Here is a 69,349-nt window from a genome sequence, read left to right as displayed (position 1 = left end):
AATATATCGTTACGATCCGATTTTGATTCGGTTTTCTGCCAAATGCTTGGTTTGATGCGGGGAACACAATTGTTTAATAACACGATAAGTGTTTCATATAAAAGTTCCATGAAAAGTTCGAAAAATGTGTTAAAGCTCTTTCATAGTTCGCTTGCAGACGTCAAAGTAACAACACGCGTATTATTGTTTTGCAAGCCTCGCAATGTGCGACGGAAAATTTTCTCGATACGATAGGAACACCTTCCGTATCGACTACTCAAGCATTCCGGTAAGGCCGTCCCAGAATGAAACGTTAGATTTCTTGGTGGATACCTTGAAAATTGGAGTAGAAAAGGTGTCCTTGGTTCAGCTGAACGGAGTGAAGGGCATTGTTTATGTCACGATGAACACGCTGGAGGAAGCTCAAGCTCTAGTTAGTGAACACGCGGGGAAGCACTCACTCACGCACGATGGGAAGAAGTTTCCTGTCACAATCGCCATGGAGGACAACACCACGATTGTGAAACTCCGTGACTTGCCCCCTGGAGTTCCGGATGCTGTTGTGAAAACAGCATTGTCTGTGTATGGTGAGGTATTTGCTATCACCAGAGAAGTGTGGGAACCGTCAACACGATTTGCAGGGGTTTCCTCTGGAGTTCGACACGTGCGAATGAGGGTAATGAATCCCATAAAATCTTATATTACACTGGGCGACGAAGTGACCGCTGTGTCCTATCCAGGACAACGACAAACTTGCCGTAGCTGTCAAGAACCGGTACATCACGGACTAAACTGTGTTCAAAGTCGGCAATGCCGCTTTAGAGAAACCCTGTCCCAAGAGAAACCGTCGCAAAAGGCATCATACGCTAATGCCTTACGCACAGCACCAACACCACACCACGCCGCTGATGAGCCACTGTTTACTGTCGTCAGCAATAGGAAGATGAAGAAAAAACCTAAATATTCTTCTTTTGCAACGTCCGATCTGAAAACATCTGTGGATGTAAAGCGCGTTGCAGCATCCACATCAAAAATTGCCCAAAGGCTAATCATTCCGATAAGCCGAGTGACATCCGAAGCACTACCACAGAAGGGCATACAAGAGAAAGGTGCAACAAAGGATGAAGCTGCTGCAGTGCTAACGGCTGAACTCGATCCTGCCGTTGGCCCATCTATACTTGTTCCTGCCGCTGCTGTAGTTACAAACGCTCCTGCCGCTGCTCGCAACGGCAATACTGGATGGTCGTTCCAATCCATCCCACCAACACAAGAGAAGGAAGCAGTATTTAAAACTCCGCTCGATATCCCTTCTCGTCCCATTTCCTCCCTCTCCACTGATGAAATGCTTGGCATTAAACGCAAGCAAAATGCGGAGATGGACAACGAGAGTGAATCCTCGTGTTCTTCCACACACAGCCAAGGGAGTGTGACCAAGCGTAAGTCTGGCCGCTCTACAAAAAGGCTCACTTTCACACCACAACCCATGTAAATTTCGTCGTGATGGACTCCAAAGCGGTAGGTGATAATGTTAATAGTACCTACAACTTGGCTACTATTAACATTAATGCAATTTCTAACACGACGAAAATTGATGCTCTCAGAACATTTATCAGGACGACAGAACTGGATATCGTATTTCTTCAGGAGGTATGTGTTCCAGATTTGACGATTCCCGGATTTAGTGTCATTACCAATGTCGACGGTGCGGGGAGGGGTACAGCGATTGCTTTACGTGATCATCTAAAATTTTCTCACGTCGAACGCAGTTTGGACTCGCGTCTGATTTGTCTTCGACTTGAGAATACTGCCACCCTATGCAATGTTTACGCTCCCTCTGGGAGTCAACGTAGAGGGGAGAGGGAAGAATTTTTCGAGCGAACGGTAGCGTTCTACCTGCGAAATGCATGTCAACATGTGATTCTTGCAGGCGACTTCAACAGTGTGTTGGAGTCAAAGGACGTGACGGGAGCGAGAAATTTCAGCCATTCTCTCCGAAACGTAGTAAATAACATGGGTATGTGTGATAGTTGGGAGGCTTTACGAGGTAACTCGGTTGAGTTCTCCTATATCACAAGTGGTTCTGGATCACGTATCGATCGCTGTTACGTTTCGTCGTCGCTTAAGATACAGTTGAGGACGACTCATATGCATGTCCTATCTTTTTCGGATCACAAGGCTCTCACGGTCCGTCTCTGTCTTCCAACTCCACCCAGTCGCATGCGCAGTTACGGTGGCTATTGGCAACTTAGACCGCACATCCTAAACGATGTAAACTTACAGGAGTTTGCAGTGAAGTGGAACTTCTGGACTAGACAACGGAAAAATTACGGCTCGTGGATGGACTGGTGGGTGCAATTCGCGAAGCCCAAAATCAAATCCTTTTTCCGTTGGAAAACAAATGAACGTTACCGAAGTTTCCGTATGCATCACGAACTTCTATACAGAGGGTTGACGTCTTCGTATGAGCGATATCTCACTGACTCTTCTGAGTTAGTGAATATAAATCGCATAAAAGGTAAGATGCTCCTTCTTCAAAGGCGTTTTTCCGAGGAGTTCATGCGCATAAACAACACTCACATATATGGTGAAAGCATCTCAACCTTTCATCTGGGGGAGGAGAGGAGGAGGAGAAGAGTGATCGATAAGGTGAAGGATGCTGATGGATCGGTCTTGACTGATCCGGAAGCGATAAATGCTCATATTGAGGGTTTCTTTACATCATTGTACACAACAGACGACACACACACACCAATTACAGACAAGGCGTTCAAATGCACACGCGTCATCCCCCAAGACTGCGAAACCAACAACAATTGCATGAAGGAGATAACTTCCAGTGAGATCCTCAATGCAATCAAAAGTTCGGCTCCTCGGAAGTCCCCTGGTCCGGATGGAATACCCACAGAATTTTATCTTCGTGCGTTTGATGTAATCAGCCGCGAATTTGGGTTTATTATGAATGAGGCTCTAAACGGAGAAATTCCTCCGTGCTTTGTCAACGGTGTTATAGTGCTAGTGAGAAAGCGAGGAGGTGGACTTGCCATGTCTGCTTTTCGACCGATATCCCTACTTAATGCAGACTACAAGCTTTTGTCTAGGGTTATCAAACATCGTCTTGACTTCATTGTCGGAAAGTGGGAGATAATCTCGACAGCCCAAAAATGTTGCAATAAACCACGCAACATTTTTCAAGCTGTGCTCTCTGTTAAGGAGAGGGTGGTTGATTTGCAGAGAAATCGTAAGTGCGGTAAACTTATTTCCTTCGATCTTTCGCATGCATTTGATCGCGTTGATAGAAATTTTCTTTTTAACAACATGCTTCTGATGGGGTTCAATCCGAAATTGGTGGAACTTTTTCGGAGGATTGGCGAGAAGTCCACGTCTCGCATCCTCATCAACGGAACCCTTTCCTCTTCCTTCCCTATTCGACGTTCTGTGCGTCAGGGTGATCCTCTTTCCATGCACCTATTCATCCTCTACCTGCAACCCCTCATCACGAGACTAGAAGGTATATGTTGCGGCCAAGACGACTTGGTCAATGCATATGCTGACGACATCTCTGTGGTGACTACCTCTCTAGAAAAAATCGAGCGGATCAGAGAGGCCATAGATGCTTTTGGTTTGTGTTCCGGTGCCTCACTCAACGTCAAAAAAACCGAAGCACTTGATATTGGACATGTCACGCAACACAACATCATCAATGTTCCCTGGTTGAGGACTGTAGAAAGGTTGCGACTTCTCGGCATCCTCTTCACTAACAATGTTCGTGAAGCGATGGGGCACAACTGGGACATTGTTATCAATCAATTCCCGCACTTGGTTTGGCTACACCGAATGAGAGACCTTAACCTCATACAGAAGATAACCCTCCTAAATGGGTTTCTTTTGCCTAAGTTATGGTATGTAGCCTCTGTATGTGGCGCCAGAGCCATAGATGTAGCAAAGGTCTCGCTGACGGTTGGATCATTCCTATGGCAAGGATCTGGAGGCATACGTGTGCCTCTCTGCCAACTAGCCTTGCCCCGCAACCGTGGTGGGTTAAATCTGCACATCCCGTCCATCGCAACACAGGCACTGCTAACCAGCAGATATGTCGCAGAAAAGGATTGTCTGCGAGTCGGGGAGCAGCACATCTCGTATGCTGGAAACCCCCCGAACATTAGCGTCAAGTCCATCTCAACAAAATATCCATGTCTGCGAAACGTTATTCTGCAGCTTGCTTACATCCCGGATAAAACGGTTAACATCACAGCCCGAACGATGCGACGAATGCTTGTTGAGAGGCTCCCTGAAGCGAAAGTAGTGCAGGAATCGCAAGCAGTAAACTGGCGATCGGTTTGGGCCAACATCAGCTCAAAAAAGCTTACATCCTCACAAAGATCAGTTCTCTATTTACTGACAAACAGAAAAATAGCGCATGGAGAGTTATTTTTTAAAATGAATAGAGGATCATCAGCGTGCACAGAATGCTCTGGGGTGGATACATTGGAACACAAATTTGCTTTGTGTTCCAGAGTGTCGTCGGCCTGGAGTATTCTGCTGCAAGCCATCCACAACATCGACCCCTCCCTGAACCCTTCTTTCCAATCCCTCCGCTTACCTGTACTAATGAATATTAGTAAAAGTAAGCGGATCCTAATCCTTCGTTTGTTTGCTAACTATATCATCCACATTGTTGGAAACAACAATGCTGTGATTGATATAGAAGTCCTTAAATGTTCATTGTAACCTAGTTTCTTGTTTTCTCCATTTTTTTTTTGTTTGTTCTCCTTGTTTAAATTTTAAGTTAGTATTTAAATATTCGTTTCTTTTTTCTTATTAAATAAATTTAAAAAAAAAAAAAAAAAATACTGTTTTGGTTCGTAAGCACCATGTTTTACGGGCCAGGCGCATGTTTTTCTAAAATAAAAAAATCACTTCACTTAAGTAAGTTAAAATACTTAATATAACTTTAGCGTTATATAAAGTTATACTTTATACATATATGTATTATATAAAGCATATATTATATACTTTAGTTATACTTTATATAATTAGCGCACACACGGACAGTGGTGCTATACCCGCCCGTCTCTCTATGGATGGATCGTGTTCAAAGCGGCAAATAGGTGTAGCTGTATGCGGCTGTGTGTCCGATCCCGAAACGATCGCTCTCACATTCTTATTCTCTCTCCGGCGAAGCTGTGTGCTTACGTTCGCTTCCCTCATCGCTACCCCTGTGCTAAACTATGCGCGCAATCAGATGATTTCCAATCAATGCAATGTTTTGTCAAACAATAGTGCAACTTACTTTATTATTTGCATTATTTGAATGGTTTATTACACAATCTCTCCCAGAGCAAATCCTTCCGATAGGTCGCATGTGTTTGTGCGTATTTGAGTCTTCTTTTTTTTCGCCAGGACACAAAGCAAACACTCGCGGGTATGTATGTGTAAATTACTGCATGATTATTTGCGCTATTTTAATGGATATTACAAAACAGACATCCACACACAGAAACGCCAGTATCAAACGATCCCTACGACCCCGCAACACTTTCCTGGGGTGCGTGTGCCAGTGCACGCATGTGTGTGCATTTTTTATTCGCCCAAAGGAGGAAAAAGTTACCAGAGCGAAGCGCATATACATGTGAGAAAGCTCACTATAATAGTTGCGCTATTTTACTGGATAACTAAAATGAAACCCGCACACAGGAAAGCCCCTCAATTCCTACGACATTTGCGTTTGTATGTCTTCTTTTATGCGCCAGGAGGAAGAACAATCTACCACAGGAATCGAATATCCATTTAAGAAAAACTACACTCAACGTACACAATGTGTTCAATGTGTGATCTCGATGCAATGAAATGTATCGCTCAATGTTGGAGAGGGCCAATCCACTCACTTATATCGTTTAGGAGATCAGTTTTTAACTTCGTGGCGAGTATTTACTCGTTTTATTGCTAATTTATAATTACTTTTCGGTGGGCACACGCGGTGCGTAGTGATTTCGATCGTAACGACGTGCTGGACGTTGGCAAAGGCAGAGAGCGAGATTAAGCTCGCCAACGCTTTTATATTCTGGTGCGAACGTGCACCACTAGCTGTCCTATTCTTCCTCCCTTGCCCTGTCTCCTAATACCCAAGGATCTTTTCTCCTGTTATGTCTTGTTTGCGCCAGGTGGCGTCCTGGTCGCTACAAGTTCTATGTAAAGCGCAAGTATGCCTCCAATAGCACGCTCATCAAATCTATTTCAGCAATTGCAACAGAACCATTTTGAAACTACGTATCGCCTTACGCCTTTCTTAGTTTTATTCTGCAGAACAGCCTTATTTATGTTCCCTTCTTGCAACGTGCGTGGGTATTGTCTTATTCGACAGGAAATAAAATTAATCAACCACACAGAAACGGACATGATATGAGTTGTTTGGTCATGTAAAATAGGCTTTCACAGACTGTTTGGATTGTACCTGTGTGTGTATTTGGATTTTTTAAATCGGTTTTGATATGGACCAATAATATTACATAAAAAATAATAATTTTGACTAATGCCGTTTGACTACGTCAACAGCCTGCCGTGCACATCCCAGAACAGTGCAAGAAGAGCCTGAATTAACACCGCACTCTTCCGAAATCGTGTTGCGTGTTGTTGCTTACCATCAGCATCTGTTGTCACTACATAATCCGGACAAACGGAGACCACGGTTCGAGGGGATTTGGACGCTCATTGCTAAGCTTGGTAGCGGCACAGTATGCTTTTTCGACCGGAAACTACCACACGGACCAAACACACACGGAATGACAACGGTTAAGCTCACAGCGCAAACTGCAACTGTGCGATCAAGTGGTTAGCGTGGCGTGGCAAAAGTAGACATGTTCTGCTGGACCACCATTCAATCCCGTTCCCTCTGATGACACCATTGCCAAGACGGTGTGGTTTTTGTTTATCAAATCCAGAGAGATCGATGTTGATGAAGGTAGCAGGTCTCTTGCTGGAAAGACAAAATGCACCGGTGTGCTTACTGACGGCGTAGAAATATGTCAACGAGCAATTGACGCGAATCAATTGAACAAAGTCAAATCTAACAGGTGGGCTGATAATTGTTTGGCCTATGACAGTAAAACACTTTTTTTTTGCCAAATTATTTTTTTGTATTCAACATACGTCCCTTCAAGGATGATTCACCAATTATAGCGGTCTTTAAATTTTTCGATACCCTTTTTGTAGTAGTATTTGTCCCTTGCCTCAAAAAACGTCTTTGTTTCGGCGATCACCTCTTTATGCGACGAAATTTCTTCTCAGAGGACATCTTTTTGGGATCTAAGAATAGGAATTAGTCACTGAGAGCCAGATCTATGAAATACGGTGGGTGGCGAAGCAATTCGTAGCCTAATTCATAAATTTTTGCCATTGTTTTCACTGGTTTGTGGCACGGTGCGTTTTCTTGACGAAACAAAACTTTTTTTTCTTCAAATGCGGTCGTTTTTTGGCGATTTCGTCCTTCAATCGCTCCAAAAATTTGATGTAATAGTCGCTGTTAATGGTTTTTCCTTTCTCAAGATAGTCGATGAAGATTATTCCTTGCGAATCCCAAAAAATTGACGCCATAACCTTGCCAACTGATTGTTGCGATTTCCCCGCTTTGGAGCAAGTTCATCGCGTCCAGTCCACTCGAATGACTGTCTATTGGACTTTGGAGTGAAGTGGAGAAGCCAAGACTCATCCATGGTAACATATTGACGCAAAAACTCGGATTTATTTCGCTTAAACAGCTCCAAACTCTGCTCCGAATCAAAAAATCCTTGTTGTTTTTGTTCAAATGTGAGCTCGCGCGGCAGCCATTTTGCACAGAGCTATCGCATATCCAAATACTCGTGAAACATATGTCCAACACGTTCCTTAGACATCTTTAGGGTGTCAGCTTTCTCGATCAGCTTCACATTATGGGTGTTCTTAATAATTTTGTGATTTATTTTAATGTTTTCTTCTGTAACCACCTCTTTTGGGCTTCCACTGTGTTCACCGTCCTTAGGGCTCATTTTACCACTTTTAAATTTAGCATACCAATATCTGATGGTTGATTTTGGTAAAGCAGTGTCCGAAGACTCTTCATCAAGCCAACTTTTGGCTTTAACTATATGTTTCCCCTTCAAAAACCAATATTTTATCATTACGCGAAATTCCTTCTTTTCCATGATTACTCAAAGCACAAAAGTTGCGTCACACAAAATGCTCTAGTTCATTAGGTTGTGGCCCGAGTGCTGTCAAATTTGGACAGAATTCCTTTGAAGGTTGGTACAAACGAAATATGATATGGATAAAAATCTTCTAGCGCGATAAATGTGTTAGGCCAAACAATTATCAGCCCACCTGTTACGAAACCTTGCGATTGGGTCTAGGAGGATGAGCTGACGCGAGAAGGTGCATTGTAACTTACAGCCTACGGGTTGGGTAGCGTCTTGCCGAGCAATTTAGGTTCAGATTTAGATTCATTCAGGGCAAATTGTTCGCCATCAGGACTAAGCCAAGAGTTTCTTATAGCTAAAACTAATCTAAATCTAAATTATAAACAATCACGACACGGCTACGTAACAGAAAAGAGAGATTAAATAATACGATAAGTGTTTCATATAAAAGTTCCATGAAAAGTTCGAAAAAATGTGTTAAAGCACTTTCATAATGTTTTGGTTCGTAAGCACCATATTTTACGGGCCAGGCGCATGTTTTACTAAAATTAAAAAAATCACTTCATTTAAGTAAGTTAAAATACTTTATATAACTTTATATAATAGTGCGGGGGCTTCGATAACGGTTGCTGCCGATGATTTATCGTGCTTTTCATTCGTTTTATTACATTTAAAATCATTAATTTGCATATGCGATGCTTAAGGTGGGTGGGTGGATGGTAAAATGCGCCCATCTCGGCTCTATCTTTTTCATTTATTTTCTGATTTTAATACGATGTTGTGCCAGATTCTGCGTTTGATGAGAGGAGCATCATTGTTCGATAACATGATAAGTGTTTCATACGAACGAGCTGTGGAAAGTTCGTAAAATGTGTTAATGCATTTTAATATCCCCTTCGTTCGCAAGCACTATGTGGTACGAACGCAAAGCGCATGTTGTTATACAATAAAAAAAACAACTTAAGTTGAGTATAAAATGTCACATTATTTTATATCACACTACATAATGGTGTACGGAGTTCAATAACGATTGTGGGCAATGTTTTATTGTTCTTTGCATTAGCTTTTGTTTACATTTTAATACATTAATTTGGATTTGCGGTGCGTAAGGTGGGTACGGACCGGGTAATCGGCAAGGCAACGGGACAAATCGCCAGGCTACTATAGGGACCGGACAACAGAACGGACCGGGTAACTGGCCAGGAAACAGAACGGACCGTGCAACTGGCCAAGCACGGCCCGACGGCACTCAATATTTGAAAAGAATCGTTTTGCCCATGTCTAATGCAAATATGCATCCAGTTATGATTTTACATGTCTGACATTCTAGCCAGTGGCGTATTTAGGAGTTCGGAGGCCCTGAGCAACAATAATTTTTGGGCCCCTAATAATAAAGCTTTTATTATTAAATATATCTTACGTTTTATTTGGAAAAGATGGAAAATACATTTTTTTCCTTTATTAAATTCAAATATTACATTTTGTTTAAACTTACTAATTTTAATTTTTTTATGTTTGAATTTTCGTTTAAGTAAAAAAAATTGAAATTATTCTTATATTATTCTAGAAATAGATTCTAGTATTTTTGGAGTGCACTCACTGCACTAGCACAGTTTTTAGCTGCAAAATTGCCTACAAGGTTAAGGGAATGGTTTTTCTGATTTTTTCTCATCTGATGTGCACACATTTGCTGTGCCTTCTGCCGAAGAATGGTCTAGCCCAAGATCGGGGAATTGTTTTATGAAATTATCATGGATTTTACTTGCATACCCGAAACTTGCTTACTTCTTGTTTAGCCCGCTTCCTGAATAAGGTAAATCCTCAACTCTCGGCCTGTCTCAGCTCGGGGCCCCCCACAATTGCTTAGTTTGCTTACCGTTAAACCCGCCACTGATTCTAGCTGCTCTTTACACAGGCCCTGGACTGGAGTATTATTCTGCTGTGTTAGTATTGGGACTTCTTAATGATATTCCGGCGCCAGGAGATGTGCTAGGTGATCAAGAGAAAATCATCAATTAAAAACGATCCTGTCATCAGAGTTATACCATCAACATATCTAAATGATAGAGATAAAAAATCGATTACCTGTGATAAAATGTCTGGATCAAATGTCAAAAATGGAAAATTCCTATTATGACTATTTGAGTTGGTTGTTGGAAAAATGGGCTTTAAAGAATGGAAAAATGACCATTTGTAAAACTGTTTTCCATCCGATAATTGTAACGGAAAATCGCCAAACTCGCATGTTGTTTGTGGTGTAAGGACGTACTAGATCGTGACTGCCATTTTTGGCTTATTAGACATATTTTATTAGATAACCGGATACTCAGTATTTGATACGGGGGATTGACCGTGTGAAGGCCGACGCCGCTACCATCATGCCATCGGGCCGCCTCAGAATACCATTGCATTCACCTCCAGCGAGCTAATTGAAGGATCATTTAATTCCTGTGACCATGAACTTTGCACCCCACCTCAGCTTATGCAGCCAAAATATGGTAATGCTTTCGCGGACTGCCACCATCGCCACCTTGAAGAGGTGCTAGTTGGCGCTTACTTATGATTCGATCGGACTGGAAAGCAATAAACCCGATGCCTTCGAACGGTTGTAAAACTGAAGATGCAATCGATGGCAGTGTTGAGCTGCACGTTTGGGATAATCTGAAAAGGGGAACAGGCGAAAAAGTCAACCAGTTAAAGAAGACTGATCAGTTTCCGTCTTTCGTCCTTTTTCAAAAGCTGCTCTCAGTCTGTCCAATTAGTTCGTATACGGGTTTTTAATGGCACAGTTGAACAACGCGCAATATAGTAATTTAATTCATTAACTTTAGTCATCTTGAAACGTTGAAGAATTGTGCAAGAAGAAGTTCGTTTTACTCTTTGAACAACCTCCAAAGAGTAAAGTTGCACTTCCTCTTGCGCTTTCAAAACGTCCGTACGGGAACATCTTTGCGCCAGGCGTCTCAGTGCCAAGACACCTTCAGTGAGTTTTTGATAAGGTCAGGCGGTCAGATTTCAAGAGCTCTGCATGGCTCTGGAAACCCAACTGACTGACGAGCTAATCCACACTCGGCTCGTTCTTATATAGGCCTGGCCCGGGGGACCATAAAAATGTTGCGAAATTTTCTGCAGGAAACAGGTAATGGTAAAGCGACCCCACCGTTGTGTAAGTGGACAAAAAATCAAAGAGAAAAGGATTCCTAAAAACTTTATAATGCTCTGGGTGCGAACGAGTGCTGAACGAGAACAGCAGGCGAGACCAGTTTTCATGTTTTGATTTTGCGCAAATCCTACATTAGCTGATCATGGCGCAGGCGTTATTCGGGATATACAAATACCAAGATAATTGTATATATAATAAACTTCCTTTTCCCTTAATTTTTCTCGTAGGCATAGGATCAATTAAAAAACAGTTTTTTTTGCCTGAAGTGTTCCAACTCTTCCAATCTCATGTGCTTTTTGTCGTTCGTCTCATCTCATCTTGGTTTGGCATTGGCCCTCAAGAAGAAGCTAGTTACACGGATTTTACTTCCGCGTTCGGCTGTGTTATCCTTTCGCTTCTTGTAGAGAAATTATTGTACTACCGACATGTAACACGAAGGCGTTGTTTTGGGCACGCTGGCTAGGCACTAGGCTGGAGTATTATTCTGCGGTGTTAGTATTGGGACTTCTCATAGATTTTTCGGCGCCAGGAGATGCGCTTGGCGCTCAAGAGAAACTAAAACAATTAAAAGCGATCGTGTCATCAAAGTTATACTAACAACATTTCTGGAGATAATAACAGTTCCAAGGCAGCTTATTCAAAGGGTTCTTGTTGGACAGTTTGAGCATTGTGCAAACTTCTAAATAGCACTTCAATAAACCGCAAACTATCGACGGAGCTGAGCAATGCTCGGCCTTTTATAACCATCTTAAGCGTGCTAGCAAAAAAAAAATGTTGCGCCTTTAATCGATTTGAACCGAGCCCTGGAAGTGAGTCAACTATGAGTACATGATTGCAGCATAAATCCGTAGTATTGTTTACGGTTGTATTGAGGGATGGCAATATTGCTATATAGACAATTACATTATTGTTAACATTACTAATTGCGAAAACAATATAACAATATACAAAGAACTCAACCTGGTACAGGATGTGCTTGCAAAACATGGTACCGGTCATGTGACTGGAGAGCATATTTTTGTTTTATTTCAGGTAATTGTAAGCCCAGCAACTAGCACAATCACAATCGTTTGCATCGTTTGTGGTGATGATAAATAACGAACACTGCACGTGGTAATTAAAGGACCATATAAGTTAACACCGTTAACAATAGGCACAAGGGCATCGAATTGATTACCCTTTGCTGGCGTGCATTTTCTTGTTCTTCACAAAAGTTTTGCATGGATCTGGTCGTCCTGGGGCTATTGTTAGCTCGGACTCTAAAACAATAAATCCGACATTTGCACGGTATTGAATCGTGTTCCTTACAAGATAAAAAAAATGAACATGGCCATGGATAATGAGATGGATGTTCGAGATAATTTATGAGAAACTGGCGAGACATTGAAAAGGGTTATGCGATTTTCTTTTTTTTTTTTTTCTTATGCTGAACTTGCTGATAAAGTCATGGTCTATTTTAAAACAGAACGGATCAAGCTGATCAGGCACCTGATCAAACTGATCAAGTATCTGTTCAAGCTCATCAAGCACTTAACCAAGCTGATCAAGCACCTGATCAAGCTGATCAAGCCGATGTAAGAGATCTGTGTGAACAGTTAAAGGTACTTATGAACCTTAACAGCACGCATAAGTCTCAATAACTGTCGGCAGTACTGAGCTGTGGTGGCCTTTATATAGTGCATCCCGGTCCGCTTGTAGTGAACCTAACATTCAAATCACTAGTAATGAACATTTTTATTGCTTTAGCTTCCTCACATCACGTCTAGCGCCGGCAATTAACCAGCGCAACTATTCGCAGCAATGGCCATAGCGACATACAGATGAACGCGAGAACACATGTGCACGAGACCACAGGCAAAACACGGCGTGACTAACCGAAATGTGTGAGATTGTTTCCAGCTGTTTTACTTATGACGTATGCTTCAACGATTAGTCGCCGCTAGAGAATCTGAACCAGGGCTGATCGTAAATAATGAATGGTCCTTTCCCTTTCCGTTGCGTCGTTGACTTCAAAACTTCATTTGCTTTAATTTTTCTGTAGACTTATTTGCAAACGTAGCCAGATATTCAGTCATTTCTATGGAGGGTTAAGAGTTGGTACCGGTTCTGTCGTGTGAAAAACCAACATAGACATTGTAATCATAATGTAACATAAAGCCGATCTTAGTATTGAATATAATTATAACGGCTAGATATTCTTACGAAAATAATAAAAAAAACATATCTTAATCTAAGTGTAATCATATTAACGGATTTAGCTGGACTTCTCGCTTTCGTCATTTCAAGTGTAAAATCCACTCCAGGAGGTTTCAAAATCTTCTCGTTTTGTTCCGATACAGCTTTTACAGCCAATGTAATGTTAATTCGCACACAAAACAGTGCGAGTTACAGCGAGTAATTATGCTTAGTTGTGGATGCTCAATCATGTCCGGTCGGTAAACGAGCATTTAATATCGGACAAAGTTGTCAAGGTCAAATCAATTGCAAAACATCTTTTAAACATATTGGCATAATTTTTAATACTCTAAACAGTGTCCAAAAATACTATCATTTTACACAGTTATAAAATACAACAAATTCTTTCTAATCGAAATGTATCATGTCCATCCGAAAATAAGCACTTGAAATTAGAACATTTGATTAGGGACTCTACTAGAATTGCCATTAAAGCTACGGAATATGTTGCATTGCAAAAAAATGCCGATATATCGCTGTGTACCGCTTCACATTTGACTGACTGTAAAAACAATTTCACCACACCACGGCGGAACGGTAACCGGACCGACCGTTCCCTGACCATGATTGTAGTGATGGCCCAACTCATACTCGAACCGACGGTCAACCATCATTCGCACACCCATACATACTACCGCGCGCGCGTGCGAAAGAAAAACACACAGAATTGGGCTCTCGATACACGCTAGTGTGTGTGTCGTGTGCGCTCGAGACGGTGTGTTCGGATGCTCTGGGGTGTGCGAGAGTGTGTTTGAAAGATGCAAAGATAGCCCGTGGTCCCCGCAGCGCCCGTACCGAAGAAAAGCATCATTCTGTGCAGAACGCGAACAGTGCCGTGTCGCAAACAGGGGAGCAGCAGCAGCAGCAGCAGCAGCCAGTTGAAGTCAGTTTGGTAGCACTCCCCCCTACATCGCGGTGTTCAAAATTGTCCGTTTGTGTAACATAAAGGCAAGGAAAATTTACCGTACGGACGAGAAGTCGTCTTTCTTGCACGTCTCGTGCACGATGGTAAGTTGTAATCCCAACACCTCAACGCAAAGTCCTCCCTTCGTGTTTCGATGAAGGTTTGGCATTACCGTATGTTGCACAGGGTATAAAAGCGAGGAGTAGGTTGGTGGGCACACCACAACCACACACACATACACGGGCACCCAAATTCCAATATGCAGTCGCCTCGTTTGTGCATGTGGATTTCTGTACGTGTGTATGCCACCTTCCTTCTCCCCAATTCTTTCCTACATCAATCAGTTCCACCTCAACACATTGGCAACACAACCCTCCTTTGTTCGGCCATCCATTTCATGTTAAACCGCTTCCAACATACCTCCTTCCCCCTGTCCCCTCGATACCGTCCCGAAGACGACGAATTTCATCAGCAACGCAATAGTAAGTGCTTGTGCTCGTTTTCGTTCGGATCGGATACCTAGCACGGTGCTTCAAATTCTTCCAAGTTTTGTTGTTGTTTGTGTTAATTACCGTCAGGACGTTTTTCGCCCTAACGCGCTTGTCAAATTCCACCGTAAAAGGGCTTGGAGTAAGTCCAGCATCCTCTTCTATAGTCCAGTGCAGAGTTGTCAGAACAACAAAAGCTCAATTTCGCAGTAGGCTATGCTGTATAGATGGGTACCAAAGTGAATTCCCTTCGTTTCGTCGTACATAGGTGTGCAGAGAAGGGCCCACTGTGTAGAGGAGTTACTGGTGTTGGTGTGCCCTAAGTAAGGGACAAAATTTCCTACAATTCAGCAGAAAACACAGACAGCATACAGTAGAAAGAATTGCGAGTAAATTCGCCTACACATCAAGAGGAGATACATCTCTAGGAAAGGTGCTCCACAATCAGGTTTGACAGTCACCCATACTAGCTATTGTTCAATTTCGTACAACAAACTCATTACGAGATATATCTGCATCTGTATGTTTGTCTAGTTGCTCTGAAAGTGTGTTCTAGTTTACTTTATACGCGTTTAGCAATAGTTCTCAATAATTCTGTGTGACAAAGCAGTTGACGTACATCCTTTTCAACGCATTACATTATTTCCGTGTTCCAAAACCGTGGTAGGCTGTGTGCGAAGGTGCGTACATTGTACGCATCGACACAGTGTTTTATTGCGCTTGTGTGGGTGCAACTGTCTGCCTGATCCGGAACGTTCCTTCTAGTAGGCAGAGAGCTACTTCGTTCGGTTTTCCGGTATATTCGTCTAGTGTTATTATTATCTTTAGCTTGAAAACGATCAAAGAATCCGTCTCACACATTTACACTTACAATAATTTCAAAGGAAATGCTTTTCAAGTGCTGTTTATTATTGCGATTCTTTTGCATCTCATCTTGACGTTTCAGTGATTCAAAGTGTTCCAATCGTAGCCATCATCTGCCTTGTGTTTTTACTCTCTCTCTGTAGCGATTGCAGATGTGTATAGATCAAACTATATTTAATTGTTCCGTGTACCCAGAAGTCAATCGGTCAGCGCAATAGGAAGAACCACAATCTCTCTCTCTCTGTCACTCGTCAAAGTCGTCTTTAAAGATTGTCGCTGTAACGTGGTTGCCCTTATTTCGTTATCAAAAAGGCAAACAACAACAGCATCCTCTGATCCCCTAGCTTCCCAAGCACCCCTATCACTGTTTCTTTCTAAACTCCGCACAGAAACATTAAATATATCAGACGCGAGATCATTAATCGGGCGGGAAGTGTAGTGTGAATACGCACTTTGGTTTTTGTGTGTTCATCGCGATCTTGAAAAAAATCACTCTGAGCATGTGTGTGAAAGAATTAGCATCTTTTACTGAAACTGATGCTATTCCCAAAGAATCCATGTCAGAGCTGGCTGAATCGTGTATTTCTTTTTGCTTATCTCGCTTCTAATTTAGTTATGTAGTGGAATTCAGGTTTTGTAGTTTATTGTTCTTTCACGGATTAGTTTTCATGTGCACTATTCCGCTGGTGGTGTCTCTGTTTTTCTTGTACGGTTTCGAAGTGCTCCAAACCGGTCCACGCCGTTACCCTAAGGCGTACTTTGTTTTTGCAAGAACTCGCGGCCACACGGGCCGTTTAACCTGTCAAACTGTTCTCCCCGCTTCAAGCAAGACCAAGAAATCTTTCTTTATTTCCGCGATTCCAGAACCCGGAACTGATCCGTCAATATGCCCACACAATCAACATAATAAATATATAATGCACATATCCGTTACGCAGCGTTACAATAACGCTTAATAAAAATGCGTTTTTTCTCGTGATTGGTTTGTGCTGGCCTTATGACTTTATTCACAAAACCGTGTGTTGTGTTTTTGTGGGTGCGAACTTGACAATTTTCACCTAAAATTCTCGGTGTGCGAGCGAGAACAATCAAGATGGAACAAGGTGACGGAGCGAATATTTTTGCTTATCTGGCACACATTAGAAGAATTATGTGTTTTTGGACGAGTTTGTCCAAACTGTCGAATGTACGGCGTGCATGGTACGGATGCACGCAATAAGCAACAATTTTATTTATTAATTGTGTTTTTACATTTCTTTCTTTCTTCCTCTTTCATTCACACAGGGTACCTATTTGCAGTTGGGAACAGCTTGGTGAATTCACGACAAGAAAAATAGATACACAAAACGCGTTCTTGTTTAGTTTTATTTTCCGTTGTTGTTTTCAATTTGACGTCGTTTCTCGATGTGTGCCTATGTGGGTGAATTGTGAATAGTGAAGACTTGGGTGTGCATGAGTGTTCTTGTCGTTTTTGCAAACTCAGCAAATCTCGCTGGGTGAGATGCGAAATTTGTACTTGATCTGACCCGATCTTCAACCAGGGTTTTTTTTGCGGTGCGGTGGAATGGTGGCCGGTGGATACAAGCGTTTGGAGGTGAGTTTGTGCTACTCCTTCCCGCTCCGTCAGCAACTTCTGTGGTAGATGATTAGGGGTGGTTTGTGAGCCAGCCGGGCCAGTATGACGATATGGCATCATTGCTATAATAGTGCGTGAAGATCAAGAGCGAAAGCGAGAAAATCCCCCAGTGAGCAGTGGCCGCCAAGACCTGGCTCACCGTTATTGTGCGAGTGTTTTTGTAGTTCGGTAGCCGCCGTTTGGTCTTAAAAACCTCTGGTGGAAAACAGGGCAAGAAGTATTCCGAAGCCGTGCCCGTGTGTGTGTGTTCGTGGCCGGGGGGGAAAACCCAAGAAAGCAGATTTCGCAAGGTGAGCTCCAGTGAGAAAACGTGACGAGTGAGCCCTCAGTGAGCCAGTGAGCAGCGCACACTTCAAGCAACAAACGTCAAATACACCACACAACATTTCTGCAGTTGCAGTGTAAAAAGCAGCCCCATCGTATGCGCCCGCGTGTGTTTGTGTGTGTATTATAAATACGGGTGAGCAAGCAAAACCCCCTTGTGAAATAATCATTATTGGGCTTTCCCTATACTCCACCCCCGCCTCCCACCCCCCCCACCAACCCCCCATAGGTGGGCCAAAGAAGAACACGGCGCAAAAGAATCTATGCCGTGCTCCTACTCCCATCCTAGTCTGTTCTTCCCCGGCTGCAGCTTCTTCACCCCCCAAATGGGGAACTAATTGTCGATCAACACACACCCACATTCACAACCGCAGAGGCTACATAACCCAGCGTGTTCAACCTAGCAAGCAGCAAAAAAGCGGAAGCCAATTACAACACGGTTGTGCACAGTGAGCTGCCCCGTTGTCCCTGTTCTTGTTGATCTAATAAACGGGTCCCAGGGAAGCGTGGGGGTGAATGGTAACCTAAGTGCTCCGCATATCTCCACTCGGGAGTGTCGGTGTGTGTTTGAGTTTTACGAGGCACAGAGGCCACTGCACGCTTTGTCTAGCTGTCACAGCTGCGTCGCCAGGAGAACGACACAGACTGAAGGTTGTGCAGGAGATGAAGGTGAAGGCGGCTGTGTGCGGTCTAACAGCGTCAATTGGTTGGTGCATCTCTTCAGAATAATCTCTGGCGCCCGAGTGTTTGCCGAAACCGAATGCACCACCCAGGAAGCATCCGACATCGTGCCCGTCGTACGATTCTTTGTTGTCTAGCGATTTGGCAATGAGAGGTTTACTACCCTCATGGAAGGAAACTCCTGCACCGTTACTGGCACCAATCAACACCCTCAGTCGACTATCAACACACAAACATACCCTTACAATGTCCCATTCGTCCCAAATAGTGACAAACTTGTCGGGTGCAAATGGAAGGAACGACCTCACAAGAAGCAGCAGCAGCAGCCATCTTCTTGAAATGTTTTCCCCCTCTTTTCCTACTATCCTCAAACATTCTCCTCACTGGCAAATGCGTGTTAGGTGTCTCTGGGATTAGTAGCACTGAAACGATGTTTCCTTTCTAATTTGTTGTTCCATTGTAGAAGATCGATTCCGCAGTAGGCGTTTTGTGATATAAACCGTCATCAGAGCGAACCACACTGCGGAGAAGGTGAGGCGGAGACCTGTACGTTTTTGGTGACAACAACAATAGCAACAGCAGCTAGTGGTCGGGACGATAATAGAACGCAGCCGGTACGGCCCAAAACTTTTCAGGCGGCAAGTACCGTGTGCGTTTGAATGAACCCGAGGCAATGGGAATAAAAGCGAGCACCGCGAACGGTGGACAGCAGAGTCCCAGAGCACGCACCTTCTCCACCAGCAGCAGCAGCGACGTCGTGTCCGGCACGGCAGGTAATGGTTGCGTCCTTGTTTTATGTGCGGTACTCTGTGTCTCATTCACTGGTAATTTCCAGGGGAGCAGAACAAAAAACCATGCCAGCTCGCGAGCCGTGTATTAGAGATGTACGCAAAGAGTAAGAGTCAGAAGGGGAAGTGAGTTAAAACTTTGACTCTTTGGCTCAGCACGAAGAGTTTGTTCCTCGAATTCTACTACTCCTTTATGTGCTCAACTCACTCACTCCCTTTGCGTCGACTAGTGATGGACTCTTTTGAGATTTGATGCACCGTCCTTTCGGAATTCTGATCACAATTCTAATAATCGTTACGGAAAGAAGAATTCAAACACATTATATTATTATTAACACTTCAATAGAGTGTTTAAAAATAGAAAGAGAATGACAAATCGCTTGTTGATCGCGCTTCACTCCTAATCAGAATTCGTTTTGGAATCACTAAAGAGCGCGTCACAAGTCGGCGATAGGGGACTAAAACAGAGTGAATGAGTTGAGACAGTAAGGGCTAGTAGCTTAAAGATTAATTTAGTATATGCGGCTCCGTTTACCTACACTCCTCTGCTCTGATTCAACTTAATGCAAACTGTGTGATTATATGCATCTCTATAATTGTATTTGTTTTGTCACTGTATCGCTACCATGGCACGTACCATCACACATTACTCGGTCGCTCCATTGTGGACGTTGCTGGAGGGCTATTTGTCACTAGTTGTGCTTTGCGTAGTAGTTTCTCCGTGTGTTATTCGTGCTTTTCCACCATCGGATCCATCCCATTCCTGGAACATACATCCTTTTCTCATTCATAACAGCCCATCAGTTTCCTCCACTCATCTCATATCGCGCGGTTTCAACAACCTTCGTATGTTCTGTTTTCTCTGTAGGCGCACCGTACGATATGTCATCCGCTAATCCCGATCCCGATAGTAGCTCAGCGGAAGAAAATGCCGCGGCTAGTGCTCCACTTGCTTTGGGAAGAGTGTACGCAACATCACTACCTACTCATATCTGGTCAATAAATGGTGAGTGTGTATCCAATTTTTTTCTTCTCTCCTTTCGCGGTAAATGGCAAAGTACAAACCGGAAACATCATGCACATATTCATGCATACGCACAAGCAAAAAGGGCAAAACTGAAACATAAACATGTATACCTACGCTCTGGGTGTTGCTTCATTGTGTGCGCGAGGGAATATTTTTTTTATTGGTGCAGCTTCCATTCAAGGATTCGAGTACTGAGGAATCTTTCTTGTTTTTTGTTCAATTTTCCTTTTGGTCGCACCGTTTCTCATTCTTTTTATCTTATTTTTCTCCGCAGGAATAAAATGTCCAGTATGTAGCAAATTTGTGACGCCTGATGACCTTGAGTGTCATTTAGTAATGTGCCTAACGAAGCCTCGTCTATCATATAATGGTTAGTAGTGAGTGCAAGGACCAACAATTAACCCTGTAACAATATGTTTGTCTTTCCTTCTCTTCTCCCATGCAGAGGACTGTTTAGCTGATGCAAAAGGCGAGTGTGTCATTTGTTTAGAGGATTTATGTCCTGGTGATATCATTGCTAGACTACCATGTTTATGCATCTATCATAAAGGGTAAGTAAAGATTTCAGCACGCAACAACGGTTTCTAACCAATTGATTTCGTCTTACCAATCTATAGATGCATTGACAAATGGTTTGAGGTGAATCGTAGCTGCCCGGAGCATCCTGGTGATTAGTGGAATTCCAATGTGTAACAAATGCAAGAACTAAACTTTAAACAAACAACTCAAACACACACACACACACACACACACATGAAAGCTATCGCCCCGAACCTTCCTTTTTACACCCTTCCAAGGTCTGTTGAGTATATTCAATAGACCTTGTCCTCCTCGGAACAAAAATTGCTTAGTCCGTGCGCGAGAAGGACATTAAACAAAAACAATGGAACGGATAGATAAGGATTAGAATCGAAGGATAAGCAAGGTATTAGAATGATATAATATACGACGGAAACGGAACGTGGGTTGATTGGTGCAGGAGCAAAGGATGGTGTGTGGTGGGTAGGATGCTACGGGAACGCAAAATCGTTCGAAACCCACAAAAACATGTTTTTTTGTCTTTTTTAAAAAATTGTGCTAAATTTTTGTTTAGTCTTGTTATTATTCACGGATGGTTAGTCGCGCACGGGCGAATCAAGAGAGAAATACAAATTTCCTTCCCCTGCGAGATGTTACATAGCGACCTTCTCCCCCACCACTCTTTGACCGCTTCGGGAACAAGGGGGAAAGGTGATAAAACGATAATACAACGATGGAATGATGCTTTCGTATAACCAATAGAAAAGAAAAAAAGCCCGAGGGCAATAAGCTTTAATTCAATTTTAAACATTAAACTTGATATTCCTTTTTTCTTTTATTGATTGGCTTTGATTTACTTTGTGCTTTGGATTGTAGAATATTGTTTTGAAACTTTGACAAAAGTACGTTACTCCTTACTCAGCTCTAAACCTAGCCACTAGGAGCTTTTATGAAAAGCATCAATTTTGATTTAATTTCCCCTTTCAAATAATTTGTCCATTTTTCCTGCTAGTGTAGTTTATATTTACAATTTTGTGCGCGCACGCATTGATTTGCAGTAGAGGATATGAGTTTCGTGCAAACAAAAAAAAAAGCTGCAAGATCTCTTATTTCTGTGCTGGTTTTTTTTTTTGTTTTATTTGGAATTATGCTAAGCCATACCACACCATACCTAGGGGAAAAGGGCGAAAGCACTTACCCGGAACACAGGAAAACATATGAAGCAAAAGAACATACTTTAACAAAAAAAAATGATAACAACACAATACAAAGCGAAAAACAAGCAGCAAAAAAACACAAACACACACGTATGAAAATTCGACTAGCTAGCGACATATGTCAAAAACAAAACCCCCCGGATTAATATAACCCTTTCCCTGTATATAATGCTGATTAGAAGAGCGGTCTGCAACCAGGCAAGGACCCAGACACCCAGAACAGGTCTATTCACACCCATACAACCAACAGTACACACATACCAGATGCCTGATGATGGGATTCCCTCGATGTGTGGTCGTGGGAAACGAAATTTTAGTCACTGGTTTGTCCCAGTAGGGAGAAAGATAGGCAAGCGATAAAGCCGAGCAAAATGTGTGTGCCTCACTAGAGCGAAGATTGGCTGAATTTATCCAGCGCCCATCCCTCCCGAGAAACTCCTCCGGGAAGGAAGGAAAAAGGTGTTTTCACTTGTGAGGATAAAGAACTCGGAGGTTTTTTTTTTTTGTTGTATTTGGATCGAATTCGCGCGACAAGTCGGCTATTTATTGCTAATAAAGGGGTTGAATTAGTAAAATTTGCCAAGCGATCAGGGCGTCCCGGGCCTCGTTAGGTGACGTAGCAGGTGTGTGTATGTTGAGTGAGCTGATACGTTGGTGAGCAGGGGGCATGTAAATAGTTAACGGAAAGATAGTCGGAACAGTCTAAAAGAATATCCAGGGCAAATGAGCAAAAAATAGTGTGTGTGCGTACGCGCGCGTGCATGTGCAAGCCAACGGTGCTAAAACATAAACGAGAATTAAGAAACGCATATAGCAATATATAATAGCAGGGATATATAGTACGGCAACGCTGTGTGTGCGCCAAACGACAGGTGGAGATAAGAGAATCTGTTGATGTTTTTGGTTTTAAATAAGTTTCCCAATGTTCCGTTTTTCGGCGCTAAGTGTGATACGACATATTAGGAGGGGTGATTTTTAAGGGCGCCTTCGCGTGAAATAAGGGTGTAATTATGGTACGCGGAAACAAATCGTTGCAGTATGAACGCAAACCAAACATTATACATACCGATAATATAGCGGGTTATTCTTTTGAAGGAAAACAAAAACAGACACACAGCAGAGCTGCTATCAATGGCAATTGGGGAAAAAAGAGGGGAAGCTTAGGTGTGTTTAGTGATATCAAACTTATACCCCTGTGGCTGATAGCAGCAGGTACAAGCGAAGGGCAACAAGAAGATGATTGGCAAATCGGACGCTATAAACACAGCAAAACAAGCAATTTATCTGCTTCTCTCACGTTTTGCTTCATACACCCTCATACGACTTTAGCAGGGAACATGTAAGTCGCTCGTAATATCTAGCTGTTTAGGTTTATTCCTTCGCTCAGTTCAGGCTGCTAACAATAGCTATTCCAACTGATCGCTTTATAGACACTTTTGGTTGCGTGAAGAGAAGGCCTTTAGAGAACAAAGTCTTATGCCGAAACTATTCATTTATGCCACGTCTAACCAATATATAGCTACCAGCTGATCTCATCCGGTGCCATTAGGGGTTTCATCGTTCGTTAGCGCCTTAATCCTTCCCTTACTAAGCTTCAGCGCCTTGTCCTCAGGCCAATTAGGGTCGTTCCAACCGTTCATGCAATTGGTTGGGTGGTGTTTGTAGCGTTCGAGTAGTCGCTTAAGCAATCCGCATAGTGCTGCCCGGCTGCTGTTGGATAAAGGGGAGTAAAGGCTACCGAAGTTTAGTAACTTTACGCAACAGCACACACGCTCACGTGCGCACACACACACACATACATACCCTTTAACTGAATAAACGTTAGGGCCTTTATTTGATAGAGATCACACACATACACGGAGAGATCATGTGCGATCCAATATTTTCTCCTTTTTATGTTTTTGGTGCATATAGGGCGAAAGACAAAAAATCGGTTTAATTTGTTTTGTAATACAATACAATAAAACATAAAATCTAGAAAAGTATGAGTCGAGGAAGGAAAAGTAAAAAAAAGAACACGAAGCAAAATCTTCTATAAAGCATAATGATTGTGATTGATTGTTCAAAAGCTATATTTTTTACCTTGTTTAAAAGAAAATATTCGCCGTAAGAACAGTTCTCTTATCCTCTTTGGGGATTAATTTTGCTTTTTTTTTAATTTGTATCAAACAAAAACAGAAATATGAATCGTGCGCACCCGCGAGAAATGCAGAGATAACGGTTAAAGATGTATGAACACGGGAAAGCGGGTTTTATGGAAGGAAGCTGAGAATGGAAATAGAACGCAAGTAGCGCGTCGTACGAACGAGATCTGCTGTAAATAAAACTTTACACTTTGAACTGGAAATTGTTTTTTTTTTTATTATTATGCTTAAAGAGGATATGAAAATTGTGTGAGAATTGTGAGACCGCTATAAAAGCCTAGTGTTTAGGAGCTTAGGGGCGCTGTTAACGGTGGTGACATTTCTTTTTGTTTTCTGTTGTATGAGCTGAAGACAACCTAGCCTGGTCAAGCTTTCAAAAGCGCCGAGGGAAGTTAAAAAAAAAGGCCGAACGTGTGTCACGAACTTTAGAGAATCCAAATCATGCCGTGCAGGATTTGCACGCAAGGGAACAAGTGTGTTTGCATACATACTCTGTCCTTTACCTTACACTTCTAACGAGAAGTCATACGGAATGAGGCAACCTAGTAAGGAAGAGGGGCGCCAAAGGATCATCATCTCAAGGAGGAAACGGTTGATGATTATTGGTGCGAATGGCCGAGCGTGATAATGGCGGCTGGGGCACTGGGCTCTTGTTCTAGTTCTTTACGCATCCCTAACGCATCCACTATCACGTTATTATAGTAAAAACGAATAGAGCAACGAAACGACAACGGTAAAACTAGCGAATGAGAAACAAAAACCAGGGACCGAGACGTGAAGCTAAAAAACAGTAACGCCCAAGCCCTTCGCTGTTGTTGTTCTGGTTCCACAACGGAGAAAATGGCAGATTCTTCCTTGTTTACAATTTGTGATGGTAGCAACAAAACCTAGCAAAGCGTGTTACGGGGAAAGGAGTAACAATTCTGGGGCAACTTTGTGGAACAAAGAAGATGAAGAAAAAAATACGACAAACAAAACAAGAGAAGCAGAACGCTCTAGTATGCAACAATAGGGTAATAAACATTGATGATAATAGTAGTAGACCTAGTTATTAAAAATATTTAAAAAAATCCAGACGAAATGCAAAATCAAGCGAAGCGGACGGAAGTGTAGTAGCTATTATACCATTAGCGTTTAGGATTTATGAATATGAAAGAAGCGTAAAGAAAAATCATTAATAAATAACCATGTGTTGGCACGACGTTCTAAACGACGCGCTTGAGGTGGAAAAACATGGGAGGGAGATATAGTGGAGCGCAGTTAGGCAGGTGTAGTAGTAATATAGAAAATAAAAAAAATACGGAAAACTCACCCCGCGACAGCGTTAAGCGGAATAATTGGTTGCGGGTAAAGAAGGGTGAGACATCCCTTTCAGCAGGCGCGTGTGCGCAAAGTACGCGTTTAGGTGGTAGGGAAGGGCGCGAAGAAATCTATAACTGTGATTACTATTGAGACAATTTAACAAAACAAAAAATGAAGAAGGCGAAGAACGAAACTGAAGGAAAATGATATCCAATTGGATGGAACAAATGTTACATTTTCTTTCTTTTTTTTAATGCAAATGTTTTTGTCCCCTCCTTTTACGACGAAGCGTATGGTTTGATTGCTTAAACCCCTCCCCTATCCCTTATCATTTTTAACGTGGTTTTTAGTTGCTTTTAAACAGCGGAATTAATTAAAAAACAAAAACCGCTAGATTCATTTCAAAAAGCGCCATGTTTTCATCGTGAAAGTGAACCAGAGTTTTGTTACTATAAAAACATTAAATTAAGTAGCACTAAAAAAAAACAACCCGGGAAGTAGAAACCCCTGCCTTTGTTCATCTGCGAGGGACGGGCAGGTAATAAATAAGCAGAAGAATGAACAAAACAAGCAAAAAACCAGAACAAAACACTAGCGAATTAAAAACTTTGAAATGAACGCAAGAGAATTAGAAGAAAGAAAACCCATACACAACATACACACTAACAGACATCTACACACCGAAACAGCAGTAAGAGCAACACACTATTGTAAGAAAATGTCGTGTAAGAGATAGAAAAGCAAGATATGTGAAAAGAAGCATTAAAAATAGAAGAGGAAAATGGGATAAAACAACCCGCAAAATTTCAAAATTGCCTGCGACCAGCAAGAAGTGATTGATATGATCAACGCTAATGGGAAAACAAGAATTAAAAATAAAAACAAAGCGTAAGCGGAAGAAATTAGTTACAGATAATACAAAAAAAGGACACATACATACACCTACACAGACACAATCAACATCAATTATCCATGTATGTATATGTATGTAAAACATATAAAAATTTTACCCATAACCGAAAATAAATCAGAGTCGAAAACTTGAAAACAAACACAACATAATTTCACGTCGTCTCTAAATCCTTTTCATCTTTTGCAAAAGAATGGATCGTGGAGGAGCTCTAGATTCTTGGATAGGTTTCTAAAGAATCGAAGAATGTTCAAAGATCTCTCATCTTCAGAGATTGGAAAATCTCTTGGGTACGATAAATAAAAATTAAATAATTCGTGATTAACCAGAGATTGATAAATATTCATACACGCATTAACCTCAGAACATAAAATAATTAGATTATATCTTCAAATATTCATACATCTTTCCACAATCACCTCTGGATTCACTTAAGAATCAAATGAAATGCTCTTCTCAAGTATGAGACTTTATTAATTCTTTCATTACAGTGAACTTCATTCAACTAATTCGTTAGTTTAGAATGACTCCTAATAATGTACTCTGTACTCTACATACTAAGGAGACGTGACTGAGATGAAAGATCTCCAGGTGGTGACTTGTTCATCAAGATCACATTATCGAGAAATAATCCTGTATTTTGCTACAATTTATATACAATCATTTATTCGTTAACCTCGTTATTTACAGATGCGCTATCACCTGGCAATTATTTTTTAGGTAGAATAATATTTATCCATGCTTTCGGGCTGTAACGGTTTGTGATCCGAACATTAGATGGGGCTGAGGCTCACCGTTTTGTTACTCTAAGTCAGGGGTCTACACACTGCAGCCCTCGAGTGCCTCCAGCCTCTGTGTAAATGGCCCGCAAGTTAATGTGCAAAAGTCCCCCAACTAAGATTTTTTTCTTCAATCTATGCGACCCGTGGACTGATAAGTTTGGAGAACCCTGTTCTAAATCAATTCGGTATTTGTGAACCGCATGCTCCAGCTGTAGCTCCTTCTCCCTACTACGTAAATTCACCCGGGTAGCATTAAACAATTAAATTTAACGTGTTCGTAACTCTGTTAAAATAAACGTTTCCAAAGCACATAGAAAACACTAACCAAAAACAATTGCAAGCCGAAAAAGGCGAGGACTTTGTCGGTGCAGTCCCGGCGGCTGTATTTCTGCAGTAGTTTGCTCGACTGGTAGATTTTGCCGGCCGTGTTCAGCAGCTCGTCGCGCGTACTTTCCACCGTCGCACTGGTCGTTAAGAGCATATCGAGCGTCGCGGCCGATTTCTGTGTCGTATCGTGCAGTTGCTTCGAGATGGAAATCATCCGTTCGGTAACACTTTCCTGTTGTAACAGCAACGCAGAGCTGCGATACGTCTTCGAACCAGCACTAGCGTTCGTCAGCTTCCGCTGTCGTATTTCGCTCGCTTCCGGACGTAGAGCAAAGAGTTCCTCCTTGTTGGACTTTTCTATCTCAAGCATGGTTGTAATATTCGCTTTCCGGAAGGCTTGCAGCGTTCTGTGGATGGATGGGAAATGGGCAATTGTTGATTCATTTCCTCAAGCATTCATTAAAAAAAACTGATATTTTTAGATAATTTACTTGGCATACTGTTCGCGATTCTTTTCTACCTCCTCAGCGAGCTTGTCGTCCGTCTCATCCCGTGCCAACACATCCATTCGATCGATACACTTTCGCAGTGCGGCCAGCTTATCTCTGCCAGCCTCATTCAATGTTTCCAGCTCACGTAACGTGCCACGAAAGTTTGTGATGTCCTGACGAGGTTAAAAGGGTTAAGAAGTAGCAACGGGAGAGCAAATTTTTTTCGCCTCCTTTATTTATTCCCTTACCATAATGATTGCCTTTGTGCGTAAGTTATTGTCCAGTACCTCTTGTCGCATTGCCGAAACGTCGGTGTAGTTTGGTAGCACCATTTTCGTGTAACTAAATCCACACAACTTTTGGCAGTTCTTCCTGCTATTTTCTCAAATTATACTAGGCTTTACTGCTAATAAGGAATAAGTTGGTCTTTACTGGAATGCTAATAAGTTTGTTGGCTTATTCTTTCGGGTGTAAACAAAGCTTTTCGCCACGACGACTGACAGCCGCAAGGAGACAGGAGACCAGATGATGGAATCCGATTGACGTTTTGCTACGTGACAAGCGCAGAAACCCCCGTTTCAATAAAATCGTTGGCCTACTATATTCACATATTCCGATCCGGGGCTGAGCGATCTCTCGCCTCGCTTGAGCTCTCAGCGTGTGTCTGAGCCATCTTGGGATGTTGCGTGAGTTGGAAACATTGAATGAGGCCTGCAGAGGTAAGCTGGCCGCACTGCGAAAGCCATCATTATAAAAGCGTCCTTGGGCTCCCGTCGGTCCAGCCCGGCAAAGGGCGCCTTTTCGGGTGACATTTGCAGATTGGAATTATCTTGATATAAACAAACTAAAATTACGGAATATTTTATAAATGCTGTGGTACGTGAAAGATTGTTAGATAAAAAAATAATGATTTGTTGCAATTTTTGTGAAAAATCAGAAAAAAAACAATAATTCATATTAATAGTAGTTTAAATTAAATCATATTCGACCATTTAAAAAGCATGACATAATTTTCGAGAGAGCACTTCATATAAATCTACGCACTACGAAGGTGTGAAACATGTTGTTTAGCAACTTTTGGCCAGTAGGTTTCGGTCTGTAAAACAGATGCGATATTTTTCGTTCACAGGAATGTACGGTGGTGTGGTGGAAGTGGTGACATGGCAGCCATTATGACCGTCAAACAAACCCTTCACACGCGTGAAGAGTACCGTCACATTGCCGAAGCCTGATTATCGTAATTATTTTTCGCTCCATTGCTGCATCTATTTTTGTTTGTTTGTTTGTTTGTTTATCGCAAACAAAAGTGTTCGAACGTCTCATGCAAGTAGCAATATCTTCCTTCTTGCTTTGCTTTCCTTTTTCCAGTGCATGCAATTAGTTTAATGGCTTTTCCGTCATCTACTAACCAGGGTAAGCGCTATTAGTTGCGATGTGACTCAGGCGAATGCTTCTTTACCCGTCCGTCTTTTATTTCTGCTTGCCAAATCATCTCTATTGTTTGTTTACAGACGTCACGAAAAAGATACTGGAAGACATCCAGATGAAAAAGCAGCTGCTGCAGAAAGGGGTCAATTCGCATTCGCCCGGCTTTGGCAACCTGTACAACACGTCCCTCGGTTTCGGTAGCCTGTACACACCGTCGCCATTGTTTCAACTACCGAAGGTACAAACTTCTGGTGTGGTGGAGTATGTACGATAACTAACGCTGTTTGTCGCCTATACAGTATACAACCACCGGCGGGCAGCCGAACGACAGCAATCAAAGCATCTCGAAGGGCGTCTGGAGTCAGGCAATCAATCAATCGTTTGGCTTCTTTGTACCGCAGGACTCACTGTTTGGGAATAATATTCTACCGGTACTGCCACGATACGACAATCCATCGATCCATTACGCTAGTACGCCGAAATTTTGAGGGTAAATGAAGGAGTTCCTCTAGATACGATACAGTACGCTTTGATATACACGCATACACAATTTACTTTAGTTTGGAGATATTTCCTTCTCCAAATTGCGAAAGGGCACTTTATCCTAAGTATACTCTTTCCCAAAACTCTTGGCTATCACCAATCTAAATAATGGCTTGCATTAAGCTAAAGCACCTCGAGGAATATCTGCAGACAGTGAACGACTTCAAGGATCCGAAGGTGCGACTCGAACAGTACCAAACACCGCCACACATCGCCAGCCAAGCACTGTACGCAATTCAGACCAAGTATGCTGATCTGGAGAAGCGGATGGTGCTGGATCTGGGCTGCGGTCCGGGCATGCTATCTATCGGCGCCGCCTTACTCGGTGCCGACTATGTTCTTGGGGTGGAAATCGATCCAGATGCTGTCGACGTATGCTCCGAATGGACTGCTCCATTACAGGCAAAACTAATGGCGCTTTGTTCGGCTTTCAGGAGTTCCGGAACAACTGTGACGAGATGGAGCTAGACAATGTTGACTGTTGTCAGGTGAATGTAATGAACCTTCCTGCACTGTGGCACGGTAAACCGTTGTTCGATACGGTGCTGCTTAATCCACCGTTCGGCACGAAGAAGAATAGCGGTGTTGATGTTGCCTTCCTGAACGTTGCCCTAACGCTGGCTCGCAGTGCCGTTTATTCCTTGCACAAATCTGCCACAAGGTATGATTGTCATCTGACATAACGCAATACACTAAATACTATGTGTTAGAATATCTTACAAATTCGACGCTATCGTAGCAACTAAATTAATGTAACCCCTTTTTTGGGACGCGGTACAGAGAGCACATCAAGAAGAAGGCACAGGAGTGGAACGTTCGTGCAATCCAGATAGCGCAACTGCGCTACAATCTGCCACAGACATACAAATTCCACCGACGACCGAATGTGGATGTGGCCGTGGATTTGTGGCGTTTTGAAAGTAAAAACTGCGGCTAGGTTAGCTTTTCATACTAATGTCACGAACGCTAAATTGTGTTATGTTGGTAACGAACGAGTTTAACCTTCGCAAACTAATATTTAGGCCAATATGTCCCAACAGTAGCGAGCGATTAAGAGCGATTGATCTTTATTGTTTGATCATGCATCTTTAGTCAAAAGTGGAAACAACAGGAATATTACTGTTTGCTGCACGATTAACACTAGAGCTATCAGGGGCTTTTTATTATCAACGTTTATTGTATAATCAATTTCTATTGTGCGTTAATATGTTTTGGAGCTCGTGTTGCAGAACAGATATGTAAAAGTCATGCATCAACTCTGCACTCTGCAATCTCGAGAATGAGTGCAATTAAAATTAAGCTTACAATGTAGTAAAATTAGCTCGGCCGGTAATTCTAGTGTTAAGAGACAACATTCTGGTGTAAAGACATTAGTGCGTTTTAGTTCGATCCAGATTTTTAAATTAGCTTTCGATACGTCAGTTTATATTTTTATACTATTTCCAGTTTTTGATACGGTAGTTTTTTTTTTATTTGTTAAGCACACAAGTTAAGCGTAAACAGATACAAGCAGCCTTGCACCCGAAAAATATAGATTTCCAATATTGTGTATAGATTATCCTAACTTGTTCACACTGCAATAACATCGCGCTATATAGGGCCATCCACGCCTCGAAGGTAAAAACTTCGGGTGAAACCACCTTCCAATAAGTCAAACCAAGATCCCGGCATGCGGCTGTCCTACGTTGCGGATATGTGGAAGAACAACGGGGCAACCGCAACAATTACGAGCTGTACGGTGATGAGTTCACTGAGCTAAACTCACCACGCCCCGGATGACCCAACAGGAGATCAGTCAGAAAAGAACAAGGAACTAATAAAGATGAGCTTCGAAGAGATGAAGAGAAACAAGCGTACGACAAGCGAGAAAATCCTAACTGTTTGTTTGTTCAAACTTTAATCCCAATGCTTGTGGACGGCTATCGAAGCGAATGCCATCACACTGACAGTGGAATGGACACCTTTGGGTAGTTAATCTAAGACAAACTCTTCCATAAACTGTTGCTGGGATTTAGTTCTACTTTACGTACGTTTATTTTACAACACCTTCCATTTTACCACAGGGATCTCTTGTTTTCTCCCCTTTCCCCCACACACACACGTTCACTCTGAATTGGTTCTGTGTAAGTTGTCCGCCTTGCTGTTTTCACCTTCGTTCGAAGGGCGAACACGATGATCGTGTGTCCGGGTTCTTTCTTACTCTGCCGCGTTCAGTTTAGGGGTTGTATGTTGTGTGTTTTAATCGGTTCATTTAACAGCTTTATTTGTTTCTTTGTTTGTTTGTTTCGTTTCTTTTCCTCCATTAGTGCGCAACATCAAACATAAGCCCCTAGGAGCAGGGTGTTGCCACAACGTCGAGCAATTGGGAAAACAAATTAAATGGGGAAAAACAAAGGAAAACGATACAATGTTAAAGTAAAATCACACAACAAAGCAACGGTATATATATACATATACACTGATATATATATATATACATATATCGATGATGGGATAATGCGGAAAGAATAGTCCAGACAAATGCGTTAATTCGTGGAGAAATTGTTGTATGGTCTAGATTTCTTTGCTTCAGTCTTATCCTTCCTATTAAATCATTCTGCCTATATTTTCCGCTCTCCGAAAAATCTCTTTCCATCCCTTTTTAGTTCCATTTTCTTTTGCCATTCTGCAGAGCTATTTTCGAAAAATAAAAAAAACCATTTCTCGGTCTTTTCTTTTTCGTATCTTACATTCCGGATGTTTTCCTGTTTTCGCTTGCTAAGACCATTGCTTCCCCGTTATTCCACACAAATTCAAAGAGAATTTTGAATCCTGCCCTAAACTTGTCTCCTCCATAACCATAGCTCTCCGCTAGGGAGTTTTAACCCATTTCCTTCTGCTCCTGCTGCCCTCTAACCTCTGTGTCTTCGAATATATATATTTTTAATATATGAATAAGCTAATAGTTCTTCTCTCTTGCTTCGTCATACGATGATGACCGCATTCTTTAGGTAGAAGCCCCATTTTCGCCGTGTTTCGTTTCCGCGATTAGTAAAATATATACATGTAAATGTACATAAAAACACGCAAACACACATATTACGGGGTGTTACACAACCTTGGGTTCATCACTGAACTCAACCAAATCCTGCCCCGAAAAGTGTGCGTTCATCAAATAACACCGCGACCCCACATGGCTGCTTCTGGTTCGTCCAAAATAGATGAGCCGCTCCAGAGGACACATACACATATACTGTCAAATTCTTCACACTTCGCGTGCATCGATTTGGACCAGAGAACCGAAATAATATTGAAGTAAAAAATAAGTTTATCGCCCCATCTCTCCCCCATTTCTCTCCTGTCGCCGCGCTCGTTGCTTCGTCCTTTTAAAGGTTCTGCCACTGGGTTGCAAATATTGTTTGCTGGGCTTCGTTACGCCGCGTAATTTCCTCGTGCAGATCGTGCTTGAGCCAGATCAGATACACCTTCTGGTAGCGTTCCTTGCACAGTCGGAGCGGATTACCACGGCGCAGCCCCTGATCCGTTTCACCGTACTCATCGACGTACGGTGCCGGAATAAAGCAACCCTTGTTGATGCCGAGCAGCAGTATTTCTGCATCCCGTATGCGCAGAAAGATCCCGATGCCGGCACCACACTCCGCCGTGTGGTACGTGCACGAACCGACCGAGCTGTTTTCCAACTCCTTCTGGCAGCAGAACGACTGCGAACAGAGTATGACACCACAGACCAGACACATGGTCGGGTTGCGCGAATCGTCCCGGATGTTGTTCGGACAGGTAAACAGCGACACACTGTTGATCAGATCGCTATAATCTTCCGGCAGATCGATGAGCCGGCGGACCGGCGGTGCGGACTGGAAGAGCGCTCTCGGTTCACCGAGCAGCTGGGCCTGGCGCGCGTAGCGCATGCGATTGATTTGATCCGAGTTGCAGAATGCCAACCGATCGATCAGGTCGTACGTATGCTGACCGGGGCCGAGATAGACGAGCGGATCTTCCTGCAGATCGAGATACGTCATCATCGGATGGTAATCGTGCTCCGGCACATCGATACACTGGGGCATCTCGATATCGGTGATACCGTGAAACAGCAGGCAGCAGCACCGCAGCAGCGTGTAGCTTTGCGTCTTAATGTCGCTTATCAGCTGCTGACAGAGCCGCTTCTGTTCCGCGACCGTGCCGCGGAGAACGATGTTCGCCGTGTTCGTAACATTCTCATCTGGGTGCGGCTGATGGATATTGTACTGCTGAAACAGCACTAGTAAATTACGCTCGGCACCAGTGAGCTTCATCGTGCTGTCCACGTTCTGCGCATCGCATTTCGGCTGCTGTTCCGCGTCTAATACCATCGGCGGATCAATGCCGCTTACCGACGTGATGATGGAGCGCAGCATGTTCACCATAAAGATGGCCAACACGATCGAATGATCCAGCGCGTCACCCTTGGGGATGCGCTCCCTGCGCAAAAAGCTGTAGAGGACGGAGCGTGTCGTAAACAGGCACGTGTTGAGCAGCCCGAACAGGTCCCAATCGAAGAAGGACTGTGATGGTTTGTGCCCGAACAGTGTCTCGTATATGTCCGCCATGAACACCGCAATTCGATTTTGTACGAGAACCGTCGGTACCAGCGGACCCATCGCACAGGCCGCTCGTACAAGCCCGCTTAGACAGGTGGAGTAGCGGATGGACAGTTCACTGCCCAGCGGACGCTGCAGTACGCGCAACTGCATTTCGATCGATTTAATCGTGTACGAAAGGGTCACCCAGGGTGCGAAACACTCGGCGAATCGTTTCGCCTTGTACGGTACGGTTGTGAAGCTGCGCACGTTCTTAGCAAAGTTTAGCAGCGCGTCTTTGATGGGGCGATCGAACAGCCGACCGACCAACGGCGGATCACGCCGTGTGCCATAGTAGCGCAAACGGATACCGTACTTCGATTCCACGTCTCTCAACACCAGTGTGGTCAGGAGCCCCGACGGTACCGTATTCCAGTCCGTCTCCTCATCACTATAGTTGACTTCCACATCCTCATCCCCATCCGTCGAGGATATGTTGAGGAACTCATCATCGGGCGAATCATCATCCGTCTGCTCTTCGTCTGCGGCTTGTTCGTCGTCTGCGGCTTGTTCGTCGTCTGACTGCTGTTGCTGCTGCTGCTGCTGCTGCTGTTCGGGTTGTTCATCGCCCGATTGCTCGGGAGGTGGTGTGGTTTGCTGTCCCTGCTCCACTTGGTTCGCCACCGGCTCTTCGGGGTGATAAACGGGTGCTACGAGGTCAATGCTCATCGGTTGATGTTCCGGTTCGTTGAAGTGCATGACGAGTGGGCCATCTCGTGGGTCATGAAGGAGCATCTGGGTCAACAGGGCGCTAGCATATTCATTCTGTTCGATGCGGCTCAGCGCGTTGAGCGTGAACTCAAACATGAACGGGTACCAGAGCGAGAAAGTAAACTTGTTCGGATGGGTCACCGGCTCCTCCGGTATCTCGTTGAAACCGGCCGCTTTTACCGCGGCGTCCACCCGCGCCTTAGCGCTGCTGGTGATTGTTTCGTGCGGTGGAATCAGCGGCAACAGGCAATTGCTCAGGAAACGGCATAGCGGGCACAGAAATTCGTTCTTCTCGATGTCAAATAGTATCGGGGCACGGTTTCGGTACGGGCGACGATTTTCCTTAATCACCTCATTGTTGAAATATTTATCGAAACAGGTTGAGTGCATCACATGGCCGCAGGTGGTAAGATGCGGCGATGGATGGGTTCCTGTCTCGATCAGCTTCAGTATGCCACTTTCGTCCGACTGCGTGTAGCGCGACAGCACGCTCGAACGCTGTACGAACGCGGCGTACACCATGCTGACCGATTCGTACGTGCCGAGTACGGTCTTTTCCGAGCAGAGGATGCACGAATACTGCAAAGCGGCAGTATCGGCTGGCCGTGTTGGAGTCCGTTTCGGACCGAGCGCTACCAAGCTTGCGGTTGTCGAATGCCAATCCATTTCGGTTGCCACAACTGGTTCACCCTCCTTCGGCTCGGCCATTTCCTCGCTCTCGTCGGTAAACATATCCGGGTTTGTGGTCATGAACATTTGCTGTGCCTTCTGCATCTGTGCCATCACCTGGGCACGCCTTTTTGCGGCCAGTTTTGCACGCTCCTCCTTTTCCAGGCGATCAGCATCTACCGACGATAAGCCACTACCACTTGATTCCGCACGATCAATCTCGCCTTGAATCAGGCTCAAACGTTTTGCCTCCATAGCTTTGTAGCTCTGAATGGTCCAACGCAACAGATCCCGCAGTGATTCAACCTGAAAATATAAGTGAATGCAATTGTATTGGTCTTTATCCACGAACTCTACTAAGCGGAACTGCTTATTTCATCGTTTGCCTCCATACTATAAACCCAATTTAATCAAAAGGATAACATTCGTACATGTCCAGATGAGAACATATCAAGAATGATATACTGCAAATGAAAAGGTTTCGCCATTTTGGTGGATAGTCGTGGCATGAATTTGGTTTCGTGGCGCATGGTTTCATATATTTTGTTTTTACTTACCCTTGGACTCTTGGCGAGTTCTTCCAACAGCGGCAGAAGCTTGATGGTTTGGCTTCGTTCGTAGAATTGCAGATATGGATAGTGTCCGGACTCTTCCTCTTGAATGGCATACCCTATCAAGTGCAACACCTACAATGGAAATTAAATTAAAACCATATTTAGGAGTATTCAATCAACATTCATGTCGCGGAAGCGCGGCGCTAACTTCCAAAGGCACTCTACCCTAACTTTGGTGTTAATAAAAAAAAAGTAAAAGATATCATAAGTGTGAAGATACTTACGCGTTGCAGTTGTCCTTCGGTAAAGGTCATTGAGGTTAAATCCAGCGCACGGTTTAATATGACATTAATAATTTTCAGCATCACGTCGCAATGTAGCAAATTTGGAATATTACTAAAAACGACAAAACAAAACATTGACTTCAAATCTACGCAACGGAATGTGACTGCTTTGTCTTACTTGAACATTAGGGTCAGCTTTGGTAGGGCGGGTGGCGGACAGCACACGAGTTCGTTCTTTTCCTTCTTCTGTTTTCGTTGCCGTTCCTCAGATTTCGACTTGTCTTCCTTGGTATAGTGGTAGAAGTATAGATTGTACCAGGTGTAGTACTCCGGCTTGAGTACGTACATGCCCCGCTTTTCCGCGGCGTTCGGCTTCTCAAACACAGCAACGTCGTCGATCACGGACTCGAACATGATTTCGCTGCAATTATCCTCGTTCAACGCACGGCTCAGCTCCGAGTGCGAGTGGGACTTGATGCAAAGCTGCTGCACAATTTCCTTCTTAATTCGATCACTTTCCGTAACAGCACCGACGCCGGGCACGTAACGTTCGCCGATCACCACGATAAGCAGCTCGAGAAACTCCTCGATCAGCACACCGGTTTGACGGATGTAATCGTCGTCACCACCAGTAGCCTCCGAACTGCGCGGTCTTTCCTGCAGATCGTTCTCCAGCCATTCGATCAGCTTGTATTTGTTCAGCACATGGATGATGTACTCGTTAGACTCAATCAGTGATGCGCCCAGCTGCAGGATAACGATATCGCGATCGAGCATCTCATACCGGCACTTGACGTTCCGGTAGAAAAACAGCTGATTGATTAATGCGTACCCGTTCCGGCGCCACATGCCGGCGTGTACCTGCGACATCATGGTGCGAGCGCACAGTACCGGCTCGATGATCTGCTCGAGCGTGGGAAAGTCGGACGAACTGGGAGCCAACGTGCTGAATGTAAAATTGTGCCGTTCGAACACTGTGTAGAGGCCGGCAAGGAAACGCGTCAAAGGCAGATGTACAGAAACCGGACGGGATAGCACGTCGTATGTCAAACAGGTGGCACTATGATTGGCCACACAGCGTACGACTGTATCGGATTCCTGGGCGATGAATTTGGTATCGTTAAGGGCCGTCATTACCATGCGAAAAACTTTGAGCAGCACAACGCGATCGGTCGCACACCATTCCAGCACGAGCGTTATCAGGTGCGATAGTTTAATGTGCAGCGTAAAAGCCGTTTCCCATTCCTGCTCGTACTCGATATGTTGGCCTACCTGGCGCGTCGCCGCATCCATGCCCTGCATACACCGGAGCAGGCGGATCAGCTGCTGCAAACCGTGTAGGAACCCGGTACGCAAATCATTCATCCATTTGCTCGGCTTAAAGCTCAGCAGATACTTCAGATCGATCAATATGTAACCGGCACGTTTGAAAGCGTTCATCGTGGACGTGTTTTTGACAAACACCAGCTGTCGGTTCTTCACGTACTGGTCGATTGCCTCCGAGCAGTAGGTGTGCATCAGCTTAAAGAAAGCCGATTCTTTTTCGATCAGATAGTGAGCAATCGTCGGCACAGTGAACAACTGCACGCTCAGCGACACGATCGAAAACGAATGGTAGTGATCATCGCGGATAAAATCTTGCATCAACGAAGCGTACAGTTTGGTGAACGTTATCGCTAGCTGCTTTTTGTTATCGTAGTCCATCAGCATGCCGGAAATGAGCAACCGGTGCCAGGAAGTGCGTGCCGACTTCCACAAGTTATGATCGTTGCTAAGGATGAACTTTAGGTTGTACATCTCCTGCTGTTTGGTGATCGTCTCTGCAAAAATGGTCCGGAACGACGAGTGTTTTGTCAGAAACTCTTGAAACCTGCGTATAACAAACATGTGCTATTAATAAACAACATAAAAAGCATCTTCAACAATGAATAAAAAAGAAAAGTATGTGTACCATGAGAGCATCTGCATTGCCAAGTGCTGACAGGCGACATCGTTGCGATGCATAACTGTCACCTTCAACGGTTGTGATCGGTTATGCAATCCGGAAGTACGCATCGATTTAATTTCGATATTTTCCTTCAACTTTTTGCACACCTCAAACGAAGCGCATTTAACCACTGCACGCCCTTCACGGTCAATACTGGTCACATATTCGATCGCTTGCTTATGGTCGCATTTCACTATCGCTGTTAAGGTCAGAATTACCTGCAAAAACCACACAAATAAAGATTTGTTTTTCAAATCGATTGCGTTTCGTGAGTTGGGCACGTGTTCGGGTTTCCCGCGCTGCTTTCCATACCTGTTCAAATGTATGCGTTTCATCGTTGTACAGAATCGTACAGTGCGTATGTTCGTCGTCCTCACATTCGGTAAGGTTACCGGTGGCGTGCATTTGCAGTGTCTGCATGCAGTAGTCCAGTATGGCACGGAACACGATCGAACAGCGCTTCTTTTTGTCCTCCGATAACGGCACCTGCTGTTGTTCGCCTTGTGCCTTATCATCGGAAATGCTCTGTTGATGGTGGAAAAATCGAAGGTTTATTGTGTTGATTTGCGCATGTTGTTTTTCATTGCTAGAAGCAATTAATTCGGATGTGTGTGTGTGTGTGTGTTGCTAAAACCCGCGATCTTGCCCGGCCTATGTATGTACTATGCAAAGGGGTTTTACTCATTTGAGGGAATGGCAATTCGACCTCGAAATAGATACTCATCACAACCCCAATCTGCAATAGACACATTGATCCGGCTGTTCATCCGGCTCCTTGATACTTACAGCATGTTCCTCACAGTATGGAAACTTTTTCCAAGCTTCCACATCACCACAATCGCAGCAACCTCCGCCACCGGAAGTGGCCATTTTGTATTTATGTGTACGATGCACGGACTTTTTGAAACATGTGGAACACAGTACACATGTTGGATCCATACCTGGAAGAAATTATATAATTATACTTAGTACAACTAAACTAAAACGAATTACACACCAATTCAATTGCAAGAATATACATTAAAAAATCTATGTTGAAATAAGGTACTTGTAAACGTATCTATCTCAGAATCAGAAAATCTTGGACATCGAGACTATTCCAATAATTCCACACTCCAGCAGAACATGTTTAGCTGCTTTTGTTTTTTACGTGCGTGTCAGTTTACACGATATAGACGATTAAAAAAGAGTTTGAATAAAAAAAGAATTTTCTATCTATCTATCGGTTCTATCGTCAAATAATGTACTTTCGGCGTAGAAATGTGCAATGTTATGATTTCAAAGCAAATTGTTCAGCAGAAAACAAAAAGATTAATGCGATTACAAACAAACTAATGCTGTTTTGAGTTTCAATAAACCTATAGTTATTCGTACGCTACAATTGTACGACAAACCAACCGCTTACAGAATCGATAGGGCGTTCAATTTTGATGTAACTAATTACTTACTGCATTCACGACAACTATAAGTTGGTTCGCCGATTTTAAAAACGCGTCCACACACGGACGACACGGTGTCGGTCTGTTTGATTTGTTCCAGGAATTCTTCCGGACGCGGGCCACAGATGAAACGCTCCATAAAGGAAACGGTAGCTGCCTTAACGACGGCTACGTTAAACACAACGTCGCCGATCAAGTAGACATTGCCACCCTGTGCGTTCTCGTCTTCACGCTGCTGTGCTGGTAACTGAGCGCCCGCATCATCCGGTTTTGGCTCTGCTGCCGATGTCACAATATTTTGTATATAACGAACTATCACGTCCGGTGTCATCGAGCCATCCTGTAACCTATCTTCCCACCGTTGAATAACCCGATCGCTGTTCATTTCTGCGGACGAGAGAATAAAATAAATGACAAATGCGACAACGGAACAATAAGAATGAGGAGATTGGACACCACTTCCGTTGCCCACATAGGAATTCGGTGATTCAGCATCAGCTTAACAACAACAGTGACACGTTAGGCGTGAAAGAAAGTGAAAACTATTGCACATCTAATTTTCCTTTTTCGCTCAAACGCCACTGACATGCACTCTTCGCTATTGCACACACAGTGGCGTGGTGGGGAACGAGAGGGAGGAACGACCGAATGGAAAAGATGATTTTCCAACCCTCGGTTATGATGGAAAGGGCAGTTCCACGGGAAGATTTTTCTTTGACAATCAACGCACGAATAAATCACTGCTGGCTGAGAGATGTGCAAATGGAAGTGGGGGATACATTTTTATATTCCTTATTAGTTATGATTGCTTTGCTACGAACGCTCGGAGGAAATATTCCCTAACGAAATGTCGTCTTTTACGTGGGGGGGCCCCCTATTCACAAAGAACCTATCTGTTAACACACAGCGCCACATACTTTATATCAGTTTTTCTCGAAATGGTGCTATTGCCTGATACAGGATAGTCCTTGTTGGTTATGATTGGTTTGCTACGTACGATAGGAGGAAATATTGCCTACTGTGATGTCGTCATTTATGTCGGAGCCCCCTGTTCACAAAGGACCTATTTGTTAACACACACTTTTTCTCTCTGCTTTCCTCCAAATGGTGCTTTTGTCTAATGGGGGATGTTTTTACCCTTCGAAGTTTCTTCCGAAATAGATTTAAGAAAACTACCTGCAAAATGGACGACACACACATACACACAATAGCACAAACGGGAAGAGGGACAAGAGCTACCAGCCAGAGTAAACTCAAGGTAAAATTGGAACACGGAACAAAAAAAACTGTTCCGCAAAATGGCGACTCGTGTGCGTTCCAAACAGTAAAATAGGTGGACGAACATTTTCGTCAGTACTTCTCCATTAGCTGGAGTCGCTTACCTTGTTCAGGAGGGCACAGCCAAAAGAAAATAATAACTTCACTCGCTTCTTTCACAGAACCACCCTACTCCAACAAAGTCTGACGAAACAATGAACAAAAACGTCATGGCGTTTCGATGAATATGCAGGCCCAGTACGAAACTGTCAAACCAAGCAAAAGGTTTATATATATATATTGCGTACGAAAAAATACGTAATTTTCTAGAAAATACATACGAGAAAAAAAAAATTTTTTAAACATGCATGCGGCGAACGTTTCCTCCTCTTTTGATGCAATTGGAAGAAATGTACTGTTTATCACTGATACAATGGCGAGAGCCATCATCACAACCCTTTTTTTTAATACACATTTTCTGCCAAACAAGCATATTCCATGAATTCTGACTAACTGTTCACTGTTAGTAATAATAGTTAGTTAGTAGTAATTCAGTAATACGTAAAACTAATTAACACTACGGAAGAATGCTGAAGAATTACTTGAAGATGTGCTAGGCATGAACTTTCGATCACGATCGTCCGTTAACCGTCCGGTAAAATCGAATGTTCTTCATAAAAACTGATACAAAATAGCTTCGGCTTCTAATTTAAAACCCAACAACTCTTCCAAATACAATTTTTCTTGCTATACAAAGCAATTTTTTGGACTTCAAATGGTGTCGTTTTTGGTGGAGCCGACTTCTGATTCATATTTTGAACATCGTTTTTGTTCAATTACATTATTGTATCACATTGGTTCGTAGCGATTGATGCTATTTTCCAGTATTGTGCATCATGTTGCACAATAACTGCCAGAAACCATGTTAATTTTTATTTTATTTTGAGTAAAATTAATGCTAATTCGCATCACAGCTTTATCACAATACCTTGCTGTCATCTGTCATCTGTCATCTGTCAAATTAGACATCTGTGTTTTTTTTCGTTTGTTCTTTCACCAGCTTATGTAAAAACGAACCCGGGTCTGTGTGCCTCAATTGATCTATAATTCTGTGGTAAAAGTAAGGAAAATAGCAAACAGTGCATAATCGCACTGATTTCCCACATCGCAATATTGATTTGGTACGGATATCAACTTCCTCTCTCTATTTTCGATTTCTCATGTCAAAATTTTAGAGCGGCGCACGGACCAGTGAAACTCAGAATTCTACCCCCAAAATGTTGGCCGTTCGTCCACTGTTGACGAAGGCACTGTTGCTGCCATCAACCAACGGTGCCGCACAAGTTTTACTACGATCAAAGGCCACGTTGCCAGTGGTTGAGAAGGATAAACCGGAAAAGCTTCCATACTCCCCGTTCGGCACGAAGCAGTCGAGCTTGGCCGACTGGACCGTGGCACGGCTGGACGATGTGCTGAACTGGGGCCGTAAAGGTTCGATTTGGCCGCTAACGTTCGGGTTAGCGTGCTGTGCCGTAGAGATGATGCACATCGCCGCCCCACGCTACGACATGGATCGGTTCGGCGTCGTATTCCGTGCTTCACCTCGCCAGGCGGACGTGATCATCGTGGCGGGTACGCTGACGAACAAGATGGCACCGGCCCTGCGCAAGGTTTACGACCAAATGCCAGAACCGCGCTGGGTCATCTCGATGGGTAGCTGCGCGAACGGTGGCGGCTACTACCATTACTCGTACTCGGTGGTGCGTGGTTGCGATCGGATCATTCCGGTCGACATTTACGTCCCCGGATGCCCACCAACAGCGGAGGCCCTGCTGTACGGCGTCCTGCAGTTGCAAAAGAAGGTCAAGCGTATGAAGACGCTACAGATGTGGTATCGCAAATAAGTAACTTCCGTTCATTTCTCTGTTATTTTGGCACGTCAAACGAAATAAAATTGTAGATCGTATATATCGTTGATTGCAATCACGATTTATCTTTTCTCGTTCAACTGGATGGGTCAAGATATTAAGGGGGTTTTCGTCAGATGGGTGTTTGGCAATGCGGAGATTTTGTCAGCCAAAAGCAGTGAAGTTCAAGTGCCTTGAAATGTACTGCGTTGTGGTTGTGGTAAAAATAATCTTGTTATTCATATTTTTTCGACAAACAGTTGTCAGTTATGGGTGCACAGCTCGAAAGATATTTGTAGCCTGCCAATGAGCTGTTGGTATTTTTCATGTCTACCGAGAGACATACACAACCCGTATCTCTCTTTTTTGTTTGAGTTTGATCTGATTGCCCGCTAAACCGCATTAGCATACAAAATTTGCATGTGATTTGAGGAATTATAATTAGAAGAACTTTGGAGATTGCGGCTTTACTATGCAGTGAAGTGAAAATACCTTCCCTGTACAATGAAAATGGGTAGTTCCACAATGGCCAAACCAATTTCAAACGCAAAAACAAAAAGTTAAGAGCATGTACAACATTTGAATTGCTATTTATGTTTTGTTTTCCAAAAAATTAAGAAATACCATGTTCATGCGCCCCAGTGAAAATAATAACCTTACATGTCAGCGTCAAACCACAGTTGAATTAACAACAATTGTGATTATGTCTGGCATCATAGAAGGAAAATAGGAGAAGGAAACGCCGAAGACATTATACTTATTATCGCGATTTATTTTGCATCATTACTTATATGTAGTCGTGTGTTGCGATCATATTGTTGCGTGTTTTTTGCGCTATATTTCAAGTGGTGTTGCGGAATATCCAATCAAATCAAACTGCAATCCACACGATGGCTCAAAACATATCGAACGATTCACTGGATGATATTGAAAACAGATCAGATGTCCTGAACCAAACCCGCTACTCGTTGCAGGATGCGTTCGCACTGCGCAACGATCCGTTCGAACTAAACGATGTAGAACTGCTGGACACGAGTGTGACGGACCTAATGGACGATCCGTATCGAATGAAGCTGCGACGGAATAGCAACTGCGACGGATTCGACCAAAGCCTCGGCGACAGCTGGATCTATCCGGCCAACTATCCGATGAGGCGGTATCAGTTCGCTATCACGGAAGCAGCACTGTTTAAAAATACACTAGTGGTGTTACCGACTGGACTGGGCAAAACATTTATAGCTGCAGTCGTGATGTACAACATATATCGATGGTATCCTACCGGTAAGGTGATTTTCATGGCACCGACCCGTCCGCTCGTCAGTCAGCAAATTGAGGCGTGCTATAGGATTATGGGCATACCCCGATCAGACACGGCGGAGGTGACCGGGAAACAGCCACGTCACAACCGTTCCACGCTTTGGCAAACGAAACGCGTGTTCTACGCCACTCCGCAGGTCGTACAGGCGGATCTGGAATCGTCCGAGCAAATATTACCTGTTGAGCAGGTCCGGTTAGTCGTGATCGACGAAGCACACAAGGCAAAGGGACGTTACGCATACGCGAACGTGATACAGCGCATTGCAGAACACAACCCAAACTTTCGAGTGTTGGCATTGTCCGCAACACCCGGCCGCACGCTGGAGGACGTTGCTGAAGTGATCAAGAATCTTCTTATCTCGCACGTTGAAGTGCGCTGGGAAAATTCGATCGACGTGTTGCCGTACGTGTTCCGGAAAGACGTTCGTACTATCGTAATACCGCTCGGGCAGACGATAGCTAGCGTGCGGAGGGAACTGCAACGGTTAGTCAATCCCTATCTGCAGCGTTTGCTCGAATCGAACGTTTTCACACATTATCCTGGCACCATTACGCCCGGTATGCTCATTATGAGACAGAAACAGTATCGGGGAAATGCGCTCCTTCAGCGGCATCCTAACCATAGTGTCATTATTGCTGATTTCGGTGTTTGCATTAGCATGTACCATGCGATGGATTTGCTCGTTAAGCACGGAATAAGGACGTTTCTTAATTTTTTCGACGATAATGGGGGAACGAACGGGCAGGAGAAATATTTCGTCGCAAAGGACCGACAAATCAAGACCTTTTTAGACCAGCTACGGGAGCAGTTTCAGCATCGCGAACGGCAGCAAAGTGCGAATGATTCGGGTATTATAACCGGTAACGATGACATCGATTTCGGACACCCCAAGTATCGCATACTGGAACAGCAGTTGATGACATTTTTCAAAGAGTTCCCGGACTCGAAGTCGATAGTATTTTGCGAGTTTCGCGATTCGGTTGCTATGATCAAACGAATGCTAAGCAACAATCAACCGTTAATACGACCAAACTGCATTGTTGGTAAGATAGTGTTCCCTATTCGCTTTCAGGCTGTTTGATTTTGTCCCAATATTAATCAGTATGTGTTTTTTTAGGGCAAAGTAGAGCCAGCGGTGTTCGAGTGGCACAACATGAACAGATTGACGTTATGCGCCACTTCCGTTCGGGTACTTACAACACCCTTATCGCAACGTGTGTCGCCGAGGAGGGTATCGATGTTGGTGAGGTAGATCTGATAGTGTGCTTTGACATTGCTAAAAATCCTATGCGATTCGTGCAAAGAATTGGTCGTACGGGACGGCAACGAGTCGGGCGGGTGTTAATGCTTGTGACCGAGGGCGAGGAACACGACACCCTAAAGCATGTACTTGCGTCAAAGGACAAAACGAACCAACAGCTGGCCCGCAGCAAAGACATCCTTCGTATCCTTTACCCACATTCGCCCCGTCTGGTACCGCCCGGGTTACAACCCAAATGCGTAACAATGTACATGAACATCCCGGATGAGCAAGCAACGGTACGACAAGTGCGTTCGGATTCATCCGACGGAGAAGGTCACAGCGCCAACATTAAGAGCGGTCGAAAGAGGAAAAAAACCAAACGACTGAATGATGCGAACGAAGCGATAGAACCGTCATCAAAGCGAAACAAACGCACCACGAGAACGAGGGATGTAAGAGATTTTTTTACGCGACAACGAACTGACCCAACGGATCCGCTAGATGCTAGGGAGAGGGACATATTTGCGGTGGAATCGCCTATCCGGGGAAACAAAGATGGTTTGATGGATCGATCGCATATCGTGAATACATCCATACCGATCGATCATACGATTCGCTTGGGTCGCACAGACACTCAAGTAGCTATCGACACACTTTTACAGCCCCTGGTGCAGCATTACAGGAAATTATGCCGGCATAAATTCCTTTACCGCCAGAAGCTGCTAGACACACCCAAGCTGGCAAGAATAGAACTTCATGAAGCGTCCAGGAACGTGCCTGTGCAGGACGATCTGCTTGATCTTCCAGAGTTGGTTCCGCACGGGATGGTACGTGCCGATGCTAGTCAAGCTGCTGAAGAGTGCTTTATAGTAGACAAGTCCATCTCAAATCTGTTTGATTCGTCGCTTTGTCTGATGGAGACTACGTCTAATGTCACGTGTCCGCAGGAAAGTCCAACTATACCACCGAAAGCATCTGCAATCGTGAGTGGGAAGAAATCACGCGTATCAACGCTGAAAAAACTCAAAAAACAATCCACCTCACCGAAGGATTTATCCAATAGTCCACTTCTGTTGGCATTTAATCGTTCGGTGCAAAAAAGAATAAATTCCGATTCGCTTGAAACACCGGCACGCAGTAACCGCAATGTTGTTCCATCAGAAATACTGCAAGGGCAAAGATGCAGCGTTTCACAACGTATAGTTTTGGAATACTTTCATCTGAAAAGTTTGGATGATATATTTGAAGACGATTCCCTCGATTGGTCGGTACCGGAAACAGATGCTGCAGTTAACGAAGGACAGCAAAGCGGCGAAAGGCTTAAAGGAACATCCATCAGTAGGAAACTTTTCGGTTCGGAACATAAAACCGAACAAACAACAAACAAGGTAGCAGAGATATTTGTGCCGAAGGAAGACACGTATGTTTGCAAGCAGCCGATTCTCGAAATTACGTCGGATATACAGCATAAAACATCTACTGACCGTAGGTTGGAAAGCTGCAGTAATGTAAGCATGAAAAATTTTGACCTGGGTACGGCAGAGCTGATTTTTCAAGATGATAGCACCAGCGATAGGTATGATAGCCCCACGTCGTTCAAGTCTACTTTCATCGATCTACCGCAATCTCAAACTAGCGCCTTAAAAAAGGCGAGTTTGTGCACGCAAAAGCATACAGTCAGTGACACCATTAGCAAAGACGCAATGTACTGTCTTCCAGGCAAATCGCCATATTTTGTTGCTTCTTTGGCGAAAATTACCCCTGCGGGCAAGGCGAAAAATGAGAATAAATCGCTTGATATAAGTGAACCGATGGATATGGGATCGGTGAGTAGTACGAATAATCATTCCTGGGTTGAGGAAGTAGGCATGAATGACAGTATTATCGGACAGAAGACTAGGCCAGCCAGAATCGATTCCAGCTCGGAAAGCTTGTTTGACGATCAACCTAACAATGCTATTCGACGTTTAATTGGCTCTTCGATAAGAGACGAGGAGAAAAACGATGACGTTTTCTGCCATGCTCCTGAGGTAAGTCAATGCTTGTTCTGGGAGACATTTGACTACTACATCTAGTAACCTTTATTTATGTTACAGGTACGCTCGTCAAATCAGTACAAAAAACAGTACATGGATATGGGATCTCGGAGGAGTATCAATAATAATTCCTGGGTTGATGAGGTAGGCATGAATGAAAGTATTATCGGGCAGAAGACTAGGCCAGCCAGAATCGAATCCAGCTCGGAGAGCTTGTTTGACGATCAACCTAACGATGCTATTCACCGTCCAATTGGCTCTTCGATAAGAGACGAGGAGAAAAATGATGACGTTTTCCGCCATGCTCCTGAGGTAAGTCAATGCTTGTTCTGGGAGACATTTGACTACTACATCTAGTAACCTTTATTTATGTTACAGGTACGCTCGTCAAATCAGTACAAAAAACAGTACATGGATATGGGATCTGGGAGGAGTATCAATAATAATTCCTGGGTTGATGAGGTAGGCATGAATGAAAGTATTATCGGGCAGAAGACTAGGCCAGCCAGAATCGAATCCAGCTCGGAGAGCTTGTTTGACGATCAACCTAACGATGCTATTCACCGTCCAATTGGCTCTTCGATAAGAGACGAGGAGAAAAATGATGACGTTTTCCGCCATGCTCCTGAGGTAAGTCAATGCTTGTTCTGGGAGACATTTGACTTCTACATCTAGTAACCTTTATTTATGTTACAGGTATGCTCGTCAAATCAGTACAAAAAACAATTGAACCGCGGCCAAAATAATATAAAAAAAGGCAAACGGCTGGGTCGTGGCTTCCTACTAACCCAAGCCGCAGTATCAGACGACGACGGCGACGATGAATCCGGTGACGAAAGCGATGGCATAAATTCATTAGCAAGCTTTGTAACCTCATCAGACGATGAGCGGTGTACGGGGGACATGAGAGCGGTTTATCTACAGTCGGTGCGCAGTCCATTGGCTAGCCGTGGTCGCTTCAAAATACCGCCCAATGCGTTAAACACTCGGGACCGGTTACCGGTGCTGAACGACACGGATGCATACCACAGCGTAGAGGACAGCTGCGCGATGGATGAAAAAGATACGGAATTATGCTCCTTTGTCGACGACAACATTATTAAAAACTCAGACACGGAACTTTCCGAGCTTGAGATAGCCGAACGTATACTCAAGGAGCGCCGCCGACGGAAACGGCAGGCTCGTTGTTCGGGTGAGAACATTTTGACAGGAACGAAGAAACGACGGCGTGTTATTCAGATGATATCCTCCGATTCCGACTGATAGTCTGTAAGAAAGATGCAAAATACTAAAGAAGAAGAAAGATGCGAAAGCAAGATGCGAAACTAATTTTAATCTGTTGCATTTCTTTAACGCGTTATAAGCTGATCAGTAGAACAGATCAGTGAAGCTGATCAGCAGAGGTGTCTCTCAGAGGTCCTATAGGTAAGGGTTGAAAGACGATAAGAATTGGAGAGCCAAATTGCGAAACGATGTTACATTTTTGCAATAATCGGATGCTTTTGTTGATGTTGGTTTAGTTACCCTATCTCGGAGTTCATTAGCCGAACATAAAATGTGAACAATCCATTTATCGCTGTACATATTATTGATTTATTCAGTCTCGGACTTAATTTTAAGGTTACATCCATTTTAGGTGCTTTCTGCCACTAACATAGTAACGATTTCTAACTGCATGTGTTAAACATCGCGGCTCGCTTTCCAAGAGAACCATCGAAATATTTGTCCAAACCTTAATGGAAAATGTTGCTCGCTTCTTAAATAATTTGTATACATATAATTATGTGTTTTTTGTGTTCCAAAACGAACATTCATTACGTTTACGCATTGATGATTGAGGATTAGTCACTTTCCATTAGACGAATGCGTTATGCTATATACAAACGTTGGAAAATGAATGGATTTTGAATAGAAGACAATTTAGCTTGTTAGCATGAAGTGTCAGCAAGTGTCGTAATCGTATAAGACATTATGTATTGCCTAAATCTAAGCTATTGTAGCCTTCGAAGAATCTTCGAATGCTTGGGTGAACTCTGTACACCTGTCAACCAAACTGTATACACAGCAGCTATTCAAAGTTAGCGCAAGTATTCCTACAATACTCCCGTCTAGGATCAGTACAGTGGCAATGATGGATATTTCAACTCCTACACATATAAGCTCCCGTCTGCGGTAGAGCAGTGTTCGGTTCCTATTAGACACAACGTCACTCGTGCGTTGTGTGTTTGCAACTGAACGATTAGCACACGGCCCCAACCGGTACGGGTATCACGGGAACTAATAGTATGATAAATAAGCAAATACCTAACGCTAGAACTAAATCGAGATTTAACACATACGCGGTGTAACGGTTACGTACAAACTAGTTAAAGCTTTTCACAAACGGAATCCTTCAGATTCCGGTTTCTACCAATGCAGGCGCGTCATACGATGGCAACCGGATTTAAATACGCGTGATCATCGACATCGGGACGGCTCGGAGGCTGCGATGTACACGGACCGGTACGTAACCACCGTTCGCAGTTGTCCCACCGCCAGCGTACGGCGATCGTTGACCAAGATCCGAACGGATCGTACCGACCGATTCGGTGGGTGGACGTAGCGCAACACCGTGCTCGGACAATACGCCGGTACAGGGACGATAGGTGTAGCAAACTTTCTGTGAAGTTTTCCCCTTTAACTTCTCCGCCCGGTTACGATAAGGGCTGCTGCTGGTGGCGCTTCGTGACGCACCTCGGTTGGTTTGTCGTCGATCGGTTGTATCTTTGTACCGGCTGGCAATCAGCTGTCCGTCCCGCAACACGACGCTACCATCGTCCGGCGCTGAGCGACCATCAGCACGCCGGACACCGCCGGTCCCAGTAAGTGCACCACACTCGTCCAGCGGCCGTCCCGGTTTGGAACCACCCTTGAGCAGCATCAGATCGGATGTACTGTAGCAGGGCGGTTGTGTGCTTTTCTTTGCCGCATTCACGTCCGCATCGGACGGTTGGCGGGACCACAGCCAAACACCGACAAACCCACCGCCGAGCAGCGTTAACGCTAGCCGTAAGACGGTCGGCAGCAGGGAAAAGTACGGTGGCCGCTGGGCCACACAACCGTCGCCGGCTTCGCCCGCGGGACACGGTTCGAGTTCGTGATCGACGCGCTCCAACATCATGCAGATTGTCGCCGATAGGGCGGGTAGTAGATAGCACACAGCAAACATCAGCACACGGCCAAACACCCGCCCCAGGTGTGGTGCCCGCTGATTCCAGCAGAGCCGAAGCCGGGCAAGTGCGGCCAGCGCACAGCTAACGAGTGCGGTACCGAGCAGTAGCATCAGCAGCACCGGCAACTCCGTAAACCCACGTGCCGTACAGAACCCGGTTAGCTCGAAACGCTGTATGTGGCCACGGAGCAGTGCACCGATCGGTGCGGCAAACGGTACAACCCAGGCCAGCACGTGAAACAACCCCGACTTGCGTTCGAGCGCCTCGCAGGACCACTGTTTGGCGGTGCTCAGGTACCAGCAGAGGCCAAAGATTAGCCACCAGGTGCTGGCACTCAGCAGCAGATAGTGCTTGAGAATGTAGTACGCCAGGCACTGGGATGTGATGGAGCAGTCGGACCGGGTTGCGCTGGTAGTGGTCGTACCGGTCGCTACCGGCCCGGGTGCATCCAGCAGCATAAACTCAACGGCCGCCTCCAGCCGACGCGGGCTGTGCAGTATGGTACGTTCCAGGTAGCACAGTCCCAAAAGGTTGTAGCAAAGCGTCATGAACAGGATCGGCCGGTCCGGGTACTCCAGCTTGGACGCCTTTGCCCAGAACGAGACGAGCGAGGTAAGCGTAAAGATGAAGCAAACCGCCGACAGGACGAGTGTCCACAGCTCTACCAGCTCTTTCTGGCGCTGGCTGTACAGGGCATCGATCGTTGGCCCGCATCTCGGTACGCACCGATCGTACTCGAGGCTGTAGTTGGCCGGGCAGGGACTGCGGGACGAACCGGCACCTTCCGACGCAGTGACACCGGGCACAGCCAAGCTCGGCAACTGTAGCGAGTGGATCCGGTCCGACCAGGTCGCACCGTCCACGACTCTCTGTCCTTGCGATGCACCAACGGAAACCGACGAATGGATGACTCCGCCAGTGCCGGACGTCGCACCCGCATGCTGTAACAGTGAGGTTGGGTTCGAGATGGACCAACCCTTCACGACGGACTCGACACTGTCATGGGTAATGATTGGTGGTGGAGAAACGGTCCCTCCGCCCGTTGTCACCGGTAGATGGTAGCTGGTCACGGTATGACCGGTACGGTGTTTGATACTTCCCGTCGCATCGGACGGCACCTGTAAGCAGAAAGGCCGTACGATAAGTAAGCAACACTTTTTTGGCTGCCAAACGACATACACAACAAACCGAACCTACCTGCATGCAGAGTTCGTGCTTTTCCGGCTGGGGTAGTGCACGACAATCTAGATAAACTGGCCAAAGCTTGCTGTGCGGTAGTTCGCTAAAGCAATCCTTGCGCACTTGCTCACATAGCGAGCGGCACGGGTGTACGGGACGCGGTGCGGTCAGTGAGCACAGTGGAAACAGTGAGGAGCAGAAGAGAAACAATGCCTGTTTTGAGCAGCCTGAATCTATTACTGGCCGCAGTGAGGTGATCTGAAAGGATGCAGAAAAACGGAAAACAGAGGTGAGTTCAATTTGTATTCTTCATAATTAAAACATCGCATTCGTAGGATAGGACTAGCAAACAAGAATTTATGTCAATTTTTAAATAATGCTATCGAGTAATCTAGAGAAGGAAGATCTTTTAGGATCTTTTAGGTCTACACATCAGAAGACTTCAATGTCCTGTAAAGTAGTGTGACCATTTGGCTTGCAGAGCAAGCGACTGATGACGGGGTTCAGAGTTCTAAATTTGAAGTTAATGGCAAAAGAACTCTTGTTGCTTTTGAGAGCTTGAGATTCTATAAAGATCTGGAATGTATGAGCAAACAACATTACGTCTAGTGCGCATTACATCTGTTTTTTGTTGTTGTTGTTGTGAAGACGAATAGACGGCAGAACATGTCCCTTGAATTTGCGAGTTCGTTCAGTTATTGGAACAAAAGAAACGATGGCTCAATTCACTCTGCAGGCACGCTGGACAACCGTTTCTGACCCCTTAGGTAGGCCCGAGCGCTAATGTCAACGTTGGTCTAAATGATTAGCGTCATCGGTTGCAGGGACGTGCGCGTAAGCCATTGGTGGGCACGGCATAAAACGGACCCGATCTACACACGGCTGTCTGGTTTCACGGTACCAGAAGGTATCGCGCAATTGTTGCCTTCCCTGCTTAATGTGCGCTTTAGCGAATGGTGGAGAATGATGTATTATAATAATGCTATTACACCCTGCCCCCAGCATACCCAAAGACCCACCAACCGTCCCCAGATCGCACCAGACTATGGTCGCCTGCGCCGTAGAAGCCATGCCTTAATGCTCAGCTCTCGCCCCGGCTATGGACGGCAAAATGGAATTGCGGCGGTGGAATCACTGTTGCGGGACGCTCTGTGCGCTTCCTATTGCTTCTGCGCCAGCCGTATACACAGGTCTCCTCACCCGCTGCACGGATGATGATGGCTGTGCGCTGTTGCGGCACCGCGGCGGCGGCACAGTTCTTTCATCTTGTTCCATCCATTCCCGTGTTCTCCTCTCACCCGAGTACTGCAACCATTCTGCCATCATCACCCTTGTCTCTGGGCTGGGCACAAACCGAAGAGTGGAGTAGAATTTTAAGCATTTAGATATACATACAGGTATATGAGCGGGGAAGGATTTTCTCGACGGAAAACCTGTCACGTTTTGGAGCCGTGTAGCATTTTGGATGGAGGAGGAGGAGTAGTAGTGAAACAACCAAAAAATGACTCCAATATTAAGATTTGTCTCTCCTCGTGTGCGGTTCGGCGCACGGTGCTTATCGTACTTTGACTAAGCTTCCCGATTAGACGAAAGAATTTAAACCATTCAACCTGCAAACTGCCAACTCACCCGGGGGGGAAAAAAAGGCTTTTAAAACACGGTGATTCTGGCCAAGAATTGCTCAGCTTTCCAGAACCGTCGCAGGACATGCCATGGCGGCGAAAGCACAACTCATCCTTTTCCAGTGATGCGAGCGTGCGGATGGCTTGAAACGATCTGGATACGTACAAATGCTGCCATTGCACACAGCACCAACGTCCGAAATTTGTTGTTGAAGTTGCTGGAACTCGCACGTCAACTTCGTCAATGTTGGACTCGGCTCGCCCGTGCGCTGCTATTCGTACGACCCCGTGGTGTCTTCGAGATCTTCACGGTTCCGAGGCGAGCATCGCCGGTGTCAATTTGTTCCGCCCTACCCTGGAGCACAGCGTGCTCCACCTTCACCGCTCCTTGCCCCCTTTCCTTGCCCACCGCGCTTCGTATCGTCTTGATCGTGGACGTCGTCGTCATGGCTCATGCCTTCCTTTTAGATGTCTGATCGCGGTGTAATGATGATGAGATGATGGTCTATTAAGTTCAATTATTATAACACCAACCGGCGGCTTTACGATCGGTTCTGCAACCGGTTTCCCGTCCAGTCCCGGGGTACGATCATTCTGCTGTGTGTATGTGTGGTTTTTTTTTTTTCGTTCGTTCTCCTTTTTCGAGTGCCGTTCTGTTCCGTTCGCAGTTAGACTTTCCAACGTGTACCCGTGCCCGTTTCGGCTTCTCCACCCCCGAGGGTGCGCTCGGTCATCCCCCGTTTTATCTTTACCACCCGTCCGATCGCTGCCGTGGAATGGCCCCGCAGGGAAAGATGAAAGAGATAAAATAATGATCTTACATCGCTTCCACCCATTTGATACTTTTTCACCGTCTCTGCTTTGCCTTGGGTTTTGTTCGAAGCTGAGGCTTTTTTCCTCCCCTTGCTTGTTGAGCTGGCATTGAAGCATCGGCCGGGAGTTCGGGACACGAAAAAAAAAACAGATTTTTGCCTTTCGCTCCATTGCCCCATTCTCGTGCCTCGATTCACGCCGGTTCTTCCCGGCTCACCTGTCCCGCACTCTTACAGTGCGGGGTTTTGCCACAGTCTCGCATCCTTGCGGTCCTTTTCAAAGGCCTTTCTTTTCGATTGCTTTTCGATGAGGTTTGGAGGATTTTTTTTGTTCTTTGCCTTTCAACTCTTTTAATCAATAGTTATTCGTCTGCTTCGCCTTTGTCTTTCCTTCCCCCGGCATTTGCTACGTCCAGAATTCCCAAGCGGTCCTTATCGGAGCGCTTCTCTGCTCGGTGGGGTTCATTAAATTCCGATCAGTCGAGTGCTACGCCGCCCAAAGTCCCGGGTGATATAAACGAGCAAGGGGGAAAAAACAAGCTTAATAATGAGCAAGATGAAGCTCCACGCCGGGATAAGGCACTTCCGAACCTTGACGGATCGGACGGTGATGACTTCTACGGGGCGGCAAGAATGGCGTACAAAAACAATTAATACAATAGCTACCCCGAAAAATTTCCATCAACCATTCGGGCGGGTTTAAGATTAGCTGAAGAATCTGGATTGGGGAGCTGTTTTTTTTTGGTTGTTGTGCAGGAATCAATGCGTTTTGATGTTTGGGGAGGGGAGTTACCGAGATTTCTCGGTGCTCCTCCACCATGTCTTGATGGGGGGCACCACCCATTTGCGCCGCATCTTTTAGGCTAGGACACATTGGTGGAGAGCATAAGAACCAGAAGATTTGGGTGTTTTGATTTGCATTGATGCAGAACTACGTATCTTTCTATATCGCATAATTCCACAACGGTTGTGTGTTAGGTCAAAGGGACTTTACAACTTTAAAGTCAATCTTTGAGGAATCTCTCAAGAATATTACCCTGGAAGACATCAAGGGGTTGTTATATACGCTAAATTAGGACTCCTATGCGTGTCTTCCACTGTACATCTTAAAGTTTGATTTTTTTTAAGAGCTGCCATATTGTATGACGTGTTAGAAATAGTTTGTTACGGCTCCTTATGAAAAATATCATCAAACATTGATTATCGGCCATAATATAATGCATCTTTTGCAATGGGTCGTGTAATGACGGTTTGTCTATATTTCCCCAAGAAGACGTCACCTTAGTCATACCCTTTTTATACCTAATGCTACCGCGCAGGGCGGTAATTAAGGTTCGGTTGAAGTTCGTGCTGCAACGTGTCCACTTTGTTCCTGATGTTAAACTCGTAGCAGGAATGCTCGACGACCCCCAGAGGAACGTCCGGTCCCGATGTGCGTTTGTCTGCATTGGAAGCCAGACCACAGCGCAACCACACAAACGCAGACAGACGCGCACGTGAAATAATCTTATCAGCAAGAGTATGCTTTTCCATTAGCCGGTTGCGTTCGCGGTTTCTCTCATCTTTTCAATACCTGTTTCCGTTTGGGACTCGACCATATCGCCACACGGGAATGCCGTCCTTGTCATACAGCGCGGAGAAGGGCCGGTAGATGAAATGATCATCGAAAGGAGTACGTTTCCACTTAACATACCGTGGCGTTCCCCCCCCCCCCCCCCCACCCCCATCACCCGTCTTCGATGGTCGCCACCCGGAAGGGGTGTACAATCCTGAACGTGGCGAACGACGTCTAACGTTCCAATTCTCCAAATGTCTATGAAAAAAAAGGTCCACAAGGGAGCATCTGTGTGTGGATGGTTTCGACTTCAACATCACCGAAACACATTACGCTTCATGCAAAGTTGCGCTGACATTTTGACGCTTCATTGCGCTTCAGCCTGTTTCACTCGCAGACTGCGTTATCCAAACGGAACGCTCGCCAAAAAACAACAACAAAACCGATCGAGCGGCTCGCGGCTGGCATGAAAATCCGGATCATTCCTACACCGTTTGCGACGACGAAACGAAACGCTTTGATGTTTTGGGATACGCAGCCGGGCATGGGGATTAAATATCGACGAGGGAGACAGCGTGATCTTAAACGCTTTGTGCGGGTGTAGAAGAACCCCAGGAAGCAGTAGGGAGAGGGCAGGAAACCGAGCCAAGGAACGCAATCCCGAAAGCAGCGTTCGCGGAGCGCACTATTCGACACACAAATTAATTCGATCGTGAATCAATGCGCATCCCGCATGTGTTGCCAGTGGTGGTGGGGATTGTGTTGGGTCTTTCTGCTTCCTTCGTTCACGCAGCACACGGAGCACTTACGCTTCAAAAAAAAAAAACAAAAAACTGGGGCTCTTCAATACGCCGGGCGAGCTCGGGGCGGCACTTCTTCGCTTATCTGACGCACATCGCCGCAGGAACCTCGAAAAGCACTCTCTCTAATCTAACCGGTCGAGCTAGCGCCGCCACTATACACCCTCTCCCACATTCCCTATCAAACCTTCCTCAACTTCACGTACTCCTGCTCCCAGCCCCCTCCCCCCATTCAAGAGCTCTTCTTTCCAAATTTGGATGCTGCTCCATCCGTTCGTTCGGCTCCGTACAGGAGTAGAAGCCAACTGCCGGCTTTTGGAGTTTCGTTTTTTTTTGCTTTAAATGGGACTCTTTTTTTTAAAGATATCAACAACAAGCGAAGAGTAGGTATAAAAGAACCTGGTTTTTCAATGGTAAGAATTGTATCTGTGTGCTGAAGAACAAGTAGCATTCGGTGTGCGGGGTTGGTTAGTCTTGCTGAGCAGTGATCTGAGGCTATAAGACTACCTTGGACAGGCAAAACACCTTCGAATGTTATGCCTTACTTGAATTGCTGGAAACGTATAGATAGTCTAGTTCTGGGGTTGGAGACTTGGTTTAGACCAGATTTTCGTAACAAAACAGCAATTTTGTGACATCCTACCTTCCCAAATAAGAACATAGAAGAGGTTTCGTATGCCAGATAGTAATAACCCGTAGTCTGGGGTATATATTCAGGTATTGTAGGTTTCGGTACGATCGATCTACTGAGATATGTTTCAGAGTGCCCTGGAAGAACCTAATAATCGAGAGTACATCTTCGTCTGTTTAGATTTGCGAGCGATAGATTTAATGAGGTATGTCTCAGAGTGTCCTGAAGGCATCTAATAATCGAGAGCACATCTTGATGTATTTTGGTTTGGGTGTGATTGATCTACCGAGAGATGACTCAGAATGCTGCAGAACCCTGGAAGATTCTAATAGTCGAGAGTACATCTTAAAGTATTATTGCTTCATTATGATCAATCTGCAGAGATATGTCTCAGAGTACTTCAGAACTCTGGAAGTATAAAGAATCACTGGTTTATTAATCCAGCGATTTGTTAGGAATTGCCACCAGTATCAGGTAATGCACTCAGACACCGGCATATTTTCCAGCAGACCACTTTCCGACACTCATGCGCGGCATAGGATCTTACAAGGGTTTCATTTTTTTCTTATTAACATTAGTGTTCTGGCAACGCGCTTGCAGTGTTTCATCATCTGTTTCTGAGTTCAATCAGCAGAAATGATTTCTGTGCCACATAAGATTATGCTGCGCAGGCACGAACACGGCGGAAACCCGATGCATCTCTGGCACACTTCGGAGATGAAAAAGAAAATCCACCAAAATGTGTGTTTGTGTGTGTGTAAGTGTGCTGTTTATTTGTCTGTCGCTACGTGTTCTCGTTTCGAGTTTTTCCTACCATCCAACCGGTCTCTGTTCAATTTGACCGGTTGAGTAGTTCTTCTTTCAAGCCCCGCTACGCCAGCAAACGTTCGCGTAAACACAAACAATCCACGCCCGAACGGGTCGGACGAAACGTACCGCTTTGGAATGATTTGTTTTTCTTTCCTGCTTTTGATTCCTTTTTTTGTTGGCTTTTAATTTCTTGGACATCGAAACGCGAATGACAAGCACATTGAGGCGGGTTGATGCTTCACCATATCACGTCGCCACAGACTCGTCCGTACGCATCCAGCGCAATCGGATAATTAGCGGAAGGTACGCCGAAATTCGTTGGCTAAATTAAATCGCCTGAAAATGTGCAAATACCGGCCCGTCCAACGTGGGGTTGGGGAGGGGGTGCACATCAATGCACCCGGCAGGATTGACGATCGACCCACGGATCGGCGGTTTGATCTGCTTTGATCTTTTCTGCTCCTATCCGTTAAAGGGAAGCGAGGTTTCAATAAAGCAACATATAAAGGATCGGGATCCCGCGGTGTTGCTTGCGTCCCAGTGGAACGCTTTACCCAAAAAGTCATTTAAAATGTAATTTTGATGGGGACGAATAAAAACACAATCACATAAATGCGCGCGATAAAGGAACGAGAGCAGCGCCTGCCATTCGGTCGTTTTCGAATTTTCCGAATTAAAAAATAAATAAAACCCCCCTCAATGGGGAAATGGGAATGGCACACGGGGCCCAGATGCACCGCGGTGCACTTTTTGCTGTATCGCGGTGTGGTGCATCTTCTGGAGGAGAGCTATTTCCAGCTAATTTCCAGTTGCTGGCTACAGGAAGGAAAAAGTTAATTATTGTAAAGTTTCATAATTGGTCGCGTAGATAACATTGTGCATGTGTTGTTGCGATCTCGAACGGAATTCGTTCGATTTAAGTTCTTATTGAGCGTTTGTTGGATTCAACTGTTTGTCAGAACATTCCAAAATTTGTACCAATTAGTTGTGACTTTAATTAGTTGTGGGTTTCTTTAATTTGTTTGTTATTCTTTGATGTCCACAGGAGTGTTGAAGAGTTGTCGAAATAAAAACAAAAAACATGTAAGAGAAACCCTGTATTTGTTTGGCTTTTATCGGTCTTATTGAAGATGCTACAGACAGGACGGTTCATAATCGATATGAACTCACAAGCCTTCTGATAAGCTGTATGGATAGCACAGCACTATGGGACTGTTAAAAGTTATATATCCTAAGTAAATTTATGTCAGAAATAAAATAATTTATATAAAAAATTATCAATATTTATCGAAAAAAGGCAGCTATTGTCAACTAGTACAAAGCTTCGTAAAAAATAAAAATTATTTATAAAATTGTAATAAAAAACCGCAAAGCAACGGCTAGCATCTAACAGAAACTGCATCGATTGTAGTCACCAAAACAAACCACGGATTACAAGCAAACTGCACCGCGGTTAAAATGTGAAACATTTTCTTCCCATTCGACTTGTGTCTGCCGCGCAACGAAACGAAAGAAAACCCAACACAAAAAAAATCCTACACACCAACCCCTACCCGTAACCGCCGCACAGCGCCTGTAGCTGGATCCAACCCCTATTTCACCGCAGGGATAAAAATGAAAAGGCAAAACGGAGAACAACATTATCATTATTACCGCACTACTCGGGTCGCGCTACTGCATCATCTTCGACATTCGGTCGAGATCGGTTTGTTCTCTCCAAGTTTTCCGCCTTCCTGCAATACACACCTCACCGTTTGTGTGCATTCCCTCATTTTCATACTGGGTTGTTTTTTTTTATTGCGGATTTGCCTTTTTTGTTTTCCTCTCTCACTCGCGCTTTTTGGCTCAAAACTCCAGCCTCCGAGCACTTTGTAATGGACGCGAACAACCCCCGTAATGTTAAAAAGCATCTTTCGGTGGATGCTAAACGTGACAAGAAGGCGCAGGCGACGCACACGGTTAACAGGAGAAACAGGGGAGGAATAATGCGACCCGGGTTCGAAATGCGAGCAGTAGTGGAAGATGGAAGAGACAAGGCAACATAACAACAGCAACAAAAAAAAAGCAATCCACAAACGCAAGCACGTTGGAGCAAAAGGCGAAACATTAAAAGAAGCGCACACACACACACACAGCCACGCACGTATCCAGCTGGAATGTTTTAAGAGGGTCGAAATGTTGCAGAAGTAGGAAGAAAAGGGAGCCCATGACAGTTCGCGTGGTAAAGAATAGTGGCCCGTTGCATTAGGACAGGTGGACGCGAAGTGGGAACAATTCCTCTTCGGGCCCATCGCAAGGTACAGTACGTAGGTAATGGAGGAGACAAACGCAAAACGCAAAAAAACACGCAAACCACGTTTGACTGTTAGAACGATCGTATTACGGAGTACAGCAACAAAAAAAACTGCTATGCAGATGCAGATTGGAAATGTTACGAAGGATAAAAAATGAAAACAAATTAAATCAAGATATGCGAAACTGGATAATTATTTGCGCAAAAACCAAGACTAGATTAACCAGCCAGCCTAATAAACGGTAGCCATACGAAGCGGACTCCTTAAAAGTATTGTCGTACTATGGAACCTAATCAAGAGTTTCGTGTTGTCCGCGTGGTACAATAAAAAATATATATAAAATTAATTAAATGCAGTTAACTGTAATCGCATTAACCAGCGAGCGACCAGTCGTAAAAGGATCGCAATGGAACCCACGATGGCCGTAAGTGTCCAATTTTATTTTCAATTTCCGTTGGAAGATCATCTGGTTGTTGATGTTTTAAATCCTTCACTTCATTTATAACGCAATAAATTTACATAATTTTAATACCCCCACACAAAAAAAAAATCAAACAACTTTTCAGACCCGGGACATGATGCGGGCTCATAGTGCAGAAAAACGAAACGATCGCATCGGCCGGAAAGTGGACGGATAAGTTGAACGGGTTTTGTGGTTAGGTTTTTTTTTTTAGAGGGGGGGAAGGACCGGCCCCGAAGAACGGATGGACGCAGGGGGACCGGTAAAAGGTAAGCAATTTGCGATCGTATGGGCAAGGCAATGAGTGTGTGCGGGGTAGGGGGTGAAGGGAGCAGCGTGAGTAAGGGCATTCTGGGGCCCGGGGAGCATCAAAAGATCAAAGAACGAAACCGACACTCTGGCACGGTTTTTGCTCTCTGTCTCCTTCCTTCTATCTCTCTTTCTCTCTCGTCGTACACTCGTCTACAACTGCCGGTTGGAAGCGGATTTTTTTCCCTTGATGTACTTTCCGCCCGATTCGAAACCATGGCTGGGGATTATTTTTTATTTTTTCTTCGCCCTTTTTTGCGGAGCTATAAAGCGCAGCAATGGGTCGAAAAAGGGGTTGAAAAGGCGATCGGCCGTATATATATATATATGTATACATGTGTGTGTGTTCTCCTGCTCTTCTGCTGTTCTAGCTGGCGTCACGGATCATGGAAGGGTCTTGTCGTCTGCAAATGTCCCATTTTGTTCTTGTTGCTGCCTCATGCAATTCGGCCGATTTTTGCACGTCAACTCTCTCGAGAGCTACAAAAATGCTCCCGCAACAACCCCCCAAACACCCACCCCATTATTTCATCCATCGTCCCTTCTTCACTTAAGGAAAGAGGGTTCAACCCTTGCCGACAATTCTTACTCCCTGCTTTACTTCCCTCAACAATGCAGCCCTTTTCGCAATGGGGACATTCAAAACCTCCACCGACGGGGAGGATATCGGTTGCGCTAGAAATATTTTTACTGCCACTCGCTTCAACGAGCCTGGCCGCGGTTGTAAACCCAGTACAACCGGGGATCACTGGCGGGTGAGTAAGGGAGGCGCCAAGGCAACTGTATCTCAATGTTACTTTATTATGTTTACCTAAGCCTTCACAATCTTTTTACTGCTGTGATTTATACATTCTTCGCAAAAGCAAAACGGACATTTATAGATGAGCCGCTGTCCATTTGGCTTGACACCGATCGCTGAACGGTCGAGTGCTTTGAAGGCAATACCCGAGTAGATACAAGATACCTTAGATACACGAGTGGAGTTTGTGCAAAACCCCGAATTTGCTCAGGCGTGTGAGTAAGAGAAAAGCACTAACTAACTGCTCTTCGATTGGGTTATCCGTTTGGTTCGATCGTTAGCGCGATGATCTACTCAGGAGATGCGAGCGATTTGAGCGGTATATAGTTCTAGCCTCACAGCGAGCGACAACAAGAGAGAGAGACGAAGAACTTTTTCCACGACATATTTGTATTTCTCTAGGTGAATATTAGCAAAATACATCTCTCCTGATATCAACATATAAAAGTACCCTCCAGACACCCCATTTTATAATTACCCTGTGGTAGAGAGAAGAGAGCATATCATTTACCTACTCAAACCCCCAAAACACGGTACGCTTTTTGATGTCACGAAATATCAATTATCAACACCCATGGGGAGGGGGACAACTCACTGAACAAACGTGTGCCAAAGACATTATATCGCAATCGTCGCCCCAGCATCTTAACAAACTGGATGTGAAAGGGAAGAAGTCACATAAAAAAATGGTCCGAATCGAAATAAAAGACCAACCGAAGAGGATAAAAACGGGCCCGGCTGTATGATCGAATTGCAAGGAGGGGGTAGGGTAAGGGAAGGTGGGGTTGAGGGGATGAGTAAATGCATAAATAAATTCACTATCAATGAATGCTTCCCCAGGCCCGACGGCAGGAGAGATGGTGGGAAAGCGCGAATATTGGGTAAAATCTATTGCCAATATTGTGTCACCCCCGCACCGAGGCACCCATCCTTAACGGGGGTGGGGGATGGTGGTAACAGGGTACCGCTTTTGTCGGCATCATTTCCGTGCCGCCCTGGTTTTTTTTTTTTATTTCACTCAACTACCATTTAATGTTTTTGAGTGCGCACGGATTGTGGACGACCTGTGCGGTTTGGCGGTTGATGCCTAGTGAAGTACCTGAGTACACCGAGTGGTATCGGAAGAAAAGGGGAAGGTTTGAGATAAAAAAAAGCTGAAACCGGAGGAATGCTGCATGGGGTCTGGACGGAACGGGTTGGGAAGATGCGCGGAGTGCGAAAAAAAGTAACGATAAATTTGAAGAATCAATCGGTTGCGCTGAGGTGCCCGATGGGGTTGACCAGAAGGCAGGCCACGGTGGATGGGGGGAGGAGGCAGGGTCGAGACGATGATAAGATAGCAAAAGTGCCCCCTTGGAGTAGGGGCGGTGGAAATATATGAAATGAGACATAAAAACGGGCTGATAGTATGGAGGAAACGTGACTTTTTTTAACGCAGTTGGTGCACAGATTTAAGCGCACCCAAGCTCCAAACTATCGCACGAGCAATGGGGTTTGGTGTATTTTACCGAACAGAACCACTGACGTAATGCAATTCTAGTTTAAATAGTTGATGAAGGATTGTCATTCGGAAATTACAGTATATTAGCTGTGCAGCTCATAATACACAACCTCTCAGGATGATCCCACCAAAACACCTTAATTTTTTCTAAAGATGCTGTAGTTGTAAATAAATCTTTCGCTATCCAGTAAACTATTCTAGCAGAAGAATGGGCCTGCAGGTTGCAGCGCCTACGATGCGTTATGCATAAGGCGGGATATAACCTCGATGAAGGTGTGAAAAATCGCATTACTTTGTAGAATTCTTCACTATCTTGTTGAATGCAATCTCCATCCTGTTTTAAGCCAACCTGCAGTTAACAAAGGTTCAGAGGGAAGAGTTGCTCAAATTGTGAAGATCATTTCGTCAATATCAGTAAGTTATTTACTTATGAAAACTGCTCAAAATCTCAAATAGTTCAGTTTTGGGTTCTCAAACACGGACCACTCCGTCGCGCATCCGAACGTCTAGAATCAATCAGGCACCCGGCACAGTGAGGTAAAAGGATGCAACCTCCTGCCGGATGACGATCTTAACCGACAACTCCGTAACAGGTTAGTGGTTATTAGTGCTAATTTTCCTAATATTTTCTTCGGTGCAATCCCATGCCCAGAGCGCGAAACCCTTTTGTCTTCCAGTCGCGGTAATGAAGAAAGATCAAAGCTCGCTTCTTCGCCAGTGGTTGTCTATTCGGTGATTGTCCAGCGTTGTGGTAGATGAAGCAGGATGTTTGCTGAAGCAAAGTGCTAACGGGTCCCGTTCGGCCAGTATGTGGACCCAGCAAACAAGCAAGCAAAAGTAAAGTTTAAAAATAAAGGAACCTACCCCCTAGACCAACCCTCCCCCCCCATCCCCCCTACTCCCACCAGCGCAACTCTTAAGCCGTTTAGCGTGCATCACAAAGGGAACTTGTGAAATTTCACAGCTCCATCGTAAGCTGCTCAGCATTAATAGGGGAGTAGACCGACCGGGAGATATTGCCATATGTGTTTTAGTTTCTTGCATTTTGCTTTCCAAGCTTCAATCCAACAGAAGGGAAGGAATGTGTGAATATGGCGTTCCATATAGGTACGGATCGGTTCAATACCGTCAGAGACCGTGTGTTCAGTGCATTGCTGTCGACAAACTAGGCGGCGAAATGTGGTAAAACGCACCCATTGTTCCACAGCGCGAAGATATACGCAAGGGCTCGCGTAATTCCTCCCAGACGGGATGTATCGGGCGAGAGATGTATGTAAAATGGAATTTAATATCGTCGTTTGGACGCTTAATCGCCACCATAAAATTAGGTTTTATGAATTCACAGCACAATAAAAAGGCGCGGTAATAAACAACGGCATTAACATTGCTATCAGTGGTCAAACTTCGGTCCGCCACAACAGCGCAAACGGCCGGATCAATGGTGAAGATGAAAGACGGAACGATTTAGACTGACGATCTACCTCCCACATACACAGACGCACCAATTGATCCGGACTCAACCCAATAGAGAGATGTGAAGAATGTTTACAATGGCATGAAGAAAAGGAGAAAGAGAGAGAAAAGAGCTCATCGGAACACCCGGCACGGACAGATTTAGGCATATGACCGGAACCAATGGATGGCGTACATTTGGGTCCAACGCGTGTCTGCACACACACAACATACACCCAGACAATTCCAGTGGTTAGAGCATCCAGTGTGGAAATGTTGTAAGTAGAGAGAGAGAGAGAGAGAGAGTGAGAGAGAGAGAGAGAGTGAGTAAGAGTGAGAGAGAAAAACTAAGGGTAGGGAGTTAGGGGTAAAAATCATATCTCAGGTGCTCGTACACACCTTCGCCGACAACGGCCTCCTAACGAACTTTAATAATTCCGTTTGATCTTTGCCGCGCGTGCACAAGGCCCAACCGACAGCCGCCCGGAGCAGGAAAGAGAACGCCCGATAAAAGAAGCCGCACTATTTAAGGGTGTACGCAAAAAGCCAAAATCGGAAGGTGATGGCGAATGGTCGGTTTGTTTGTGTGAGTGCGGTGGGGCACTGGGGAGATTTACCAGAGCAACTGCTGGAAAGCGCAAGGTGTACCAAATGGGAAGTGGCAAAAAAGGGGGAAAAACAAACCAAAGCAACTCAAATAAATCCGTAAAGCTGCTGTACAATAATAACGTCAAAATGGCAGATAGGCGGAAGGTAGCGTCACCTAGTGGTTGGTGAGAACGCAACGTCCAGAGGGATAGTATAACCCATTGTGAAGTGTTGGGCATAAAAAGAGGCAATGTCTTTCAGTGGAGTATACTTGCAAAAAAGTGACATTTGTATCGCTCTCGGTTGGAAGGAAGTCACATGCCAAACACTGTTGTAACACATGCCAAAGATCTACGACGTCGAAGAAAAGCTTCTCCACTAAGCAATGGTTTATTGGAATAATCTATACCTCGTAAAACAGATAGTTCAGATGAGATGAGATCAGGACATTTATTGGCGATCGATTGGACTCGATCGGTAAACGGTCGAGTGCTTTGAGGGCGATACCCAATACTAGGTGCCTTAGATATACGACAAGAATTTGTGCAAAACCCCGAATTTGCTCAAGCGTTGGAGTAAGAGTAAAGCAGTAATCAACTGCTCTTCGATTGGTTTATCCGTTTGGTTCGATCGTTAGCGCAACGATCCACTCGGGAGACTCGAGCGATTTTAAACGTTATATAGTTCTAGCCTCAAAGAGAGTAGAGAGAGGAATAACTTTTTCTCCACAACATATTACCACTTCTCTAGGTAAATATTTGCCGTGATAAGATTTAGACCAGATTAGAATATCCAAATAATTCTGTGTATTTTAGACAAACCCACTCTCTAGATCATGAGACCGCCTCTTATACATACCAGCTCAGCCTCTAAGTCAGGTATAATAGAATCCAGTACACATTAAAGTCATTAAATGTCTTGATCCACTTTGAAGGATCCACAACAGGTTGGAATCGGAGTTACATTTACTGCAACTCGTAAAAGAACAGTTTATGCGTAGGTCCTCACCCCTTCCCGTACCGGAGCGGAAACAGGTATATAAGCAGATGATTTATCTTATGTCGCTTCTGTAAAGTCGTACTGCGGATCGCATTAAGGCATTGTATCTCCGATGCTACAGCGTCAATTAAAATTTAATCACACCCTCCGTAGATGCACTTAAAATCGCATAATCTTTCGCGTGCAATTAAAGCCACACGAAATCCACGCTGTTCCGCCGTCCGCGAGGGATGCAAATGAGTTTAATAGTGGCAGTAAAATCCCCACGGGATGTTGAGTTTTTGCATTCCGTTCGCTACAGGTATCTCGCACCTGGTACGGACAGGGGTAGTTAAGAAATAATTTAATTAGAGTGCGAATCAGTTTTGCTCGTCATGATTGAGCCATCCTTTTCGTTTTGCGCGCGTGGACATCGTGGGTTTGCGGCCGTTGATCGTCGGGTGTTAATTATCGGACCGACGGTTACGGTGGACCCAATCAAGCCGGTGAAACCGCCACCAATTCAGTTACGATCGCGCACAACCGATCGTTAAACGGACCAATACGCAAACGTTGCACGGGAGAACCTTCGGTCTGCATACGACGAGAGGATTTTTTAATTGGTTTGTGTCGATTGGGCCATTTTATGCCAGCTGTATGCATTTATTGCTGAGATATTAAAAAAAAAACAGGAATAATCAAAAACACGGTAGCGCGACGATAATGCCAAAAGGAGGGAAATTACTTATGCTAACCAGTGCATTTTAACCATTCCGTATCTCGTTCATTAGCGCGGGAGATGAGGTTCAACGGAGTGGGTTTTAATGGGTCCAAGAAGTGGAACCAGGTGCTCACCTCCAAATGCATTATCTTCTGGTTTTGCAATAATTGGACATATCAGATATTGGATATGACAGTTCATGACAGGTGTAGGTTTAATTTATAGGTTTATGTACAGCTACAGTACTACTATATCTAACATACTTCTCTATTAGACAATGTACTACGTTCTAGAGAAGACGCCAGAGTGACGACTATCGGTGTGTATTAGACGTGTGTAGGTTTTGTCGTGAGAATGATATCAAAAAGCTCAGCTCGTTGAGTGGATAGACTATCAGATCTTCCTGGAGATCCCGGTGGTAAGATATTCAGACATTTGGATTTGTGGACTATTTCACGAAACTTGTATTGCTATTTGTAAGGCAAATAAGTAACAAGGAGTACTTTGAGGTGAACTTCAGTTCACTTGGTACACTCAAAACATCTATTTGACCTGAAGACTTGTATGTCATCTTCAAAGGTAATAGTCAAAACAGTAGAATAACTCAATGGTAGAATCATCAAGGTCCCTTGCTAGTCCAATTGCACTACTCTGACCTGAACAAGATCAATGTCTAAAGTTCATATATAGTACAGGAATATCCGGCAGGTGATTGCTGTACGACGACAGGTTTCCGGTTGATTGAATGCCCGATTGATTGCAGATCTGTATGCCCTGTATGCCACAATTTCCAACTTACCAGCCGTTCCGCGTCGAGCCACGTCCGGATGGTACCGGTTGCGGTGGAGTTGGCACCAGCATTTGCCGCTGGTGTGCCGGGCGACAGGTACTGCAGCGCCGTTTCTGGCGCGGATGCGATCGTCATGTCGTACACTAGATTCTGACAGGCGCCAACCATGATGCGCTCGCAGCGTAACTCCTCACCAGCAGTGCACGACACTGCGATCACCATCGCGAGCAGCACTACCGGAAGCATGATGGCGTCTTTCGATACAACACAAATCCCCAAAACCCCCCAGAAACGTACACAAGACAGCAAGATTCACGAATTCGCAGTGCGGGCTGGGGTTTGTTTTCTGTTTTCGGACACGCCCGGTTGCGTGTAGTTGCCTGCACCAGTAGGAAGCACCACAAGATCTGCACTAAGGCGAACGCTTACGGAACGGACACTAGGATGCCGGGCACCAGTATCACCGCCATGGGTTCCGGCATTTTGCACTACAGGTACACTCCCACGTCACGCATTATACGCACGCACACACACACCAAACCCGTCGCGATACAACGGATGTGCCACCATCTGGTACCGTGCGGTAGAGGGGTTTGTTTTGCAATTCCTCCTGTTGTCTAGATGGCGCCTGGGTATCGTTTGTCCAACTAAGCCCGAACAGTGAACGTGCAGGTGTACGCGGTCTTGCGCGGTTGCGCGAGTAAAAATGCTTCCAAAGTGCGGAACGACACACACGCCGTGCCGCCCGTGCTGTGCGTTCAACTATCTCTGGAACTGAATTGTGCTAGGTTGGCCAGGCAGGCAGTGTATATAGCACGGTACAACAAACAACGCGTCCGTCGTTCGGTTTTCGGGTTCGGGTTTCGTTCGGCAAACGAACTACGGGCGCATGCGA

General features: G+C 44.7%; 8 protein-coding genes across 10 annotated transcripts; 5 read left to right on the top strand and 3 right to left on the bottom strand.

Moving 5' to 3' along the window:
- The first annotated feature begins 14,370 nt into the window (after nt 1–14,370).
- On the top strand, nt 14,371–24,340 carry LOC128307040 (E3 ubiquitin-protein ligase znrf2-like). Of its 3 annotated transcripts, none has more exons than XM_053044753.1 (7): nt 14,371–14,553; nt 17,086–17,897; nt 18,906–19,215; nt 20,099–20,236; nt 20,532–20,627; nt 20,703–20,808; nt 20,875–24,340. In XM_053044753.1, exons 3-7 carry the CDS (start codon nt 19,116–19,118, stop codon nt 20,930–20,932), a joined length of 498 nt encoding a protein of 165 aa, XP_052900713.1. In that variant the 5' UTR covers nt 14,371–14,553; nt 17,086–17,897; nt 18,906–19,115; the 3' UTR covers nt 20,933–24,340. The 3 variants fall into 3 exon arrangements, with proteins under 3 accessions (XP_052900713.1, XP_052900714.1, XP_052900715.1); XM_053044754.1 differs by lacking the exon at nt 14,371–14,553 and adding an exon at nt 15,314–15,385; XM_053044755.1 differs by lacking the exon at nt 14,371–14,553 and adding an exon at nt 16,921–17,001.
- A 2,468-nt stretch (nt 24,341–26,808) lies between these two features.
- LOC128307037 (vesicle transport protein SEC20) lies at nt 26,809–28,667 on the bottom strand. The gene is made up of 3 exons (XM_053044750.1): nt 28,198–28,667; nt 27,950–28,122; nt 26,809–27,865 (listed from the first exon to the last, which is right to left on the bottom strand). Exons 1-3 carry the CDS (start codon nt 28,279–28,281, stop codon nt 27,418–27,420), a joined length of 705 nt encoding a protein of 234 aa, XP_052900710.1. The 5' UTR covers nt 28,282–28,667; the 3' UTR covers nt 26,809–27,417.
- Nucleotides 28,668–29,181: 514 nt separating this feature from the next.
- LOC128307044 (SOSS complex subunit C homolog) lies at nt 29,182–29,865 on the top strand. The gene is made up of 3 exons (XM_053044760.1): nt 29,182–29,362; nt 29,461–29,615; nt 29,677–29,865. The coding sequence occupies exons 1-3, from the start codon at nt 29,335–29,337 to the stop codon at nt 29,863–29,865; spliced, it is 372 nt and encodes a 123-aa protein (XP_052900720.1). The 5' UTR covers nt 29,182–29,334.
- Nucleotides 29,866–29,871: 6 nt separating this feature from the next.
- On the top strand, nt 29,872–31,783 carry LOC128307038 (rRNA N6-adenosine-methyltransferase Mettl5). The gene is made up of 3 exons (XM_053044751.1): nt 29,872–30,292; nt 30,355–30,581; nt 30,701–31,783. Exons 1-3 carry the CDS (start codon nt 30,029–30,031, stop codon nt 30,855–30,857), a joined length of 648 nt encoding a protein of 215 aa, XP_052900711.1. The 5' UTR covers nt 29,872–30,028; the 3' UTR covers nt 30,858–31,783.
- A 759-nt stretch (nt 31,784–32,542) lies between these two features.
- LOC128307027 (E3 ubiquitin-protein ligase UBR1) lies at nt 32,543–41,646 on the bottom strand. Its single transcript, XM_053044737.1, has 9 exons — nt 41,563–41,646; nt 40,190–40,567; nt 39,528–39,682; nt 39,054–39,266; nt 38,706–38,959; nt 36,933–38,624; nt 36,755–36,866; nt 36,474–36,602; nt 32,543–36,222 (listed from the first exon to the last, which is right to left on the bottom strand). Exons 2-9 carry the CDS (start codon nt 40,563–40,565, stop codon nt 33,286–33,288), a joined length of 5,868 nt encoding a protein of 1,955 aa, XP_052900697.1. The 5' UTR covers nt 40,566–40,567; nt 41,563–41,646; the 3' UTR covers nt 32,543–33,285.
- Nucleotides 41,647–42,493: 847 nt separating this feature from the next.
- Nucleotides 42,494–43,403, top strand: LOC128307039 (NADH-quinone oxidoreductase subunit B 2-like). The gene is made up of 2 exons (XM_053044752.1): nt 42,494–42,557; nt 42,673–43,403. Exon 2 carries the CDS (start codon nt 42,715–42,717, stop codon nt 43,339–43,341), a length of 627 nt encoding a protein of 208 aa, XP_052900712.1. The 5' UTR covers nt 42,494–42,557; nt 42,673–42,714; the 3' UTR covers nt 43,342–43,403.
- An 831-nt stretch (nt 43,404–44,234) lies between these two features.
- Nucleotides 44,235–49,407, top strand: LOC128306658 (Fanconi anemia group M protein homolog). Its single transcript, XM_053044236.1, has 5 exons — nt 44,235–45,705; nt 45,780–47,935; nt 48,002–48,253; nt 48,320–48,571; nt 48,638–49,407. The coding sequence occupies exons 1-5, from the start codon at nt 44,235–44,237 to the stop codon at nt 49,202–49,204; spliced, it is 4,698 nt and encodes a 1,565-aa protein (XP_052900196.1). The 3' UTR covers nt 49,205–49,407.
- Nucleotides 49,408–49,551: 144 nt separating this feature from the next.
- LOC128307029 (frizzled-3) lies at nt 49,552–68,727 on the bottom strand. The gene is made up of 3 exons (XM_053044739.1): nt 68,464–68,727; nt 52,351–52,590; nt 49,552–52,271 (listed from the first exon to the last, which is right to left on the bottom strand). Exons 1-3 carry the CDS (start codon nt 68,698–68,700, stop codon nt 50,385–50,387), a joined length of 2,364 nt encoding a protein of 787 aa, XP_052900699.1. The 5' UTR covers nt 68,701–68,727; the 3' UTR covers nt 49,552–50,384.
- Nucleotides 68,728–69,349: the final 622 nt, after the last annotated feature.

Source organism: Anopheles moucheti, chromosome X (assembly GCF_943734755.1).
Source record: "Anopheles moucheti chromosome X, idAnoMoucSN_F20_07, whole genome shotgun sequence".
Lineage (NCBI taxonomy): Eukaryota > Metazoa > Arthropoda > Insecta > Diptera > Culicidae > Anopheles > Anopheles moucheti.
Note: the sequence above shows the minus strand (reverse complement) of the source record. Positions and strands in the feature narration are given on the sequence as shown.

Excerpts from the sequence above, each read along its gene's own strand:
- LOC128307040 (XM_053044753.1), top strand. The coding sequence starts at position 19,116 with ATGGGAATAAAAGCGAGCACCGCGAACGGTGGACAGCAGAGTCCCAGA. Across the intron at positions 20,628-20,702 it reads GCCTCGTCTATCATATAATG|AGGACTGTTTAGCTGATGCA; the intron begins GTTAGTAGTGAG and ends TCTCCCATGCAG. Across the intron at positions 20,809-20,874 it reads TTATGCATCTATCATAAAGG|ATGCATTGACAAATGGTTTG; the intron begins GTAAGTAAAGAT and ends ACCAATCTATAG.
- LOC128307037 (XM_053044750.1), bottom strand. The coding sequence starts at position 28,281 with ATGGTGCTACCAAACTACACCGACGTTTCGGCAATGCGACAAGAGGTA. Across the intron at positions 28,123-28,197 it reads GCACAAAGGCAATCATTATG|GACATCACAAACTTTCGTGG; the intron begins GTAAGGGAATAA and ends TAACCTCGTCAG. Across the intron at positions 27,866-27,949 it reads AATCGCGAACAGTATGCCAA|AACGCTGCAAGCCTTCCGGA; the intron begins GTAAATTATCTA and ends ATCCATCCACAG.
- LOC128307044 (XM_053044760.1), top strand. The coding sequence starts at position 29,335 with ATGGCTTTTCCGTCATCTACTAACCAGG. Across the intron at positions 29,363-29,460 it reads TCCGTCATCTACTAACCAGG|ACGTCACGAAAAAGATACTG; the intron begins GTAAGCGCTATT and ends GTTTGTTTACAG. Across the intron at positions 29,616-29,676 it reads CATTGTTTCAACTACCGAAG|TATACAACCACCGGCGGGCA; the intron begins GTACAAACTTCT and ends TCGCCTATACAG.
- LOC128307038 (XM_053044751.1), top strand. The coding sequence starts at position 30,029 with ATGGCTTGCATTAAGCTAAAGCACCTCGAGGAATATCTGCAGACAGTG. Across the intron at positions 30,293-30,354 it reads TCGATCCAGATGCTGTCGAC|GAGTTCCGGAACAACTGTGA; the intron begins GTATGCTCCGAA and ends TTCGGCTTTCAG. Across the intron at positions 30,582-30,700 it reads TTGCACAAATCTGCCACAAG|AGAGCACATCAAGAAGAAGG; the intron begins GTATGATTGTCA and ends GACGCGGTACAG.
- LOC128307027 (XM_053044737.1), bottom strand. The coding sequence starts at position 40,565 with ATGAACAGCGATCGGGTTATTCAACGGTGGGAAGATAGGTTACAGGAT. Across the intron at positions 36,867-36,932 it reads AAGCTGACCCTAATGTTCAA|TAATATTCCAAATTTGCTAC; the intron begins GTAAGACAAAGC and ends TGTCGTTTTTAG. Across the intron at positions 36,603-36,754 it reads CCGAAGGACAACTGCAACGC|GTGTTGCACTTGATAGGGTA; the intron begins GTAAGTATCTTC and ends TTTCCATTGTAG.
- LOC128307039 (XM_053044752.1), top strand. The coding sequence starts at position 42,715 with ATGTTGGCCGTTCGTCCACTGTTGACGAAGGCACTGTTGCTGCCATCA.
- LOC128306658 (XM_053044236.1), top strand. The coding sequence starts at position 44,235 with ATGGCTCAAAACATATCGAACGATTCACTGGATGATATTGAAAACAGA. Across the intron at positions 45,706-45,779 it reads ACGACCAAACTGCATTGTTG|GGCAAAGTAGAGCCAGCGGT; the intron begins GTAAGATAGTGT and ends GTGTTTTTTTAG. Across the intron at positions 48,572-48,637 it reads TTTTCCGCCATGCTCCTGAG|GTATGCTCGTCAAATCAGTA; the intron begins GTAAGTCAATGC and ends TTTATGTTACAG.
- LOC128307029 (XM_053044739.1), bottom strand. The coding sequence starts at position 68,700 with ATGCTTCCGGTAGTGCTGCTCGCGATGGTGATCGCAGTGTCGTGCACT. Across the intron at positions 52,591-68,463 it reads GGCTCGACGCGGAACGGCTG|ATCACCTCACTGCGGCCAGT; the intron begins GTAAGTTGGAAA and ends GCATCCTTTCAG. Across the intron at positions 52,272-52,350 it reads AGCACGAACTCTGCATGCAG|GTGCCGTCCGATGCGACGGG; the intron begins GTAGGTTCGGTT and ends TTCTGCTTACAG.